At 43.4% G+C, this 72089-nt stretch overlaps 1 protein-coding gene across 1 annotated transcript; it reads left to right on the top strand.

Annotated features, from left to right (window-relative positions):
* The first annotated feature begins 27634 nt into the window (after positions 1 to 27634).
* Positions 27635 to 43065, top strand: LOC123452140 (protein ROS1A-like). Its single transcript, XM_045128734.1, has 18 exons — positions 27635 to 28044; positions 28829 to 31799; positions 32027 to 32117; positions 32218 to 33760; positions 33908 to 33987; positions 35881 to 35965; positions 36045 to 36136; positions 36213 to 36281; positions 36365 to 36401; positions 36479 to 36561; positions 36993 to 37436; positions 37592 to 37628; positions 37713 to 37770; positions 37854 to 37993; positions 39021 to 39086; positions 39196 to 39310; positions 41841 to 41879; positions 42450 to 43065. The coding sequence occupies exons 2-18, from the start codon at positions 28967 to 28969 to the stop codon at positions 42581 to 42583; spliced, it is 5946 nt and encodes a 1981-aa protein (XP_044984669.1). The 5' UTR covers positions 27635 to 28044; positions 28829 to 28966; the 3' UTR covers positions 42584 to 43065.
* Positions 43066 to 72089: the final 29024 nt, after the last annotated feature.

Raw genomic sequence — 72089 nt, 5'->3', positions numbered from 1 at the left:
CGTGTCGCCTCTTTTTCGCTTTGTGGTCTGTGTCACAGGTGGCTCTGCTCGCCGTTCGAACCCCCCACGGGACACGGCATCCAAACAGTTTCGCAACACAGAGGCGCCCGAGGGGTCTGCCACGTCTGGTCTCCCCCTAAGAAGAAGTCCTTCAAGAAGGTTGCCCACAAGGACAAGAGGGTGAACATCCGCACAATGTCTCCCAAGGAGTTTCTGCAGTTTCGCACCAAGAACCACTATCTCCAGGAGAGGGAGACGATCGAGGGTGTTGAAAATGTCTGGGTTAAGGACCATTGCAGGATATATCGAGATGTCATTGCAAACTTCAAGAAGAATTACATCTCTGTCCAGTGGATTGATTTGGCACATCTTCAGCGGCATACAGAGTACTTTGGTGATGCTCTTGCTTTGATTGACAAGATGGGCCTCAACAACATCATCACCTTCAAGACAGATTTTGATCCCACGGCAGTTGCTCAGTTCTACGTCACAGTTCATTTCTCCCATGATGAACAGCGCTCCATGATTTGGATGACTGGGCCAAAGAAGATGACAGGTTCCTGGTCAGAGTTCATGCAGTTCCTGCACGTTGATTTTCAGGGTGCTGACACCCCTCTTGGGCTGCGTCCTCACGCTCCAGTCCCTGCTGATAAGGGCCTCGCAAAGGACAGACTGCAGACACTATATCTGAGGAAGGGGGTGCTTCCCAAGCACCTGGACATCATGCACCGCATCTTTCGGAACACCCTCTTTCCTCGGAGTGGTAACTTCGATGAGGTCCATGGCGCCTTAGCTGAGATGTTGTTACTGTGTGAGGAGGCTATGTCTGTGGAGTCTGCTCAACTGGATATTGCAGATGTGATGTTCACAGAACTATGGAACTGTATCATCAACCGTAAGGTCCCCATCTACGGGCCTTATCTGTTTGCATACATCTGCCACAAGTGGCAACAGGCGTATCCGGAGGAGGTGCTCTACGCACAGTCTGACTATATTGTGCATGACCCAATCAAGCTGCGCATCAAGGATAAGTGGGCCAACCCATCTTTATCCTCTCAGCACATGGACACAGATACAGAGACTGCTGCTGGTAGAGGACCTGCGTCCCGCTCGTCTGCCATGCCATCTTGGGCTATCAAGTTGCAGGACAAGATGAAGACTCTCTTCTGTATGCAGGCCAAGGGTCAGTATCAGTCACACGTGGCTGAGAAGCAGAGCCGCCAGAGACATAAGCGTGTTCTCAGGACCTTGGATGTGGACATCTCCAGTGGCTCAGAGGACGACATCACGCCTGAGGCCACGTGGATGCAGGCTCAGGGGTACCAGTGGTCGGGTGATGAGGCGCAAGATGAGGAGGAGACTGACCAGGAGGGGACCGACGAGTCTGGTGATCCTGATGACGAGGAGTAGCTACCTGTGACATTAGGTGTGCCCCCTTTTTGGTGTCTTGTGCCAAAGGGGGAGAGAGTCTAGGGATTTGATTTCATTCGATCTTGCATTGCTTTGCCTTATTTGCTTTGAACTTGGTTTGCTTCGTTTGCTATCTTGTGTGAGACATGATATTTCCTATGTGAGATTAAATTTATTTCCATCATATGCTGTGAGTCATATGTCATATATCTCTATCTTTTTACTCTCATATTATTATCCATGCAAATCCGGTATTGTCATCAATCCACCAAAAAGGGGGAGATTGTTGAGGCATAATTTATGCCTAAGTAATTTTGGTGATTGATGACAGTACCGTACATGACTAATCGTGTGTGTCAAGGTTTCAGGCAACATTCATCAACGGCACAAGACGACACGACTCCTCTCTTCGGGAACGGAAGCATGGCGCTATCCTAGATTCTCTTCATTTGAGTCATAGGAAAGCCGTACTATTAAGAGGGGATCCGTAGTGGAAAGGTTTGGGTGGAATCTATCTTTGCACACGCACACCTCTATTTTCTCCCTTTCCTTTATCCTTGGAGCGGCCCTCGCCGTTTTGTTCTTTGCATCTCGGCAAAATGGTCCCCAGCGGTAGTACCGCTGCAGCCAGCGGTAGTACCGCTGGCTGGCGGTAGTACCGCCCCTGGTCAGCGGTAGTACCGCCAGGCTGGCGGTAGTACCACCCTGGCTGGCGGTAGTACCGCTCCAGGTGCCCTGTTCCACCTACCTAGCGGTAGTTCGTGCACGGACCCTTTTGCGAAGACTTTCTCGGCGGTAGTAGTGCTTATGCACTACCAAGGGCCAACGGTAGTACCGCTGGTTCCAGCGGTAGTACCGCTTGAAGGGCCAGCGGTAATACCGCTGGTGGCAGCGGTAGTACCGCTGGAAGCCCCAGCGGTAGTACCGCTGCATCCAGCGGTAGTACCGCTCCTTCCCAGCGGTAGTACCGCTGGATCTCGGGCAGAGAGTGAGAAAACGGTCTGAATTTTCCCCCACTATATAAAGGGTTCTTCTAGCTGAGGAACCCTATCTCTTACCTCTCTAAGCTCCATTGTTGCTCCACAAGCTTAAAAGTGCCCGATCTCTCTCCCTAGCCAATCAAACTTGCTAATTCTTTAGGGATTAGTTGAGAAGGCCTAGATTCACACTTCCACCAAGAGAAAAGTTGATTCCCCCACCTATCCCTTACGGATCTTGTTACTCTTGGGTGTTTGAGCATCCTAGACGGTTGAGGTCACCTCGAAGCCATATTCCATTGTGGTGAAGCTTCGTGGTCTTGTTGGGAGCCTCCAATCTTTGTGTGGAGTTGCCCCAACCTTGTTTGTAAAGGTTCGGTCGCCGCCTTCAAGGGCACCTATAGTGGAATCACGGTACCTTGCATCGTGCGAGGACGTGAGGAGAATACGGTGGCCTTAGTGGCTTTTTGGGGAGCATTGTGCCTCCACACCGCTCCAACGGAGACGTACTTCCTGTTAAAGGGAAGGAACTTCGGTAACACAACCTCGTCTCCATCGGTTCCACTTGTGGTTATCTCTAACCTTTACTTTGTATTTGCTCTTACTTGTGACTATATCTTACTTGTCTTATTAAGTCTTGTTGGTAGCTTCTATTGGGGTCACCTCTTAGTCATATTATTTGAGCACTCGTTTAGTGTTTACCTTAACTTGTTAAGATTAGTTAAAAAGTGGTTGTTGTCCATTCACCCCCCCCCCTCTAGCCAACCATATCGATCCTTTCAACACTGATGTCAGCTGTGCTTCCCCGATAACGGCGGCAGGAATTGTCGTGTCGACGGCACGAGGAATCCTTCTACTACGGCTACGCCCTAAGGGACTTCTTAGGCAAATATGCAAAGGATTTCCCCCGTGGCCTTGGAGCCTTGTGTTGGTGTTCCCTCAAAGCGGAAAGGGTGATGTAGCACAGCAGTGGTAAGTATTTCCCTCAGTTTGAGAACCAAGGAATTGATCCAGTGGAGGAGTATCACAAGAGCATGCACAAACACAAAAGCTTGCTCCCAACGCTATGAAGGGGTTGTCAATCCCTTATAGATTGTTCGCCAAGTGAGAACTGAAAGCAACAAAGTAACAAAGCAAAGTAAAAGCGAAAGTGGAAACGATAGATGTGAATAGACCCGGAGGCCGTAGTGTTTACTAGTGGCTTCTCTCATGAAAGCAAGTAGACGGTGGGTGAACAAATTACTGTCGAGCAATTGATAGAACAGCGCAAAGTCGTGACGTCATCTATGGCAATGATTGTATCTATAGGCATCACGTCCAAAACAAGTAGACCCATACTGTCTGCATATACTACTATTACTCCACACGTCGACCGCTATCCAGCATGCATCTAGTGTATTAAGTCCAAAAGAACAGAGTAACGCCTTAAGCAAGATGACATGATGTAGATGGACAGTCGCGTATCAATGACTGAGCCCATCTTGTTACCCTTGATGGCAACTACTTAATGTGTGCCTTGCTGCCCCTACTGTCACTGGGAAAGGTCACCACATGGTAAGAACCCAAAACCAAGCACTTCTCCCATTGCAAGAATCATAGATCTAGTTGGCCAAACAAAACCCAAGACTCGGAGAGACTTACAAGGATATCAAATCATGCATATAAGAAATCAACAAAGCTCAATTATATATCATAGATAATCTGATCACAAATCCACAATTCATCGGATCTCGACAAACACACCGCCAAAGAAGATTACATCGGATAGATCTACATGAAGATCATGGAGAACTTTGTATTGAAGATCCAAGAGAGAGAAGAAGCCATCTAGCTACTAACTATGGACCCGTGGGTCTGAAGTGAACTACTCACGAGTCATTGGAGGGGTGATGATGATGATGAAGAAGCCCTCCAACTCCAAAGTCCCCTCCGGCAGGGCGCCGAGAAGGGTCTCCAGATGAGATCTCACGGAAACGGAAGCTTGCGGCGGCGGAAAGTATTTCGTGGATCCCCTGATTTTTTGTTGTATTTTAGGGAATATATAGGCCAAAGATCTAGGTCAGGGGCGCTCAGGGAGGCCACAAGCCCTGCCACCGCCGCCTCCCCCTGGTGGCAGAGTGGGGGCTTGTGGGCTCCCTGGAGCCCTCCTGGCTTGGCCCACAGGCCCCCTGATCTTCTTCCGTTCGGGAAAAAATCATTTCGGGGATTTTACTCCGTTTGGACTCCGTTCCAAAATCAGATCTGAAAAGAGCCAAAAACACAGAAAAAACAGGAACTGGCACTTGGCACTGAATTAATAAGTTAGTCCCAAAAAAGATATAAAAGGTACATAAAACATCCAAAGATGACAAGATAACAGCATGAAACCATCAAAAATTATAGATACGTTTGAGACGTATCAAGCATCCCCAAGCTTAACTCCTGCTCGTCCTTGAGTAGGGAAGTGATAAAGAATGAATTTTTGATGCTTTCATGCTACCTAGCATAGATGTCCTTTGTAACTCCTCTTATGTGACGTGAATGTTCAGATCCATTAGATTCAAAACAATAGTTTGCTATTGACGTGGAAACAATAATAATTCAAGCAAACTAGCAAGGTAATCATGAACTTTCAAAATAACAAGGCCAAAAGAAAGTTATCCCTACAAAAGCATATAGTCTGGCTATGCTCTATCATCATTGCATAACGAATTTAAATCATGCACAACCCCGGTATTGGCCAAGTAATTGTTTCACACCTTTACTTTCTCAAACCTTTTCAACTCTCACGCAATACATGAGCGTGAGCCATGGTTATAACACTATAGATGGTGTGGAGTGTGGTGGAGGGTGCAAGACAAAAAAGGAGAAGATAGTCACAATAACTAGGCATATCAATGAGCTTTGGAGATTCTCATCAATAGATATCAATGTGAATGAGTAGGGATTGCCATACAAATGATGCACTAGAGCTAAGAGTATGTGAAAGCTCTTAAAGAAAACTAGTGGATGTGCATCCAACTTGCTTGCTCACGAAGACCTAAGGCAATTTTGAGGAAGCCTATCATTGGAATATACAAGCCAAGTTATATAATGAAAATTTCCCACTAGATATATGGTGGTGACAAAACGAGAGACTCTCAATCATGAAGATCATGGTGCTTAATATGCACAAGTGTGGAAAAAGTGGTAGCATTGTCCCTTCTCTGTTTTTCTCTCATTTTTTTGGGTGGGCTCTTTGGCCTCTTTTTTTTTGGTGGGCTTCTTTGGCCTCTTTTATTTCCTCACATGGGAGAATACTCCATCAATGATGATCATCACACTTTCATCTCAAAACTTAGAGCAACGATGACTCTATATGGAATGCCTTCGGTAGTGTACCGTGACAATGATCTAGCATGGCATGGACATCAATGGAAACATCATGCTAGCTATCTTACGATCATGCAATGGCAATGTAGATGTGGTGGCACATGTCATGGTGGTAGTTGCATGGCAATATATCTCGGAATGACTTTGAAAAAGCCATAGTAGGTAGGTATGGTGGCTGTTTTGAGGGAGGCTAATGGTGGGTTTTGTGCACTGGCGAAAGTTGCATGGCACTAAGAGGATAGTGATGGTGGAAGGTGAAAGTGCATCTAAACCATGGAGTCAACATTAGTCATGAAGAACTCATATACTTGTTGCAAAAGTTTTATTAGTAATCGAAAGAAAGCATTCAACGCATACTCCTAGGGGAAGGATTGGTAGGTATAAAGCATCGCGCGATCCCGACCGCCACTCAAAGGATGACAATCAATAGACTAATCATGCTCAGATTTCATCACATAGCGGTTCACCATATGTGCATGCTACGAGAATCACTAACTTCAATACAAGTATTTCTAGATCCACAACACCTTACTAACATGACTTCAATGTTACCATAACCACAACTCAAAACTAATTGAGATGAATCAAACTTCTCTAACTATTCAATGCACATGAAGGTGGAAGTTTTCGTATCCCTTTGGATAACTACCCCTTTTGAGACTACTTTCAAAGCATAGATCAACTACCAAGCCACGCACCACTGCGCTCTAAAAGATATAAGTGAAGCACATAGAGCTAAAGTATCTAACTCAAAAGATATAAGTGAAGCACATGTGAGCTGAATTGTCTACCAAAAGATATAAGTGAAGCTCGACAAAATCACGGTGAGTGCATGTCTCTCTCTCTAGGTGTGCAGCAAGGATGATTATGACACAACAAAAAAAAGACTCCTACGATACAAGACGCTCCAAGCAAAAACACATAACATGTGATGAATAAAAATATAGCCCCAAGTAACGTTACCGACGGATTGAAGACGAGAGAGGGGATGCCTTCCTGGGACATCCCCAAGCTTAGGCTTTTACGGCATCCTTGAATCTCTTAGGGTGCCTTGGGCATCCCCAAGCTTGATCTCTTGCCACTCTTTATATCTTTGTCCATAAGAACTTCACCCAAAACTTGAAAACTTCACAACACGAAACTTAAACAGAAACTCGTGATAACATTAGTATGAGAAAGCAAACCACCACTTCCTTAGGTACTGTAGCAAACTTAAATTCTACTTATGTTGATGCTGGGTTACTATATTTTCAATCTTCCATGGCTAATACCCCCCCCCCCCCCGATACTATACATGGTTTCATCAAAATAAGCAGCCAACACAACAAAAACAGAATATGTTAAAAGCAGACCAGTCTGTAGCAATCTGTATATTTCGTATACCTTTGGTACTTCAAAAATTCTGAAAAATTACGACAGTCTGCAGAATTTGCGTAGAAATCAGCGGCAAAAAGAATCAACTCAAAATCTCTTACATAAAAAATGAAAAATCTTTTCGTGAGCAGAAAGTTTCTGTCTTTTCCAGCATGACCAAACGATCATCCCCAAGACTAATCATAACGGTTTTGCTTGGCACAAACGCAAAAAGAAACTCAAAAACACAATCATAACCGAATTATGAAAGTGTGGAAAACACAAAACAGAAAGAAAAATGATAGATTCGTTGGGTTGCCTCCCAACAAGCGCTTTTGTTTAACGCCCTTAGCTAGGCGAAAGGTGATGAAATCACGTATAGTCATCTTTGGTGCTCAAACCATAAGTAGTGTGATCGTTTATCATCTTAAGATCTTCATCTTTATTGGATGACTCACCACTAGCTTTAGGAACAAAAACAGGCTTGACGGTCTTTTTGAGAGTAAGATTTGGAGTATTTTGCACAACGGCAAAAGCGGAACCCAAGTTGGTTATGACATCTTCGAGTTTGCCAATCCTAGAAGAATCATTAACTATAAGTTCCTTCTCCCTTAAATTTTTCAAAAAGTTTCCCACTTTGGATCTGTACTGAGTAATTTGATTGTGGATCTTTCTATCCAAACCCTCAATAAGTTCAACTGTGGCAATTTTATTTTCAATAGCGTCAAGCCTTTGCATCACGTGTTCCAAGGTCAAGGTAGTTCCATTAACCATGAGCGGGGGTGAGCCTACCAAATTCATGATAGCTCTATAGGAGTCAACAATACGGCTCCCCAGAAAATTCCCGCCTACAATGGTGTCAAGGATATACCTATTCCAAGGAGCAATCCCAACATAGAAACTATGAAGGAGGATGGTAGTGGATTGCTTACGAGTAGATCTACTTTGAGCATTGCAAATCCTGTACCAAGCGTCCTTTAAATTTTCTTCCTCATTCTGCCTGAAATTGAGAACTTCATTCTCAGGAGTATTGTTTGGAGTGGTGGGTCTAGCCATTGATGGACTATCTCACACACAAACGAGCAGGAAGAGAGAGTGAAACGGGTGAAAGAAAACGGCAAAGGAAAAAAGGCAAATGAAAACGGCAAATGTGAAGTGGGGGAGAGGAAAACGAGAGGCAACCGGCAACAAAAGTAAATGCAAGAGATGAGTTTGTGAGACCTACTTGGATAGATCTTGATCTCTCTTCCCCGGCAACGGCGCCAGGAATACTTCTGATGTCAGTTGTGCTTCCCCGGTAGCGGCGGCAGGAATAGTCGTGTCGACGGCACCAGGAATCCTTGTGCTACGGCTACGCCTTAAGGGACTTCCTAAGAAAATATGCAAAGGATTTCCCCCGTGGCCTTGGAGCCTTGCGTTGGTGTTCCCTCGAAGCGGAAAGGGTGATGTAGCACAACGGTGGTAAGTATTTCCCTCAGTTTGAGAACCAAGGTATCGATCTAGTGGAGGAGTATCACAAGATCCTGCACAAACACAAAAGCTTGCTCCCAACGCTATGAAGGGGTTGTCAATCCCTTATAGATTGTTCGCCAAGTGAGAAATGAAAGCAACAAAGTAACAAAGCAAAGTAAAAGTGGAAGTGGAAACGATAGATGTGCATAGACCCGGGGGCCGTAGTGTTTACTAGTGGTGAAACGATCGATATGGTTGACTAGAGGGGGGGTGAATAGGCAACAGCCACTTTTTAATTAATCTTAATAAGTTAGGGTAAAGAACATACGGGTTCACAAATATAACAACAATGGGGTGAACCGTAATGAAGCTAACAACAAGAGATACTAAGACAAGTAAGAGATAGACAACAACATAAGCATTCACAAAGTAAAGGTTAGAGATAACCACAAGTGGAACCAATGAAGACGAGGATGTGTTACCGAAGTTCCTTCCCTTTGACAGGAAGTACGTCTCCGTTGGAGCGATGTGGAGGCAAAATGCTCCCCAATAAGCCACTAAGGCCACCGTATTCTCCTCACGCCCTCGCACGATGCAAGGTACCGTGATTCCACTATAGGTGCCCTTGAAGGTGGCGACCGAACCTTTACAAACAAGGTTGGGGCAAACTCCACACAAAGCTTGGAGGCTCCCAACAAGACCACGAAGCTTCACCACAATGGAATGTGGCTTCGAGGTGACCTCAACCGTCTAGGATGCTCAAACACCCAAGAGTAACAAGATCCGCAAGGGATTGGTGGGGGGAATCAACTTTTCTCTTTGTGGAAGTGTAGATCTAGGCCTTCTCAACCAATCCCTAAAGAATCAACAAGTTTGATTGGCTAGGGAGAGAGATCGGGCACTTTTGAGCTTAGGGAGCAACAATGGAGCTTGGGAGGGTAAGAGATAAGGTTCCACAGCTAGAAGAACCCCTTATATAGTGGGGGGGAAATCCAACTGTTTTCCCACTCACAGCCCGTGCCTGGCAGTACTACCGCTGGATGCAGCGGTACTACCGCTAGCACTCCAGCGGTAGTACCGCTGGCTGCAGCGGTACTACCGTTGGGCCCATGGTAGTGCATAAGCACTACCGGGCCAACCACCACCAAGAAAGTCTTCGCAAAAAGGTCCGTCCAAGTACAACCGCTAGGAAGGCGGTACTAAGCTCCTGGAGCGGTACTACCGCTGACCAGGGGCGGTACTACCGCTGGCTGCAGCGGTACTACCGCTCGCACTCCAGCGGTACTACCGCTAGGCACAGCGGTACTACCGCTGAGGGACCATTTGCAAAGAAGAGAAACACACAAAGGCGGGAGCCACTCCAAAGTTGTCGGCAAGGGGGAAAGGAGATGAAGTGTGCGCGTGCAAGATTGATTCCACCCAAACCTTTCCACTACGGTTCCCCTCTTAATAGTACGGCTTTCCTATGACTCAAATAAAGAGAATCGTAGAGTACACCGTGCTTCTGTTCCATGAAAGAGGGGGCGAGTCGTCTTGTGCCGTTGACGTGTGTTATCTGAAATCTTAACACACATGGTTAGTCCTTTGCGGTACTGTCATCAATCACCAAAATTACTTAGGCATAAACTATGCCCTAACAATCTCCCCCTTTTTGGTGGATTGATGACAATACCGGATTTGCACAGAGAATAACATGTGAACAAAAAGATAGAGATATATGAAAATAAGGAGCATATGACTCACAGCATATGATGGAAATAAATCTCACACTAGTTCATGTCTCACGTCACACAAAGCAAAGATAGCAAAATAGAAGCAAACCAAGTTCAAAGCAAACACGAAAGATAAGCAAAGCTAAGCAAAGTTCAACTATCAAATCAAATCCAGCTCCTAGACTCTCTCCCCCTTTGGCACAAGACACCAGAAAGGGGTACACCTAATGACACAGGTGGTCACTCCTCATCCTCATCATCCCCAGACTCGTCCGTAGCATCCGGATCGTCCTGCTCCTCTTCATTGTCCTCCTCCTCCTGTGCATCAGACCACTCGTAACCTTGAGCTCGCATCCAAGCAGACCCTGGAGTGATGTCGTCCTCTGATCCGCTGGAGATGTCAACATCAAGTGTCCTCGGGACACGCTTGTGCCTCTGACGGTTCTCCTTCTGGGCCACGTGAGTCTGATACTGTCCCTTAGCCTGCATACAGAAGAGAGTCTTCATTTTAACCTGCAGTTTCACGGCCCAAGATGGCATGGCAGAAGAGCGGGACTGAGAAGTGGTTCCTCTGTCAGCAGCAGTCTCTGTGTCCGTGTCCATGTGCTGAGATGAAGTTGATGGGTTGGCCCATTTGTCCTTGATGCGGAGCTTGATAGGATCGTGCACAAAGTAATCAGCCTGAAGGTGGAACTCCTCAAGCGGATAGGTGTATTGCCACTTCTGACGAATATAAGCAAACAAGTACGGCCCGTAGATGGGAACCCTGTGCATCATGATGCAGTTCCAGAGCTCAGTGAACATCACGTCAGAAATATCGAGATGGGCAGACTCTTTAGTCATAGCCTCCTCACAAAGCAGAAGCATCTCGGCCAGAGAGCCGTGTACCTCGTCGAAGTTGCCAATGCGAGGAAAGAGGGTGTTGCGGAAGACCCGATGCATGATATCCAGATGCCTCGGGAGCACACCTTTCTTCACATAGAGTTGCTGCAACCTGTCCTTGGCGGGGGCCCTATTAGTGGAAGCTGCAGCATGAGGACGCGACCCAAGTGGAGTGTCAGCTCCCTGAAAATCAATCTTGAGAAATGCCATGAATTCACGCCAGGAACCTTTCATCTTCTGAGTCCCAGTCATCCAAACCAGGGAGCGCTCATCATCAGGCGAGAAGTGAACCGTGACATAGAACTGGGCAACAACATCTGGATCAAAGTCTTTCTTGAAGGAGATGATCTCCTTAATGCCCAGCTTGTCAATCAGAGAGAGAGTGTCACCAAAGTAATCCAGGTTCCGCTGAAGGTGAGCCAAGTCAATCCACTGAACTGGAACAAAACTCTTCTTGAAATGCTTGATGATGTCACGATAGATCCTGAAGTGATCCATTGCCCAAACATGCTCGACATTCCTGATCACAGCCTTCTCTTGGAGATAGTGATTTTGGGTGCGGAACCGCAGAAAATCCTTAGGGGGCATAGTGCGAACGTTGACCCCCTTGTCCTTGTGAGTGGCTTTTTGAAGGACTTCTTTTTGGGTTGGAGACCGGAAGTGGCGGAGCCCTCTGGAGCCTCTGGATTGCGATAATGCTTCGACTGTGTGTCCCGTGGGGGGTTTGAGCGGCGAGCACCACCTCTGACACAAAACACACACCGAAAAAGAGCGACAGAAGGAGTCAAGGCAATGAACAAGAAGAGGCATAAAAAGTAAACACACATTGCCAAGCAAATGAAAAGAAGAGACAGAATATCCTCCTGGCGGTAGTACCGCTACCCCTGGCGGTAGTACAGCTGGGGTCCTGGCGGTAGTACCGCTACCCCTGCGGTAGTACCGCTGGGGTCCGAGTGGTAGTACCGCTACCTCGGGCGGTAGTACCTCTAGGGTTTGATTTTCAGATCTGAATATGAGAAGAACCCATAGAGATGGCTACATGGGATTTACGAGGGCCATGGGACTGTGTATAATCACTAAGAACTCCACCACAACCCTAACCACATGAGGATCACAAATACCATCTAAATAAGGACATGCCTAGTCAAGAGAATGCAAGTTTTAGATCTAATCCAAAAATAGAAGAAGTGCTTGATCTAAAACATGAAAATCCTAGGGCATGGCAATATAAAGGCAAAGAATCATAGGACCTACACTCTCCTCGAATATCTCCTTCATGTCATCCAAGAACAAAGCACAATATCATAGACATGGATCCAAACCACCAATGCTCCTAACCCTAGAACAAGAAAACATCAACCAAGAGAAGAAAGGGAGGAGCTTTACCGAGGCCCATGGCACTTGGAGGAGGAAGGAGAAGTGGAGCAAACCCTCCAACTCAACGGAGAGAAGGGGCTCCACGGATAGAGATCCAAATAGGGGGAGTTCGGGGTTGAGGAGGAAGGAGCCACGAGGAAGAAGAAAGAGGCAGGAAAAAACGGGCTCCCCCTCCTTTATATAGCCCAAGGGGTACGGGCCAGCGGTAGTACCGCTGTGGTCCTGGCGGTAGTACCGCTACCTGGCGGTAGTACCGCTGGCTGCAGCGGTAGTACCGCTGGGGTCCTGGCGGTAGTACCGCTCCCCCTGGCAATAGTACCGCTCCCCCTTGAGACAGCCCTAAAAATGTCCTAGTTAGGTCGTGGTAGACTGGGGTCCTGGCGGTAGTACCGCTGGGGTCCTGGCGGTAGTACCGCTGGGGTCCTGGCAGCAGTACCGCTACCCCTGGCGGTAGTACCGCTGCAAATGTCACAACGGGACCTAGGAGATGAGAAGGACGTGGGCAAATGACAAGTTAGTGGAAATAAGAAGATAGCACCAGCAAGATATACTGACTTGTCATTTTGTATCCTTTCTTCCATATGAGAGAAAGGTGGGGGCGGTGGCCGAGGCCACCTATGTTTGAGACAAAGGTATGACACCGCGAAGAATTATCCTTGGGTTCATGACCAACGCTCGTCTTTGAAGCACAAGTGCCATTTGGCAATGGCTAAAGTGAAAGACTAGATCGATTTATGCATAATGGGGGGGGTTCATTGAGAGAACAACACTCCCCTATGTCCATGCCTACATCTAGAACAAGATAGAATGCATAGTAAGGTGCAACGTGCCTAGCTTCAATCCACATTACTTGAATCAATGATATTTAGCTCATGCCTTAACTCCCGGAACCTTGCTTCATCTAGGGGCTTAGTGAAAATATCTGCAAGTTGCTCTTCAGTGTGGATGAAGTGAACCTCAATATCACCTAGCTTGATATGTTCACGAATGAAGTGATGGTGAATATCAATATGCTTGGTTTTGCTATGTTGCACTGGGTTGAGGGAAATCTTGATAGCACTTTGATTGTCACATAGAAGAGGCACTTTGTCACAAGTGACACCGTAATCCTTTAAAGTTTGCCTCATCCATAGCAATTGTGCACAACAACTTGCAGCTGCCACATACTCAGCTTCGGTGGATGATAGAGAGACACAATTCTGCTTCTTTGAATACCAACTTACCAGTGAGCGACCAAGGAATTGGCATCCTCCAGAAGTTGACTTCCTCTCCACACAATCTCCTGCCCAATCTGAGTCAGAATAGCCTACTAGGTTGAAGTTTGCTCCTTTGGGATACCATAGGCCAAAGTTTGGGGTATGAGCCAAATATTGAAAGATTCGCTTAACAGCCATATAATGACTTTCTTTTGGTGCGGATTGAAACCGTGCACATATCCCTACACTCAACATAATATCTCGTCTAGATGCACAAAGGTAAAGGAGGGGTCCAATCATGGAGCGATATACCTTTTGATTCACTGCTTTACCATCGGGGTCACTGTCAAGCTTGCATCTTGTTGGCATGGGGAACTTGACCGGCTTGACATCTTCAAGCTCGAACCGTTTGAGAATGTCTTGAGTGTACTTGGCTTGTTTGATGAAGGTCCCTTCTAGGCCTTGTTTAATCTCGAAGCCGAGGAAGAACTTCAACTCTCCCATCATGGACATCTCAAATTTCTCAATCATTAGTGCAGCAAATTCTTCATTGAAAGAAATCTTAGGAGATCCAAAGATAATATCATCAACATATAGTTGGCATATGAACAAATCTCCTTTAACCCTCTTAGTAAAAAGAGTGGGATCTATCTTCCCAGTTTCAAACCCACGATCTTGTAACAACTCGGTAAGATACTCATACCACACAAGTGGGGCTTGTTTAAGGCCACAGAATGCCTTATTAAGTTTGTACACATGATTGGGGAGCTTGGGATGTTCGAATCCCGGGGGTTGTTTGACATAGACCAACTCATTTAAAGGACCATTAAGAAAGGCACTTTTCACATCCATTTGTTGTAATTTGAAGTTATGATGAGAAGCAAATGCAAGCAACATGCGAATAGATTCTAGACGAGCAACAGGGGCAAAGGTTTCACCGTAGTCTATACCCTCGACTTGGGAGTAGCCTTGAGCCACCAATCTTGCCTTGTTTCGAATCACAATCCCATTGGCATCTTGCTTGTTCTTGAATATCCATTTGGTCCCGATGACATTATGTTCCTCCGTTGGCCTTGGCACTAAATCCCAGACTTGGTTACGCTCGAAGTTGTTAAGTTCTTCATGCATGGCCATAAGCCAATCCTCATCATCGAGCGCTTCCTGTACCTGTTGAGGTTCACAATACGAAACAAACGCGTGATGCTCACAATAATTCCAAATCTGTTGACGGGTGGATACTCTCCTTTTTAAACTGCCAAGTACATTCTTCATAAGATGTGACTTGACTCTCAGCTTGTTCGCAATCTTGGTTGCTCGACGCTCCAAGAGTTCTTCATTAGATAACTGGGGAGCATCGACTTGTTTACTTTGCTTTCCCTTGCGTCTTGAGCCTCCCTTGGCACCGACTGTTGGTGCTGTAGAAGGGAATTGTGAGACAGTATCCTGATCATCTTGACTTTCGACTAGAGCAGGTTCACTTGTTTGTCCTTGTACTTGTGGTTGCTCTTGATCTTGATCTTGTGCTTCTACTTGGTCTGGATCTCGTGGTTGCACTTGATCTTGATCATGAGCAGGTTCGGAGCCTTGGGTGAGTGCTTGAATATCATGGGACACATCATCATCGTTGGGCAATTTATCTTGACCTTGAGCTTGTTCATTTTGTTGAGAGTCTTCTCTTTGTTCCTCGGAAGCGTGTGGGGCTTGTGGGGGTGATGGCTCCATTTGAGTAGAGCATTGTCCTTCTCCTTCGGCCACAAGGGGTTCCTCAATGGGGAGTATTTGACCAATCCCCGTTCTTCTTATGGCTTGGGGAGGAATTTCATCACCTACATCACAAAGACCACTTTGCTCCACTTGGGAGCCATTATTTTCATCAAACTCCACGTTACACGTCTCCTCAATGAGTCCGGTGGACTTGTTGAGGACACGGTAAGCATGAGAGTTTGTAGCATAACCAACCAAGATGCCCTCGTGTGCTCTAGAATCAAATTTAGCTAAACGTGCACCTTTCTTCAGAATGAAACACTTACAACCGAATACCCGGAAGTACTTGAGATTGGGTTTGTTTCCAGTTAGAATCTCATATGGAGTCTTGTTCAGGCCTTTGCGGATATAGAGCCGACTGGACGCATGACATGTTGTGTTGATGGTCTCTGCCCAAAAGTTATATGGAGATTTGAATTCCGCCATCATTGTTCTTGCAGCGTCTATCAAGGTCCGGTTCTTCCTTTCTGCCACGCCGTTTTGTTGAGGGGTATATGATGCTGAATATTGATGTTTTATTCCCTCATCACCTAGAAACTCATCCAAGGTGTAGTTCTTGAACTCGGTGCCGTTGTCACTTCTAATCATCAAGATCTTTGCTTCATGTTGATGTTGAGCTTCATTGGCAAAGTTGATGACAGTTTGTTGAGTTTCACTCTTCCTTTTGAAGAAATATACCCAGGTGTATTTTGAGTAGTCGTCAACAATCACCAAGCAGTACTTTCTGCCTCCAATGGCCTCTTAGTGTAAATGAGAGTCGTTGGACGATGAGCAGTTTCATGAATATTTCCTTCAATGCAGGCACTGCAAGCACGATCTTTAGCAAAACTCACATTTGTTAGTCCACGAATATGATCCCCTGTTAGAAGACTTTGCAAAGATCTCATATTGACATGAGCTAATCGGCGATGCCAAAGCCAGCCCACATCAACTTTAGCCATTAAACACGTCGCGGTCTTAGTGGGTCGCTTTGAGAAGTTTACCACATAAAGACCATTTTCGACATATCCAACATAGGCTACTTTAAGAGTCTTGCTCCACAGGAGGACCACAATATCAAGATTAAAGAATGTGGAAAAACCCATAATTGGAAGTTGACGAACTGAAAGTAAATTGTAGGCAAGAGACTCAACAAGCATGACCTTCTCAATAGATAACTCTTGAGAGACGACCACCTTACCAAATCCCAATACCTTTGACGAGGATGCATCGACGAATTGGACATGGGTGGGAATAGATGGAGAAGGATGCACATCCACCACTAAGTCCTTGCTTCCGGTCATATGATTTGTTGCTCCACTATCGAGCAACCATGACACCCCACCGGAAGCAAACTCCTGCAATTGATCAAGGCTTGGTTTTAGGTACCCATTTTTTAATGGGTCCTTTCATGTTAGAGACAAGGGTCTTAGGAACCCAGATAGCCCATTCAATGTACTCATAGTAGGAACCAACAAATCTGGCATAAACATGCCCATCACTAGCACGACATAAGACATAAGAAGAATTGAGTTTGTCGGTTGTGTTAGTAGGAATGGTTTTTCCCTTCTTGACGTTTCCATCGTCCACCTTGTTCCTGTTCACCTCCTGAGTCCCCTCATCCTCTTTGACAAAGATGTCCATGAGGGTAGGAGATCGTTTGTTCCTGTTCCTCCTTTTTCCTTTTGACTTGGAGGTAAGTCCAAGTCCCTCCTTTCCTACAACACCCTTTTGAGTGCTCAAGAGGTCGCTCAGGCTCTTCTCACCTTGTATGCATGCCACAAGGCCCTTCTCAAGTTTCTCCTTTAACTTGGCATTTTCCTCCACAAGATGTACATGCTCACAAGAGGGATTAGTTGCACAAGCATTATCAATTAACATAAAGGGAGGACAAGTAGAGATCTCCTTGGTAAGCTTTGCTTGGAGTTGATCATGAGACTCTTTCAGAGAGAAATGAACACCTTTCAAGACCTTGTGGGCCTTGTCAAGTGTGTCAAACTCCACTTTGAGTCTTTCATGGCCAACCCCAAGCGCATACTTCTCAGACTTAATCATACGAGTAAGAACAGTATCATGATATAGTTTCTTTTGCATTTTAGCACAGTCATTGTTGTATGACTCCTCAAGAGCCAAACGAAGAGTGCGCTCCTTTTCTAGAGCAATAGATAATTTAGCAATTTCATCGGCATAGTCACGACTGTGTCCCTGAAGCTCGGAGATGGTCTCCTCATGAGACTCAATGATGTCATTGGCCTCACCCAGTTGTTCCAAGAGAGCAACAAAGTGCTTCTTGGATTCTCCCTTAATAGTGCACAGAAACTTGTCAAGATCATGCTCATTAAGTCCCCCAACATCACTATCATCAACACAATTTAACAATGAAGGAGCAGTAGCGATGTTGGTCTTAATGATGGAGGTTACCTGATTGATACCTTTTGCCATGAGGCACTTGGTGATGTGGTTCTCGTTGGCGGTGTTGAAGAGAGACACCTTCTGGGGAGAGGTAGTGGCAATAGCAACAGTTGCCGTTGCCACTGTATCATCATCATCATCATCAGAAGGGTACTCTTCAAGGGCCACCATCCCCTTTGGGTGGGGTTTCTTCACAAAGTTATTCTTGATTGGAAATGACTTGGTTTTGTCTTTGTGAATGAGCTTGCCCCCGTTGTCTTCCCTTTTCTCATAGGGACACTCGGCCACGAAGTGGCTCATGTTACCACAGTTATAACATGTCCTCACTCGTTGCTTGGGTTTGAACCCACTCGAGTTGTTCTTGGTGAAGGTGGGTCTTTAGTTCCTCTTGTTGCCCCAGAATTGCCTTGACGCAAGAGCCATGTGCTCATGATAGGCATACTTTGTGTCTTCAGGGCAGCTCTCCTCTTCCTCATCCTCTTCTTCTTCTTCAAACGTTGCTTTTGCTTTTAATGCAAGGTTGGGTGAAGTTGTCTTTGAGCGAACACGAGCAAGTGCATTGTCAGCTGTTTCGTTCATGATTGACATTGCAATAAATTCATCCAACACCTCACTCGAAGACAAGGAGTGGAAGTCTGGTCGCTCACGAATGACAGATGACATGGCTTTATTGAAAGGCATGATGGCTTTGAGAAACTTGCGCTTGACCCATGTATCATACACATCCTTGCTCCCATGATCCTTGAGTGCCACAGCAATAGCAGTCACCCTCCGATAGAGATCACGAGGGTCCTCGTCTTCCTTCATGACAAACTCACCGACCTTATCAAGTATCACTTCATAGTTGGATCGTTGAATGCTTGAGCTTCCCTTGTACAACACCATAATGTGCTCCCAACAATCCTTGGCCAAAGTGAAGGGACGCAAGTGAGGAAGATCTTCAGGTGGCACTGCGGACTGGAGAATAAACAACGCGGAGTGATTGTATTGATTGTCTGCATCTTCTCTTGGAGTGAGGTTGCTTGGATCATGGGGATAATATCCTTGCTCGATGATTCTCCACAAGTTTGTTGAGTTGTGATTAAATGAGACTTAATAGAAAATACCCAGTTAGCAAAGTCACCTTTCACAAGCTTAGGAGGAGGACCAACAGGGTTAAGACGCTGTGTGGGAACGGGTCCTCCATAGACCATGGGAGGTGGAACTGAGGCATAGGTTCCAGTCCCATCCTTTTCGTGAGATGAGGAAGGTGGCATACCTTTAGCCGCTTCCTTAGAGGAATTGGCCTCCGAATCGGTGATGGTGGGTTTAACCACTAACGCCGGTTCGGGTGGACTTTTAAATCCCTCAATTAACTCTTTAAGCATGGTCTTGACTTCGTTCGTCAAGGACATCTTGAGGGCGGCCATAGCCATATTCAAGTCGTCCCTTGTGACCGAAGTCAAGTCCATGGCCTCGGGTTGCCCATGGGCAATTCCCTCTCCGCCTTCCATACTCTTCGGGTGGTGAAACCCTTAATAAAGAGACGTGACTCTGATACCAATTGAAAGGATCGATATGGTTGACTAGAGGGGGGATGAATAGGAAACGACCATTTTTTAATTAATCTTAATAAGTTAGGGTAAACAACATACGGGTTCACAAATATAACAACAATGGGGTGAACCGTAATGAAGCTAACAACAAGAGCTACTAAGATAAGTAAGAGATAGACAACAACATAAGCATTCACAAAGTAAAGGTTAGAGATAACCACAAGTGGAACCAATGAAGACGAGGATGTGTTACCGAAGTTCCTTCCCTTTGACAGGAAGTACGTCTCCGTTGGAGCGGTGTGGAGGCACAATGCTCCCCAATAAGCCACTAAGGCCACCGTTTTCTCCTCACGTCCTCGCACGATGCAAGGTACCGTGATTCCACTATAGGTGCCCTTGAAGGCGGCGACCGAACCTTTACAAACAAGGTTGGGGCAAACTCCACACAAAGCTTGGAGGCTCCCAACAAGACCATGAAGCTTCACCACAATGGAATTTGGCTTTGAGGTGATCTCAACCGTCTAGGATGCTCAAACACCCAAGAGTAACAAGATCCGCAAGGGATTGGTGGGGGAATCAACTTTTCTCTTGGTGGAAGTGTAGATCTAGGCCTTCTCAACCAATCCCTAAAGAATCAACAAGTTTGATTGGCTAGGGAGAGAGATCAGGCACTTTTGAGCTTAGGGAGCAACAATGGAGCTTGGGAGGGTAAGAGATAAGGTTCCACAGCTAGAAGAACCCCTTATATAGTGGAGGGGGGGGGAATCCAACCGTCTTTCCACTCACAGCCCGTGCCTGGCGATACTACCGCTGGCACTCCAGCGGTACTACCGCTGGCTGCAGCGGTACTACCGCTGGGCCCATGGTAGTGCATAAGCACTACCGGGCCAACCACCGCCAAGAAAGTCTTCGCAAAAAGGTTCGTCCAAGTACAACCGCTAGGAAGGCGGTACTAAGCTCCTGGAGCGGTACTACCGCTGACCAGGGGCGGTACTGCCGCTAGCACTCCAGCGGTACTACCGCTAGGGCGAGCGGCACTACCGCTAGGGCTAGCGGTACTACCGCTAGGCACAGCGGTACTACCGCTGAGGGACCATTTGCAAAGAAGAGAAACACACAAAGGCGGGAGCCACTCCAAAGTTGTCAGCAAGGGGGAAAGGAGATGAAGTGTGCGCGTGCAAGATTGATTCCACCCAAACCTTTCCACTACGGTTCCCCTCTTAATAGTACGGCTTCCCTATGACTCAAATAAAAAGAATCGTAGAGTACACCGTGCTTCTGTTCCATGAAAGAGGGGGCGAGTCGTCTTGTGCCGTTGACGTGTGTTATCTGAAATCTTAACACACACGGTTAGTCCTTTGCAGTACTGTCATCAATCACCAAATTTACTTAGGCATAAACTATGCCCTAACAAGTGGCTTCTCTCATGAAAGCAAGTAGACGGTGGGTGAACAAATTACTATCGAGCAATTGATAGAACCGCGCAAAGTTGTGACGTCATCTATGGCAATGATTATATCTATAGGCATCACGTCCAAAACAAGTAGACCGATACTGTCTGCATCTACTACTATTACTCCACACGTCGATCGCTATCCATCATGCATCTAGTGTATTAAGTCCAAAAGAACAGAGTAACGCCTTAAGCAAGATGACATGATGTAGATGGACAATCTCATATCAACGACAGCGCCCATCTTGTTACCCTTGATGGCAACTACTTAATGTGTGCCTTGCTGCCCCTACTGTCATTGAGAAAGGTCACCACATGGTAAGAACCCAAAACCAAGCACTTCTCCCATTGCAAGAATCATAGATCTAGTTGGCCAAACAAAACCCAAGACTCGGAGAGACTTACAAGGATATCAAATCATGCATATAAGAAATCAGCAAAGACTCAAATATATATCATAGATAATTTGATCACAAATCCACAATTCATCGGATCTCGACAAACACCCCGCCAAAGAAGATTACATCGGATGATGAAGATCATGGAGAACTTTGTATTGAAGATCCAAAATATAGAAGAAGCCATCTAGCTACTAACTACGGACCCGTAGGTCTGAAGTGAACTACTCACAAGTCATTGGAGGGGTGATGATGATGATGAAGAAACCCTCCAACTCCAAAGTCCCCTCCGGCAGGGCGCCGGGAAGGGTCCCAGATGAGATATCGCGGAAACGGAAGCTTGCGGCGGCAGAAAAGTATTTTCGTGGATCCCGTGATTTTTTGCTGTATTTGAGGGAATATATAGGCCAAAGATCTAGGTTAGGGGGCGCTCATGGAGGCCACAAGCCCTGCCACCGCCGCCTCCCCCTGGTGGCGGAGTGGGGGCTTGTGGGCTCCCTGGAGCCCTCCTGGCTTGGCCCACAGCCCCCCTGATCTTCTTCCGTTCGGGAAAAAATCATTTCGGGGATTTTATTCCGTTTGGACTCCGTTCCAAAATCAGATCTGAAAAGAGCCAAAAACACAGAAAAAACAGGAACTGGCACTTGGCACTGAATTAATAAGTTAGTCCCAAAAAAGATATAAAAGGTACATAAAACATCCAAAGATGACAAGATAATATCATGAAACCATCAAAAATTATAGATACGTTTGAGACGTATCACACACCGACAACGGTAGGAGGGAGGATGGAAGGGGTGAGGAGGCGGGAAGCGGGGGGCGTGGGCCGACCACCGTGGGGGCGGCGCAGGTCACGGGAGGGGAGGGGAGCTTCTAGTGTTATTTGTACTGACATGATAGCTGATGAATAGATCGAAAGATTTTCCCGCAAAACAAATATGTGCCACAAGAAAAGTACAATGTAAATTTTCTTGAGAGCTGAGATCAACAAAAAAACATTGTCGTACTTCATCTACTCCCTGTGTCACAATTTAGAAGGTACACATGAGCGATCTCTTGGACCAAGGTGAATCGTGATTGGCTCTAAATTTCTTTGCAAGCGCTCACACAATAACCCCACGACGCCTAATTATTTAAGAAGATAATGCAATCTATTAGTACTCCTAATTAACCAAACAGTAAATGTCATGTGCCTTAATCATCTTCCCTATTCTGGAAAATACATATAAATGGAACCGTGCCTTCTAAAACATGACGAACGGAGTACTCATGTTTGGCAACAATGACTGATACACCTCAATGCGGGATTTGATATGCTAAATATCACGACTTAGAGAAGATAGTACCACTACATAGTCAAACAACGTTTGTACTAGCTAGACATGTAAAACTATATGGAGAAATCACCTCAAAAGTGTGAATTCAGAATATACATCCTTCATTAATTTATTTTGAACTTACATAAACATAACACATACACATTGTATTAAAAAACATTTCCTCCAATATAGGGAAATGAGAGATAAGCTCATAAGCACAATATCATGTATAACTCATTCCATACAATGCATACACTAAACAAACACGAAAACACCACAAAATCGGGGATGAGATGACATATAGGTAGACCCCTACCTACGGCACCGGAACATAGGGCGATATTGTCACATGATTGACGGTGATTTTGCCGCTCCTCTCTACACCCATCACACTAGGCACATGAAGCAACCCTAGATAGCGGTGACCGTCATGCCACCTGGAGGCTTAGTAAATGCGAAATGGAATGTGGTAGGAGGAAAGAGATGGGAACATCAACGGGAATGAGGGGGGAGGGATAAAGGGGGAAAAGAGGGTGGGGTGGGGGTGAAGGGCTATGGTAATATTAGGGGGAGGAGTATCGGCGATTTGACAATAATAAAACATGAAAGTGTAATATCCAAATGTTGTATTCAAACTAAAATTTAGGAAGTTCAAATGAAATCAAGACGCAAGATTTTACAGATATGCATTATCTGTACCAGCATAAATATACAAAAACTAGCAATCTTTTGATACAGGACAAAAAAAGTAGGCTTTCCCACGGAATGGATTTTTTGCTAACCAAATAAAACTTATGACACAACGTTTGTCTAGTTTTATTGTCACAACAATCTCTACTGATAACAACTGATAAATAAAACCATTAAAAATTTAAACACACATCATATGATGTGGTTGAACTAAGTTGAAATGATACACCATAAGCTTTGCATCCTCGTTTCAATGATCGAGTAATTGACAATTGAGTCATCGATGGAGGACCCCATATGACAAGGTAGGGCAGCCACCCTACCTTGAATTTTATCTAAAAATGTATATACATAATGCATCAAACTACATTAGCAGCTGGTTCTGTACATCAATGCATACTTACATAGTTTTTTCTTAATACGTGTACTTGCATAGCTCGGAAAAAATAAAAGGATATTCTCGAAGCACTGACCGTCAAATAACATTTTAGCTACGGTATTCGAGCCTTTACCCGTACGTTGGGTGCTAGCCATGACTTCTAGCGAAGCAATTCGAGTGAATGCATGCGAAAAGAAACGAAGGATAGAGTCCACCAGCCAGACACCGCACATCCTCACAAACCCTAAAACATACCATCAGTGCCGACGGATAACAATCAAAGTGCGATGGTGGCACACACTCACACACTATCTAGGCCAGGTTGCAGGGATACTGATGTGGGGCGGCACAACACCGTTCTCTAAGGGGGGGTGCATTGTCGGCAAATATATAAGGTAGGTGACGGACTGGAAGGAGAAGTGGTTAGCAAAGACAAAAGAAAAGGTACGAGTTTTAAAGTTTCTACATGTGTGCATATTGTGAATTGTGACGTTGATTGAGTTTAGACAATATTGTCAAGTAGCTTGACAATCTAGTGATTTTAGTGGTATTTTCATGTTTTAATTGCACACTTGATAACATATTTTACGAGTTATTCGGAATTTTCATGTTATGGATTGTATCTCGTGATTCTATTTAGTATCATTTGAAAAGACATGTATGAACTAGTTTGGCTTCCTATCATACTTCTTTTTTACCTTAAAATTCGCCTGACCTTAATTTTCTTCGTCCTATGCCATGCCCCTTAATGGGGTTCATCAGTATGACGGTCAAATAATAATATTTAAATATTATGTTTGAAAAGGACACATGTGGACAACAACTAATAAAATTGATAGCTTTAGAGATATATGATTAGGTGTGCCTAAGGCCCTTTCCAGTGCTCCATCATGGAAGGGTGCTAAACATGCCACATAAGCGAAAAAATGATATGGCATAACAATTAAAGAGGAGAGAGGGCACTTTGGTGACCCTAGGAAGAACCGATGCCTAACCATGAACCTAGGCAAACCACTTAAATGAGAGAAGTTGGTCAATGCATGCAAGATTTTAGGGGCTAAATCATTAAATAAAGTAAGCTTAGCTACAACAAGTTAAGTAACTATGCATCGGGAAGTTGAGTTGCTAAGCTATTTAATGCAATTAGATCTCATCTAAACATCTTTGCATTGGAAGAGGCCTAAAGTAACATGATAAATAGCTTGCGCCACTTTTGTCCACACAATCTCAAAAGTCACTCATCGCTATGGAAAACATTAAATTCAAAAACAATATAACTCACCCACTTAGGAGCTCTCACAATGACATGAGCTCCTCATCCACTAGATCTCACTCACCCGTGGCCTCGATAGCTCAATTGTCTTACCACACGCTCTAGGAAAAATTTCAAGCGCCCACCCCACGCATCACATAATCGGCACAACATCTTCGGGTGGCTGCTCTAGAGACCGACCGAGATGGCCTTTCATTAAATGACACATGATTTTTATGCAGGCCCTTGTTATAGACCTGGGAGGACGACACGTCGCTATGCGATTACTCTTGCAGAGGCCACGACAACTTGTGGTGCTATTCCTTACTCTTTCCTTGATGTGCGTATATGGTCACGAGCCTCTTCTCATTCATCGAAATATACCCTCGCTACCGACGGTAATCACTACTACTTATCTCCACCTACAGGGTTCACCCCCTCTCCTCCGGCGTCCATCGCCACTCTGATCTGGGGCTTCCTCATGAACATAGGAAGAAGACGACCTGGTGGTGGCCGCGCGACCCATATGGTACGATAGAGCTAGATCCATTGTTGAAGAACTACAATTATAGCTAAAGAAGCAATATCCAGTTTCTTATTTAAAGATGCACAAGATCCTTTTTCTTCATGGTCAAGTGCCAGTCTCATTTTCACAACATTCTTTACCTTTCTCACAACCTAACACCGCACATACACAAAGCAAGTATAAAAAATACCAAAAGCTCATGTATGAACCAGAACAAGCCAATCTATCACATGACCGATGGTGTTTTTGCCACTGCTTACCATCGTTCACCAAATTGTGCACATACATGCAACACTAGACATCAGTGGCAATTGATTCCCCTTGGTACCCTAAGTGAATAAGCAATAAAACGTGGAAGGAGGAAGAGAGGGGATCGACAACAAGAAGGGGAGAGATAAAGAGAAAGGGACAAAGGGACAAGATAAATAAGTGGAAGGGGCGAATGGTGATGTGGAGACCAAGAGGGAAGGGGAAGTATAACTGATTTGATAAAAAAATATTGAAGTGGATGATCCAAATATTGTATTTAAATTGAAGTTAGACAAGTACAAATGAAATCAATTCGTAAAATTATAACTACATTCATTTTTTTATATAATGGTATAAATATGTGTGTGCATATGTGTGTGTGTGTATGAGAACCAATATTTTGATACAAGATAAAAAAAGAGCATGCCTCTAAAATGAAAACCTTGCTAATAAAACGAGACATATTGCATGTTGTTTGTGTAGTTGCATTGTCACATCAACTCATATCGACGAGAACCGACAAATAAAATGACAAATAAAATGATTAAAAATCCAAATGCATATCATATGTTGTGATTAATAAAAGTTGAACTCATTTGGAATAATCTAGAAGCTTTATCATCTCACTTCAACGGTCAAGTAATCAATAACGAAGTCACCTTGAGAAGTGTGAAAATTAAATTTTAAATTTATGTTTGGTCGCCCGTTGAGAGGACAAAAGTAACATTTAGATATTATATTTGAAAGGAACGTGTCTCTGCAGTAACTAACACATTTGACCTGGTAGCTAGAGCGCGTGATTATTAATACACTTGACCTGTTAGCTCAAAAGGGATATCCGATCAGATGTGGATAGATAATCTCAAAAGTAGTGAACTTCTATGGGGAAACACAAACTTGCTAAAGAAACACATATGTGTTCCTTACTTAAAGACGTATGAGATCCTCTTCCTCATGGTTAATCATCGTCGTCATCCTCACAACACCATTCTCTTTCTCATAACCTAACACCATGCATACACAAATTAAGCACAACAAAACACAAAAAATTGGACAACCACCCGACCACATCATATGTCGATGTCTCCACTTGATTGATGATGATTTTGCCACTGCTAACCACCATTGACCGCATTGATCTCATAAATGCAACCATACACAACTCTAGTGGTAGATGCTCCTTGGCACCCCAAGTGAATAAGCGATGAAGTGTAGGAGGATGAAGGAGAGGGGAACACCAACAAAAAATGAAAAGGTCAAGAGAGGAGGGACAAAGGATATGACGAAGAGTTGGAGGGGGAGCAAAGGGTGATGTGTAGACATGGGATTGGGGGGGGGGAGTATCGTTGATTCGTTAAGAATGAAATATTAAAATGGATGATCCAATGATGTATTTAAATTGAATTTAGAGAAGTACATAGAAAATCAATTTATAAGATTGTATAAGAAACAATGATCAATCTTCAAATGTAAGATAACAAAGAATGCCGGGTTATATAATAAAAAAATTGTTAACAAAGGAACCATTTCACCGTTGGTCTAGCTTCGTCGTCACATCAACCTCTACTAATTAGAATCAATAGAAAACACTAAAAATTTAAACACCATATCATATGACATTCTTAATAAAATTCAAACTCATTTGGTACGATAAAGACGAAAGCTTTAACACCTAGTTTTCAACGGTCGAATAATCAGTAATGAAGTCGACCGTTAAGACGCGCGAAAAAATAATATTAAAATATTGCGTTTGAAAAGTACGCGTGTGCGCGGCAACTAGTACATCCGCCGATAGCGACACCTGATCATGTGTGGCTAAAGTAGGATGTTAAATGACTTTCACCATTTCCGGGTACGAAATCTCAAAAGTAACTCACTGCTACGGAAACACAGTCTTGCTGAAGAAGCACATGCGAGGTTCCTTATTTAAAAGCCGCAGCGGATCCTCTGTCCTCGTGGTCAATCACGCGGTGTCATCCTCACAACAATCTTCCCCCTTCACTGCTCTTCTCTCTCTCTCTCACAACCTAACACCATTTGTCCCCATTTCCCCAAAAACGAACAATCCAACACTCGACCGAGTCAGTGCTGCCTTCCCCCACTTGATTCGCTCGATTCTTCGCCCCGAAGACCCTCCCCTCACTCGATCCTACTCACCCCCTCTCCCCGCGCGAGCTCCCGATCCGCCTCGCCGGCGGGCCGGCCGTCCTCGCCGCCGCCGCCGCCGCCGCCGCCGCCTCCGCTGCCGACCTCGCTCGCTCGCGCCGCCCGTTCTCTGTGCTGAGGTCGTGGTTGCGCGGACGCAGCTAGGGTTGGAGGGGTCGTCACCCGGCGTGGCACCGGCGCCTCCCCCTCTCCCCTGGAGCTGCAAGTGGGAGGTATCGTCTCGGGCTTCCCAGATCTGACTTTGAGCGTTCCCCCCCAGGATTCTAGTACAAATCTGTGATTAATCAAGTGGAGGGCCTGTTTGTTTGTTAGGTGTTGGAATATCGATTTTGTTGGATCGAAACTTGTGGTTGATGGAATTAGAACTCGAGCTGAAAGTTTAACGTTGGTCAACCTGATTTGTAGCTCAGCATGTCAAAGTTTGTTTTTGATTGATCGCGTTTTATAGTTCACAGAGTTGAAATGTTGAATTTTCGGAGAGGACCATGGTCACAAACTGCAACGACAGAGTTCCACAGGGGGCGGTTGGGTGTGATGAGCGATCACGCAATGTACCTTTTTGGCTTGTTTAGATGGATTTGGAAAATGTTGCTTACATGGGTGTAAAGTGACTAGTGATTTAGCCATCCACGGGCAGTGGTGGGGGCACGTTAGGGCCAATGTTTTTTCTTGCGCCAGGATAGTTTATGTACGACAATGCTTTCGCAGGAAAGGATAAATGCGGATATTTGAGATAGTATGTGTGAAGGAACTTCACAGAAATGCTTATGATTACTCCAGTGCATAATTTATTTTGTTCTTTTTCATTTTGTTGTTTTGATACAAGTGTCTAAGGAGTTTCCATGCTGGCCACTGATAAAGTGATAATTGGCTCCTTGCTTTCAGTAATAGTGATATATTTTAGTTAAATACAATGTCTTGTTAGTGTATATATGACAGTTGCTTCACTGGCTGTTTGTAATGGAGGTTGATGCATCGTGCCTTGATATTTTGCAGCTGGAGAGTGGGAGACCAGATGGGGGGCCCTGCCTGATCAAATCCTGCTTTTCCTCACGAGTGACAAGAAAGTACGCAGCAACACATGGCACACGGGCTATTTGTGTATGCCAGGGAGATTAAGTAGACTGAGGAAATATGCAGGGTTTTGGACAATGGCTTCCTCAATCGCAGAGTGCAGCCGATCTTTATTTCTCAAGTATTATGTCATCTCAGTTGGACACTTCCATAGAGATGCAGACTAGAAATACTGAAGTTGCAGTGTTGGAGAATGAGTCTGCTCATTCGTTCGGCATTACAAATGCTGCTGGGCCAATTGAAGTCACCAGTAATGATGCTGGGACAATTATAGACAATGAAAATGTTGCTGAACCGACTGGAGGTATTGACTTGAACAAGACCCCACCACCGAAGGCTAAGAGGAAAAAGCACAGGCCAAAGGTCTTGAAACCATCAAAGCCTCCTAAGCCTGCAACTCCAAAGCCCTCCAAGGCAAAGGAAGAAAAACCATCTGGTAAAAGAAAGTATGTCCGTAAGAATACGCCAGCAGGCCAACCTCCCCCAGAACAGATTGCTGGGTCACATTGCAGAGCTAACCTGAAACCAGCTAAGCGGTCTTTGAATTTTGAGGGGGAAGTTCCACAAGAGAACACACATCCTGGATCCCAAGCTCAAGTGGTATCTTGTGATCCCAAGGAGTATCAATCATCCATGCCTTCTACCGGTCAAAGAAATGTCCAAAGTCAGTTGACATGCCATTTGGATTTTACCACCAGTTCAATGTACAGTTCAGCCAATCAGATGGCTGATACACAGCTATTGCCTGCAGATAATATGAAAACATCAATTTACAATTCAGCCAATCAGATGGCTAATGCACAGTTTTTGCCTGCACATAATATGCCAAAAGGAGTATTATTTGACCTCAATAGTTCGACGAATCAGATACAAAATGAGTATGCCAATTTTTTGGATGGGTCTGCGCAATTTTTTCAGTCTGGAATAACAGAAACATTACAAACAAATCCTTTGCTAGAGCTCTGTGCTGACATGCCAGATAGAAATTTACCTGATCTCAACAGTTCAATCACTCTAATGCAGGGCATGCCAACTAATTTTACCGAATACTTGCTTTCATCGTCCCAAGCTTCTGTAAGAGAAACACATATGGGCAAACAGATGCCTAATTGTCAAAGAATGCCAGAAAATCCAGTTACATCTGCTCAGTGTTTTGAAGGGGTTGCAACGAGGGAAAACTTCAATCTTAATTCTTGTTTAAGAGAAGGAGGGGCAACCAACCAAATGTGTCATGGCTACAGATCGACACAAAACCCAATCCCACCTCCCAATCAAATTGAAGGGCATTCTGCAATGGAAAATTTGAATGGGCTTGGAAGGATAAGTGACTACTTAAAGTTTACCAGCAGTCCTAGTCCTTACAGGCAAACAGGTGGTGCACTTGGACTTCATGGTTCACGCAGCTCGTCACATATGCACGCATTGGACACCAGAGAACACAATGCTTCCAACAGTGCGTATATCCCATTAGGTATGAATGGTGACCAGCAGAGGAATGGATGGGCATCTGTAGATGCGTGCCATGCTGCACCCTCTCAGGGGTCATATTTTCCTGAAACCTACAAAAGACTGAGAACAGATAATTATAGTAAATACCTGAATGGAGCTGTGGGCAACACATCCACCCCATCTATGTATTTGTCGAACAATCAGAATACAAATGTGGTTTCAGCTATCAACTCTAATGTGTTTACCCTAGCTGATGCTCAAAGACTGATAGCCCGTGAGAAATCACGAGCTTCCCGAGGAATGATTAATTTTGGAGGAACAGGATACAATACGGTTAAAAGACCGGAAATGATCGAAGAACATTATATACCTGCTATCCATGGCACTGCATGCAGTGATTCTGTTGAAGCACCTGTTAAACATTTTAGACACATAACAGAAAAAATTACGCAGGTGCCTAGTAATCCAAACACCCTGCAAAGTCAAAACTATAGTCCGAGAATTGGAAGTCATCAACAACAGTTTTGGGAAGGCAACACAATTGAAGTGTCAGATTTGCCTGTTGAACAGCATAATCAGAGCACTGCCCCTCAGGATGATACTCGGAATAGTTTTTGTATTGGTCCTTCTGATCAGCTTGGCGGAAGCATTAATGGTGACATTTCTAGGCTCCCTGTCACTCCAACAGGCCAATCAACAGGTAATGACACTCTGAAAAAGTTTGGTTCCCAACTGGAGACTTCTGGAGAAGTTATTATGCCCCTTACCAGTCCAAGAAATTCATCACCACGTACTGATGTTCTGAGAAATGAGAATCATCAAGTGGAGGTTTGTGGAGAAACTACTGTGGCTAAACCCAGTGAGAAGCGAAAAGCAGGTCGACCCAGAAAAGAGATAAAACCTGGTGAGAATCCAAAGCCTAGAGGTCGTCCAAGGAAGGAAAAGGTGGTTGGTGCAGAACTTGCATCCAAAGGTAGCCATACTGATCCATTGCCAAATGTGGATATCTCTGTTATCTCCGGACCTCATGCAGGGGAGTCTCCTGGTCCCAAAGGGATTAATACGGAACGAAGTGGAGAAAGCTTTCCTGGATCTATAGCACCTCCAGTGGATCCTTTGGATCTCATAATTCAAAAGATAAAAGTGTTAGACATAAACAAATCAGATGGCATTGGGTCAGCTGAGCCGCATGGTGCTCTTGTCCCTTACAAAGGAGAATTTGGTGCGATTATTCCATATGAGGGGAAAGGGAAAAGAAAATATGCTCGGGCCAAAGTGAACCTTGATCCAGTAACTGCTCTAATGTGGAAGTTATTAATGGAACCAGATATGGTTGATGGTTCTGAAGGAATGGATAAGGACAAAGAGAAATGGCTTGATGAAGAAAGGAAAATATTCCGAGGGCGTATTGATTCATTCATTGCTCGCATGCATCTAGTTCAAGGTAATGCTACTATTTCAAATCTTCATTCCTGACAGGGCCTTCTTTATGCTACTCCACATATTGGATTCCAGAACCTTATAGGGTCTCATGTTCGAACTCCTGACTTCGCGCTAATGGGATGATCACAGATCATTAATGCTTTGGGTTGCACTGTGTTGGATGCGATGATGGCTTATAGGTTTTGCAAAAAGGTACCTAACTCTTGAATGACCTCTGTCTGTTTGCAGGAGATCGTCGTTTCTCTCCCTGGAAAGGATCAGTTGTGGATTCAGTAGTGGGTGTTTTTCTCACCCAGAATGTTTCAGACCATCTTTCCAGGTGAAATAAAGCTTGCAGCCTATTTGAACTGGAAGCTCTTTTTGACTAGCATTCCGAGATTATGTTGTTTGTCTGACTGTTGTCTTCTACTGTTTTGTAGCTCTGCGTTTATGGCCCTTGCTGCAAAATTTCCTGCAAAGCCAGAAGTCTCTAAAATATCTGCAGATAGGATGTTTCACACAGCATCAGAGAACGTTGGTTGTTCTGGATTGTTTGGCGATTCTGTCAAATTGCCGGGCGGTATTCTTGTTGAAGAGGCAAGTAACACAACAGGCTCCTTAGTTACAACAGAAGAAAAGGAAGGAAGCAACAGTTCTGGATTGTTTGGAAATTCTCCTGGAGATGGAGTAGACTGTACAGCAGGGGTTTATTGTAATTCTTATGGGACGCTGCCGGTTAGGCTGCATGAGGGCAAGACACCGGCCGTGGGGACTGAAAGTGTTGTTGAAGTCGAAGATGGGGCACTGGAGGACGTTGTTTCATCACAGAACTCTGCTATTTCATCTCAAAGTTCCCCTGATTATCTGTTTCACATGACCGATCATATGTTCCCAAGCACATTGCTAAATTTTACAGCAGAAGACTTTGTTGGCAGAAATATGGCCAATGGTACAAGCAATTCAACTACATATACAGAACTTCTAAAGATGCAAGAGCTAAAGAGCAAGCCTAGTGAAAAGGAATATGATGGAGTTCCAATACAGTGTACAAACAGGGGTTCAATCCCCAGTGAAGTACATAACCTCAGCAGCAAGGCTCAACCTCTTCATGCTTCTGGCTCTTATCACCAGAATGTCCGAGCTCATCTCCCAGATATGACATTTGGCAGTGACTTAGAGCGCTCAGTATACACTGGCCTCAATAGAACAGATGATTCCAGGGTCTCACCAGCTGAGATCAGATATGATTGTTCTTTATCTTCTCCCGGAATTGACAGTGAAAATAAAGCTCAAACGACTGATTCTTTGACTGCCCTTTTATATGGTATAGATGGATCCTTAAGTCAGGACAAAATTCCTTACCCTTCCATGGCGACACGAGGAGCTGACTCAATTTCAATATTAATGGATAAATATTTTTATCCATCAAGTTCAGAGACGGTGTCATTTGGTAGGGAGCAATTGTCCTGTGAAAATAATCTTCAAAGAAATGACGTTGTAGCTGCATTTGCGAAACAGCATGAAACATTGAATCTGCAAGAGGAATGTACTGCCAGAGCAAAGCAAATTGGAGGTGAAAATTATCAGTCAGGATGTAGCCAACAGTATGGCAATGTTGGACTTTCATCAAACATGGATGGGAGTCATTGTTCCTCAAACTTATATCAAAATGAAAAGGCAAATTCTGAACTTCTACAGAGGGTTGCTTCAGACTCAATAGAGAAACCCAAAGATACTAATAAGGCTTTACCTGAAGTTCCTGCTGACAGATCAAAAACAAAGAAGACAAGGGCTGGTAAAAAGAGAACATATGATTGGGATATTTTGAGAAAAGAAGTTCTTGCCAATCGAGGAAATGAAGAAAGAAGTGAGAATGCAAAGGATGCACTTGATTGGGAAACAATAAGGCAAATAAATGTGAAGGAAATATCTAACACAATTAGAGAGCGAGGAATGAACAACATGCTTGCAGAGCGGATAAAAGTAAGTATGCCAAAAAGTAGTTATTAAATGAAGTACACTATAACCCTAGTCATATGGACATGTGGACAATCCAATCTAGATTTGCCTATTTGTTGAAATTGTCATGGTTCGGTCATGTATACTCATCTTTAGCAATTTCCATTGTAGGATTTTCTAAACCGGGTGGTGAGAGACCATGGGAGCATTGACCTTGAATGGTTGCGACATGTCGATCCAGACAAAGCAAAGTAAGCTACTCCTTCCGATCCATATTACTTGTCGCAGCTTTAGTACAACTTTGTACTAAAGTTGAGTAAAGCTGTGACAGTACAATGCTGTACTAAAACTGCGACAAGTAATATATATATTGAGCTAACATTTATAACTGTATTTGTTTGTTCTATACATTGTCTTCCATCATTATTATTTGAGGCAAAATTATGCAGGGTTCTCTGTTGATTTTGTAACCGGGTTTCGTTGCTAAGATTTGTACCTGTACTGGTTTGTGTTATTGTTGTGAACCATCATCCACAACGGGATAACTACTGTTTTGAAGATAACCAGGCAACATGGCTGGCTGCTTGGGATTGAGTAGACATAGGTTGAGATGAGAGAATAACTTTGAGATAATAAATTGAGTCTTCTAGCTGGTTTCCTCGAAAGTTACTCATCCAACAGTTCATGCTGCTAAGGATTGGGTTAACATAGGTTGAAAGAGAGAACAAGTTGGAGATAATAGATTGATTTTTCTTGCTTGATTCCCTCAAAAGTTACACAAGCCAACACTAAATAGTACTCCTACCCCGTAAGTCTTAATTTGACCTGTTGCTATATTAGGAAACCTCTTAGTAGATGTATACAATCCATGTTTCTTAATCCTCCTGAACTCTTCGTAAGCATTCTATCCTAATTCTGTTTCTTACACACTTTCTGAATTCAAGTTGTCTTAACACCAAAACATCCTTGTCTTCTGTGTCTTGCTGGCCACTCAATGCATCTAATGCTGCTTTGATGCAACATGCTAATGTCCACATCAGTTATTTATTTCACTACCATTTTGCCACATGGTTCTGTTCAGCCAGACTAATTTGACTTGTTTTTGCTGAGGATCCTGATTGTACAAAAACAATTAAAAAAACATAGACAACCTTGTTGAGGAGGTGATTTAACAAAATCCCACCTACAGGAGTCTGATTAAATTGTACTCCTTCTGTAAAGAAATATAAGAGCGTCTAGATCACTAAAGTAGTTATCTAAACACTCTTATATTTCTTTACGGAGGGAGTAGTTAACCTGTCAACTCAGCTGTGACTCTTAAAAGGGCCTCCATGACAATTATGTATGAATGGCTTTAACTGCACATAATCTGGACTGAGGTACTTGATTGATCATATCAGAACAATGTAGGGTCTCTCGTCTAGATCTGTAATTTTGCCTTACACTCAAATTTTATTATACTTAGCCACATATACTATTACAAATATGTAGACCTATCACAAGAAAAATAATGGTCACATTCTTATGAAAAATAGCTGTATAGCCTTTAATTAACATACCCTGTTACACATTAATGGCCGAAGTTGCATTTTGGGACTGCAAAGTAAAGACTAGTCATTTTTGTTTTGGGCTCGAAGTAGTATCTGGTGCTCCTTTTCTTCTTTGAACATATACAAGATGCTGAACAAGAACTCAATGAGAAGTGGAACTAATAGTTCACTGACTGCTTTCTTGTGTAGTGTTTCCATTCTTGTTACATATGAACGCATATAAAAAGTCCAATTCAACACTGCTATAAGTCATAACTGAGTGCATAGACGCATACATGTTCGCTATTCAAAAATTTATCATTGATGGACTCATAGGGTCTTGTGATGATGGGAGCCCTCAAAATGGTTTTTCAACATGTAAAAGGGTTATTCTAGTAGTTATGGACCATGTGATCTCGACCTTAGATGAATGTTTTTTGTCCCATTCTCTTGTTTGACCGTTCATGTGGGAAGTTTGCATGGTCGACTGAAATAAATGTTTGCACCATATTATATTATGTGGCATCGCGCAATGGGCTAAAATGCATATAAATTTCTTTTGTTGAACATTTTTGGCATTTAAAAATTATAACCTTGTTGTTGTGTCTCTTTCAGGGAGTACCTCTTAAGCATTAGAGGTCTTGGACTGAAAAGTGTAGAGTGTGTGCGTCTTTTGACACTCCATCATATGGCTTTCCCTGTATGTCCTTCCATTCCATACTTTGTTAAATATTATTTATTTAATTTTGGAGGTTTATCAGTATCAGTTGATTATGTAGGTGGACACAAACGTTGGTAGGATCTGTGTGAGGCTGGGATGGGTCCCACTTCAACCCCTACCCGAGTCTCTTCAGTTGCATCTGTTGGAGCTGTAAGTGCCCCAATCCTTGTGGTTGGTTTGACTAGTATATACACAAATTACTGAGTTTGATCATGCAAATTTGAAGGTATCCGATGCTGGAGAACATACAGAAATACCTCTGGCCTCGATTATGCAAGCTTGATCAACGGACATTGTAAGTCTTAGAAACTTAATTAATTACTTATTTTGGAAAAGGTCTTTATCTGCAGGTATATAGTTACAATTTACTATGTGCAGGTACGAGCTTCACTATCAAATGATAACGTTTGGAAAGGTAAACATGATATTTGCGAGTGCATTTGCTGACTTGCTGTGTGTTATTGAATTATTTTACTCTGTTTTCCCTGTTAGGTATTTTGTACAAAAAGTAAGCCAAATTGCAATGCATGCCCAATGAGAGCTGAATGTAAGCACTTTGCGAGTGCATTTGCAAGGTAATTTATCAAGATATGTGTACATTTTGATATACACTGTACCGGGCTAATCAACTATGCATCTTGCAGTCTGGTATTTAAACTTCTATCATGTTTGTGTGACCTATTTTCCTGTGCAACTGTGTATTGCATTGTGTTAATTGGTAGCTAAAATACCTCCCTTGTGGATAAAAAGCTAACCATCTACTTTCTTGACGGCAGCGACTGATAATATTTCCCTGCAAAAAAATGTTAGTTGGTTTCGTTGGAAAAAATATTGGGTTGTTGGAATTTTTTTTTATTTCGGTCCAATAGATTTCACAAACTTAGCGAAACTATTAGTTCTTTCGATAGAACAAATAAAGTGCCAATGGATGGCTTGCTAAAAAGTTTGTTTCTATTCCAATTTCAATAGGAAAAGTTCATTGCTAATAAGTTTTTTTTTGATACAGTGCTAGACTTGCTCTTCCTGGACCTGAAGAGAAGAGTTTGGTTACGTCAGGAAACCCCATTGCTTCAGGGAGCTGCCAGCAGCCATACATAAGTCCTATGCGTTTAAATCAACTTGACTGGAATGCACATGCCCATGACCATATTCTGGACAATTGCCAGCCAATCATTGAGGAGCCAGCAAGTCCGGAACCAGAACCAGAGACTGCAGAGATGAGAGAGAGTGCCATAGAGGATATTTTTCTTGACGATCCTGAAGAAATTCCTACAATTAAGCTTAATTTTGAGGAGTTTGCACAGAATCTCAAGAACTATATGCAAGTCAATAACATTGAAATGGAAGATGCTGATATGTCAAGTGCCTTAGTTGCCATAACTCCGGAAGCTGCATCTATCCCAACTCCTAGGCTCAAGAATGTTAGTCGCCTAAGAACAGAGCATCAAGTGTATGTCCCTGTCTTCCACAAAACCAGTATTATTGATGATAACTATAGTACCCTCGTATCTTTTGTTATATTGCTAGTATAGCAAAGAAATTTACACAGGATCTGTATTGAAATGTTCTCATTATTTGGCTTCTCTGTTTTCTACATGGCTGCAGCTATGAACTGCCGGACTCACATCCACTTCTGGAAGGAGTGAGTTCATCGGTCATTATCGAAATTTGTACTGTGCTAAATGTGGAATAAGATTATAATGAGAAATATCTTTATTGTGTGCAGTACGACCAAAGAGAGCCTGATGATCCTTGCCCGTATCTACTCTCTATATGGACCCCAGGTAAGAAGCACATTATAACCTGAAGTATTATGGCTTTCATACTCCTGCCCTCAACTGCTAATGTTCATTCGAATATAAAACAGGCGAAACAGCTCAGTCAATTGATGCACCCAAGACAGCATGCAACTCCAATGAGAGCGGCAAACTATGTGACAGCAGTGCCTGCTTCAGTTGCAACAGTATGCGAGAGGCGCAGGCTCAAACAGTCAGAGGAACAATTTTGGTACGCACCTCATTTGTGTAATATACTTGCCAGAACAGTACTAGTGGATGGCCAGAAAGATGCTCTGTAGGAAACCAGTGTCCAACTCCACCATTGATTAGGAAGACTCCATTACTACGATATATCAAGTTAAGAAGCTAATTCGTAAGCTAGTAAGGAATTATTAGAGTTGGTGTCCAAAAAGAGATTAGCGCATCCTCCTATATGCATCGTAACGGATGAATACTATTCTCTCTCATTCTCATCTCATTACGTCCATCATACCCCTTCTAAACACCAATTTCCTTAAAGCCTGATGTCTGGCCTTCCTCTACATGATGGTTATCTTTAATGGGAACCCCAAGGTTCATATCAGCTATAGATTTCGGGAAATGATTCCTAAGTTGTCTCTAAAATCCTGAACTCTTAATAGAAGATGTGTGTTCTAATGGAGACAAAATGATTTGTGTTAAAAATCCTTCCTGTCTCAACTAATTGTGTGATGTATTAGCGGGTATGCAATTTTGGTGTTTGTGCATGGCATGGTGAGATCGATTGGTCTGATCCTTTTGAGTATATGAGAAGCAGAGAACGGAGCGTAGCTCAGTTGGCAAGGCGCGGGAGTTTGCAGCCAGCCCACCAGTGTTCGAGTCTCGGCTCGAGCGCTTGGTGCTCACGGAGTTTTTTTCTGTAAAAAATGCCAACAGGCTAGTCTAGCCCTGGTTGGTCTCGTATATGAGAAGCAAACCGATGACTTCCTCTCATTTCACGTATTGGGCAATTTCGAAGTCAAGAAACAGTGGCATTACTTATATTGTGTTTGGTTGAGAACCGCTATGGCCCCCTGTTGTACATCAAAATTTTGGATTTATGTATGTGTCGAACATGTTGTAGTAGCAAGCTACCTGGCCGTGAATTAATCGATGGAGTACATTATCTACTGTACAAAAGTTCAGTATGTCAAATATCGATGATCCAATGACCTTACATATTACTATCTTCGAAATGGTAGTGCCTAACTATCTTTTTGTCGAATTAACTCAAATAGGTACCGTGTCGAACAGCTATGAGAGGAAGCTTTCCACTTAATGGGACATATTTCCAAGTAAATGAGGTAATGACTGAGTTACATCTGTTCATAGTTGGAATGGTATAGTAACATCAACAGAAATACAAATGTTCCTGATATTATAGTTACTAGCTGTTCAAATGTTATACTGCAGGTATTTGCTGATCATGACTCAAGTCGAAACCCAGTTGATGTTCCGAGGAGATGGATATGGGACCTCCCTAGGAGAACAGTTTACTTCGGAACTTCAGTTCCTTCAATCTTTAAAGGTACATCCCTAACGAGAACCAAGGATTCAGCATTCATTTCCACTGTGGTGGGCTTCTTATCTTCCTAAACAAACCATGTAGATTGACTGAGAAGTTTGGGATAGGCAAAATAAAGTACTGACAGTATAGAACTCCAGTTGATGTTACTTGCTGACTACTCCCTCCGTTCCTAAGTATAAATTCATTCATTTCACTTCGTATGTAGTCCGTAGTGAAATCTTTAGAAAGACTTATATTTAGGAAAGGAGGGAGTATTGACTTATATTTAGGAAAGGAGGGAGTTCATTCCCACTACTTGTTTTGTGGGACTTCCTATAGTCATGGTAATATGGCATGAGATTAGTTTTTGGCATATATGAACATCTAGCTGTCCCATGCAATACTAGTACCAACTGCCGTCAATCTTACTAAAATCTATGAAGGCACAGCACCAACCTGTACTACAGGATTTTCCAACCACCTTGCCTGCGGCCACCGCTCCCTCCTATCCAGCCAACCACCCCCACCTGCAATTTTATACTCTTTGCTTGAAAACCGCTCAACAACAACAAAGCCCTTAGTCCCAAACAAGTTGGGGTAGGCTGGAGGTGAAACCCAAAAGATCTCGCAACCAACTCATGGTTCTGGCACATGGATAGCAAGCTTCCGTGCACCCCTGTCCATGGCTCGTTCTTTCGTGATACTTCAGTCCTTCAGATCTCTCTTTAGGGACTCCTCCATGCCAAGTTCGATCTCCTCGACTTCTCTTGACATTATCAACACGCTTCAGTCGTCCGTTATGCACTGGAGGCCTGCATTGAATATGCGCAAACCATCTCAGACGATGTTGGACAAGCTTCTCCTTAATCGGTGCTACTCCAACTCTATTTCATCTATTATCATTTCGGACTCGGTCCTTCCTTATTTGGCCACACATCCATCTCAACATGCGCATCTCCGCGACACCTAACTGTTGAACATGTTGCCTTTAGTTGGCCAACACTCAGCGCCATACAACATTGTGAGTCGAATCGCCGTCCTATAGAACTTGCCTTTGAGCTTTTGTGGCACTCTCTTGTCACAGAGAATGCCAGAAGCTTGACGCCACTTCATCCATCCGGCTTTGGTTCGATGGTTCACATCTTCATCAATGTCTCCATCCTTCCGCAACATCGACCCCAAAATATCGAAAGTTGTCCTTCTGAGGCACCACCTGCCCATCAAGGCTAACCTACCCCTCCTCATCCTTGTGCCTAGTAGTACTAAAACCGCACCTCATGTACTCAGTTTTAGTTCTACAAGGTCTAAAACCTTCTGATTCCAAGGTTTGTCTCCATAGCGCTAACTTCCTACTGACCCCGTCCAACTATCATCGACTAGCATCACATCATCCACAAAGAGCATACACCAGGGGATATCTCCTTGTATATCCCTTGTGACCTCATCCATCACCAAGGCAAAAAGATAAAGGCTCAAAGTTGACCCCTGGTGTAGTCCTATTTTAATCGGGAAGTTATCAGCATCGCCATCGCTTGTTCGAACACTTGTCACAACATTATCGTACATGTCCTTGACGAGGGTAATGTACTTTGCTGGGACTTTGTGTTTCTCCAAGGCCCACTGCATGACATTCCGCGGTATCTTATCTTTGGCCTTCTCCAAGTCAGTGAACAACGCTACTCAAATATTATATATTTCAGTATTAGGGCTGTCAATGAGCTGAGCTCGAACAAGCCAATGTTAGTGCACAAGTTGAAGGGACATGAAGAACACAAGATGGAAGAGCATGTACACTAATCGCATTATCAAGATTCAAAAACAGAAGAAATAGAGGCATGGTATTGAATGGGGTTCAGGCTATCAAATCACTGGACATGGTGTAGGTCTCAAAGTCTTTGCTCATGGTACTGAAGGGTGTGCAGTCATGTAGAAACTAGAAACTCATTGTGAAAATCCCATTTGTGCATCTTTGATGAGGTTTTATTCCCAAGCAAAGCTCATTTTCATTTCCACCGTCTAAATAGACACATAGAAATATGTTCGCATGCATGATTAGCACATGTGTGGAGACATTAGGTGGCGATGTTATGTTGGGGCTTACGTTGATGTTGGAGTTTCAACTACAAAATGGAACGATGAATTGAAATACTATTTATATGAATGAAGAAATCACTTAGCAGTTGTAATAAAATTTGGTAAACCTTAACTTCTGCTAGAAATTGGCTAATGTGCAAAAATGTTTAACTGGGAAGTACTAGGCGTTATGGAAAATGGTATCTTCAGCAAAATCCTCACTTCCAATTTTTACCTGGTTTTATGTTCATGCATGGGAGATTGCATCTGTTTTAAGCACCGGAATGTACTCCAACATCCATTTGTCCTGTGTCAACGTTGAGTTTTATACTAGCATTATTAGCCTTGTATAAATAAACAATATTTTTTTGGCGGATTATCTTCCACTATACAAATATAAACAAATGCCAAGGGCTAATAATAGGATTACCACATCGAGGATGTGTAGATGATTATACTTTGCATGTTTCTTTTGCAGGTTTAACAACTGAAGACATACAGCAGTGCTTCTGGAGAGGTAATCATCTAAATGTTTTTGTCATTTATAATAAGGGGTGTGATCAAAACTATTTCCTGGAGTCAAATATTTCTTAACTTATTTTATGTTCCAGGATGTACCTCAGATGACTAATATTTGCCAAAAAACTTGTGAAGCCCATAAATGCATAACATCATGGAAGTATTTTTTAATACAAAATTAACTTATGTAATTTTACACAGCAGATATGACTACTTCAAAATATATTGATCAAATATGAACTTTGCTGCACGAGACAGAAACAGAAATTTATGGTGTGATTTAATAGTAACAGCTCCCAAGAGGATAAACATGTCTTGGATGTTGGTTTTATCTGTCAAACAAAGAAAAACTATGGGAATTGGAGGATTATCATATCTAGAAATAAACAAAAGTAAAATAAATAAATATCAATATGGATAGCGTATTTGTCCTTGAGGATTGTTGGAGGGGGCTATAATGGGGTAGAATGCTATTGATGAGATTTCATTTAAGTTCATTTGGAAGATTTCCAGTAACATTTTTTACTCGGGAAAGTAGATGTTTATATGTCTGAACGAACATCTGCAGGATTTGTTTGTGTGAGGGGCTTTGATAGGACATCAAGAGCACCAAGACCACTGTACGCAAGGCTTCACTTTCCAGCAAGCAAAATTATCAGGAATAAAAAGGGCGCAGCTTCTGTAGGCATAGATGATGCATAGCCCGTCAAGGAAATAAAAAAAAAACCCGAGTTACATAGAAGACCCTGCCAGAAGTTCACTGACATGAAAATGGATCACTGACCAATAAGTTGTTGTCGCCAATTCAACCATCTTTTAGCCTTCCGTACCTGCGAACGTTATGAATGCCAGCCACTCGCGAATTTGTGAAGCTGGCGTTGTTCAGCAACATGATCCATTACTACACAGATTTATGCTCATTTGGTTCCCTCCAAGAGTTCGATACAGCAAATGGGGAGGGGAGAAAGTCTGCTGTCTGGGCCATTCTGTTTGTTGTTTTCATGGGATTTGAACCAACTGTTGTACATTGGAGACGTCATCCATTCAAAGTTGTTCATGTTGTTCGGTAGTTCATGTGAACGTTGTCAGATTATTCGTCAATTATTTGATTGTTTCATTGATGAGGCCATTTTGTTCTCTTAACTCCTGTTTCATTGATGAGACATTTATATTCATTCGTATTACTCCCTCCATGTCAAAATATATGCATATTACTTCCTACATTCCTAAATATAAGTCTTTTTAAAGATTCCCCTAAAGGACTATATATAGAGCAAAATGAATGCATCTATATTCTAAAGTATGTCTATATACATCTGTATGTAGTCACTCAGTGGAACTTCTAAAAAGATTTATATTTAGGAATGGAGGGAGTAGTTGTCTTATAAGTCAAACTTGGTAAATTTTGACCAAGTTTTTGTGAAAGGTTATCAACATTTGCAATACCAAATCTATCACTAGATTCATCAAGAAATTTCATACTTTTCTATAAACTTGCTCAAATCTAACTTAATTTGACTTGGAGCAAATCTAATATACAATGTGTTTTTTGTAATGGGGGAGTATTATGCCAAAATTCGACTGTCTAGTGCTCCTTCATTTTTTTAGGGCGCATTTGGTTGGCTGCATCGATTATGGGGTGTTTGCATAGCATTTTCAGATGGAACTGGTTGAGAAAAAATAACATCAAAATCACCATGTATATTGATTGGTTGCTTGCATATAGATTAGCTGCATAAGGGAACTAATTTTGACCCGTTGTTTGGTTGGCCGTATTGCATTAGGCATGCATAAAACATGTTTTTTGGTTGCAACCTGCATTAGGTGCTTTCACCACTTCTCATTAGTGGTGATCTTATCACACATACGACCTAGTATCACTCCTAGATATGAAACGAATTATGGTTCATCCTAGCTACTATCAAATGGGCATTACACATTATTAAGAGCCGATTGGTTGAATGGGAAAGTTCATCATGCATCCTCTTCCTTTGTTGCTGCTTCCTCTTGTGCTGTTGGTGCTGTTGCCGTTCTTCCTTTTTAGATCCTTGTCTCGCCCTTGTTATCTCACATTGATTGTGCCCACTCCATCATTTTGGTCTTCCAGGCTTCGTTGTCAAATGCATCCACACCATGGCCACCGAGGTCAAGATCGTCAAGCGTCAAATCTTTCTCCTCAGGCACCGGTTCATCAAATCCCACTACATGATTCAGTTATGTAGAATGCAACATGCAAGAACAAGCTTAACCTGGGTGTGGTAAGGATGGAGTGGCTTTTGATCCAGGATCTTGAACCTGTTCTTCACAGCTCCAAATGCCGTCTCAATGGTTACTCTAGGCTGAAGTGTGTGAGATTGAACAACTCCCGTGGAGTCCTAGGGTAGTTCCTATGAGAGAACTCGTTAAGATGTGAAAGTGCGTTATATCGACTAGAGGGGGGGGGGGGGTGAATATGAGATTTTTAGAATTTCATCACTGAGGAAATTCCTTTTGAGGAAATTCCTCACTGATGACTAACTTACAGCGGAAACAGTAAATGATCAGAAGTGCAAAGTTTCACAACAACAGTTTTTCAGAGTGAAGAATGTGAAAACAGATTGCACAGTGAGCAGGCACGCAGAATACAGATGAGGAATAGCTAAGGTGAAGAATTTGAGGTTGAGGAAATTCAGAGAAAGTCTTCAGAAAATTCTTCAAACAGTCACAGTGAAAGTTATCAACACATAATACGGGGAAAGTAAAGAGTTGAGGAATTAGAACCCGTTTCTCAGTGAAGACAGTCGTTGATGACCCAGTTTCAACTGCTGTGACAGTCGTACATCTGGTTTGGAGCGGCTTGGTATTGAAACCAAAGGACACCCAGTCCCGGGACACACAGTCCCTACCGTATTCTCCTTGAGCTAAGGACACACAGTCCTTGCCCAACACTAGTGGTAAGTCTTCAGGGCAGACTTTCAAACCCTCACAAACTTGGTCACCCGGCGATCCACAATTGACTGCTGGAAAGCTCTAGACCATGACGCCTAACCGTCTGGAGGATGCACAGTCCTCAAAGGTAAAAAGCTTCAGTCCCACACAGGAACAACTTCTTCAGTGATGCTCAATCACTAGGTTTGGTTTGTGGTTTCGGTGGGTGGTGTATTTCCTCACTGATGAATTACTCTCGAAGGCTCTAAGGAATTTGGGTTGCTCTTATGACAAGTGTCAGTTTCTAACGGAGCAGCCAACCAGCTAGTGGTTGTGGGGGGTGGCTATTTATAGCCTGGGAGCATCCCGACATGATTTGACACTAATGCCCTTAAATAATATGACCGTTGGAGTGGATAAGACCAGTGACTTGGCGTGGCTATCGAAACGGTCGGAACCCTCAACTGTGAGAGTCCTCATGTCACTCATATTCCTCACTTGAGGCTTTTGGTAGGATTAGGCTTGGGTTGAGCATCATGAGGAAATTCATTCCATAGTGTAACTTCGACCCCCTTTAACAGTATGGTGTTCCTATTACTCGAATGCGAAGAAAGTAAAACAGAAAGTGTAAATCTTCATGCTTCAATTCTTCAGAGTGATTTTCTTCAGGAACCACCGGACTTCTCAATATCAGTATCTTCATGAGGAATATCAATTTTATCGCAGATTCCTCGCGATTCATTTCTTCAGCTTCAGACCAATTTCTTCAACTGAAGACATATATTTTTAGGGGTCGATATTCTTCAAATATCTCAAACTCCTCAATGACTTATAGATCCTGTGTACACTCACAAACACATTAGATACTTAACCTATAAGTCTTCAAACCACCAAAATCACTAAGGGGCACTAGATGCACTTACAAGATGGTATCTGGTCTTCCTGAAGGGTGGAAGAACACCTGGTTTACATGCATAACCAACATCTCCTAGATAGAACTTGCCATCAGGGATGTTGATGTTAGCATCATGTGCTGACCCTTCCGAGTGAGCCAACAAATATGTGAACTTCATATCAAAGTCAACGTCAACAAGCACATTCTGGCTTGTGTAGTGCTTCCTCCCCCTAAGTGCCGCAGCTTGTGACCTCAACACTCTGGGAGTGACATGAGTACCATCTATTGCCCCAGTGCAGTCCTGAAATGGCAATAGAAGATCGTGTTAGTGCTCACCTTGAACAAATCTAGCATATGAAGCAATGAACTACATACTACATTGCCCACCTTGAAGTATGGATACCATCTTGTGCTAGTACGAATCTTGCTAGGAGTCCGTCCAGATGGTGACTTGATCATTTCTCCTCTCAGCTCCCCAACAACATACAACACTTGCTTGAAGTATCTTGAGATGGTCTCCATTGATCTCCTGAACATGTTGTGGATAACCCCGAATCTGTGATTATGGCCAACAACATGAAGGAGCATGGCCATTTACTCTTCTACACTGGTGTGGATGCTATCTTCTAGCAGCCTCCTGTTCCTCAAGATCTGGACAAGTCTGTAAAATGGTGCTCTTTTCATCCGAAGCATCCACATGGCCCCTGTGTCGTTGCAGTTGTATATGTAGTTCAAATTGGCGATCCTCTCCTGCTCCCGCATAAGCATTAGAGCATATGTGATGATAGGTGTCTCACCACGGTGAACAACTCTCTTGTGCATGAACATGACCCATGCCTGAATCACATATATCAGCGCTGCTGACTGAACTACCAGCCGCATCCGTGCGTCCATAACCTAGTCCACATCGAGGGTGCGTTGAGCAATGGGGAAATCGATCCTACACGCCTAACGGCCTAACAACGGAACCTAACATTAGGGACGGGGGACGGGGGGGGAGGGGTGTTGCTTACCAGCATCAGAGACGAGAACAATGAAGGGGGGCCATGGCTGAGTCAAGGACGAGCAGCAACACCTTGTGCCGTCGGATCTGCCGCCGTCACCGCCGCTTGCACAGAGTCGCCGCCCGTAGGTGGTGGTGATGCTAGAGGAAGAGGATGTCCTAGAGGTAGCGGTGATCGAGTAAATGGGTTGGGGAAGGGGGGGGGGGTGATACTATATTTGGCACCCTGTGGCCGCACCCGATTTCCATCTCCCGCCATCCCCACCCGCTTTCGTCTTGCCCCCCGACGTGCGAGCTTGCACCGTCTTATGGATGGCTTGCTACAAACTGCCGATTCGGCAATGTCTAGCGAGCCAGCCTTAGGGATGCTTTAAGCTTCATGCTGCTGTGAGCCAGCCGTGTGCGTTCTCAACCAAACGCACATTTGGCCCAACTTGGCCTGATTGGGCCGGATGCTGGCAACCAAACGCGCCCTTATACTTTCAAGTGCTCCCACACGACGTTGCCCTTTGTATATAATCTAGGTCGAGGTCGAGTAGTTCCCATGTGGCGTATGGCTATATACCATGGAGAGTGCCGCTGTGACATCCCCGGGTATTGCTACAGTAACCCCTATAACCAGGCTAACGTGATTACCGTGTTTAAGCTAATCACGTTTCTAAACAATGCTTGACCACTATGAATTTCATATACCTTTTCAAATTCCACCACCTAAAGCCATTTAATTTTATTGTGACAAAATAAAACCTCAAACAGCAAATGGAAAATATTGCACACTTGTCAAAAATTCCAAAACAATTATTGATAAGGAAAACAACATCAACTTAATGTTGGTGTGAACCCCACCATCCAAAACGAAGCCTAACTGCAATTTAAAATGCACCTTTAAGTTTATGAAAAAATATAACAGATTCGAATGGGTTCCAAACTTTTTGTGGCATGACAGAATATTGCGTTATGATTGGTCGACCAAGTCATACATTTTTTTGTACAACTTGTTGTTACAAAAATAAATAAAATAGAACTATAAAAGAAAGCACAAATGGAAAAGGGAATAAAAGGAAAAGACTTACTGTGTATTGAGGCCCAAGTGCTACAGGCTAGCCCGACCCATTTAGGCCAGCCTTCCCCTTCCCCTAGCCAACGACAGGAGAAGGTTTGCGTGCCATGGCTGCCGACGCTCGCGCGCGGCCTTCGAGCCCCCGGGAGGATAAGAACGAGCCCCCTCGCTCTCTCTTGCTCCCGCAAACCCTAGCCCCCTCCTGCACTCCCTCTCCTCATGAGTTCCCCCTTCCTCACGCCCGGCTGAGCGCAGCCATGGTTGCGCCAAGCTAAGCTCGCGACCACCATCCTCCTCCCTCCACTCCGACTAGCCATGGAGCTCCGCCTCGCCTTCCTCGACCCACTTGAGCGCTGGATCGAGCCGGAGCCAGACGGTAGTGAAAGTGCGTTATATCGACTAGAGGGGGGGGGTGAATAGGAGATTTTTAGAATTTCATCACTGAGGAAATTCCTTTTGAGGAAATTCCTCACTGATGACTAACTTACAGCGGAAACAGTAAAGGATCAGGAGTGCAAAGTTTCCCTACATCAGTTTTTCAGTATGAGGAATGTGAAAACAGATTGCACAGTAAGCAGGCACGCAGAAAACATATGAGGATTAACTTGCGTGAAGAATTTGGGGTTGAGGAATTTCAGAGAAAATCTTCAGCAAATTCTTCAAACAGTGACAGTGAAAGTCATCAACACATAATCTGAGGAATATAAAGAGTTGAGGAATTAGAACCCGTTTCACAGCGAAGACAGTAGTTGATGACCTAGTTCCAACTGCTGTGACAGTTGTACATCTGGTTTGGAGCGGCTTGGTATTGAAACCAAAAGACACACAGTCCCGGGACACACAGTCCCGGGACACACAGTCCCTACCGTATTCTCCTTGGGCTAAGAACACACAGTCCTCGCCCAACACCCGTGGTAAGTCTTCAGGGCAGACTTTCAAACCCTCACAAACTTGGTCACCCGGCGATCCATAATTGACTGCTGGATTGCTCTAGACCATGACGCCTAACCGTCTGGAGGATGCACAATCCTCAAAGGTAAAAGGCTTCAGTCCCACACAGGAACAACTTCTTCAGTGATGCTCAATCACTTGGTTCTCGGTTTGTGATTTGGTGTTTGGGGTATTTTCTCACTGATGAATTACTCTTGAAGACTCTGAGGAATTGGGTTGCTCTTATGACAAGTGTCAGTTTCTAACGGAGCAGCCAACCAACTAATGGTTGTGGGGGACGGCTATTTATAGCCTGGGAACATCCCGACATGATTTGACACTAATGCCCTTAAATAATATGACCGTTCGTGTGGATAAGACCAATGATGTGGCGTGACTATGGAAACGGTCGGAACCCTCAAATGTGAGAGTCCTCATGTCACTCATATTCCTCACTTGAGGCTTTTGGTAGGATTAGGCTTGGGTTGAGCATCATGAGGAAATTCATTCCAAAGTGTAACTTCGACCCCCTTTAACAATACGGTGTTCCTATTACTCAAGTGTGAAGAACACAAAACAGAAAGAGTAAATCTTCATGCTTTAAAGTCTCCAGAATGATTTTCTTCAGGACACACCGAATTCCTCAATTTCAATATCTTCATGAGGAATATCAATTTCATCACAGGTTCTTCGCGATTCAATTCTTCAGCTTCAGACCAATTTCTTCAACCGAAGATATACATTTTTAGGGCTCGATATTCATCAAATATTTCAAACTCCTGAGTGACTTATAGATCCTGTGTACACTCATGAACACATTAGATACTTAACCTATAAGTCTTCAAACCACCAAAATCACTAAGGGGCACTAGATGCACTTACAATCTCCCCCTTTTTGGTGGTTGATGACAATTAGGTTAAGTCTTCAACAGGGATAAAAATATGAAGTGTAAATACTCATTTGAGGAATTTGAAATCAAGATTCAGAGAGACTCCCCCTGAAGATGTGCATATCTTGATTTTGCTTTTCACAGCAAATGCACATTGATGATTTGTATCATGGAGATCTCGCCCTGAGTCTTCTAAATCATGCATACATATGACATATAGTATGAAGAAATTGAGGATGCATGATGACAAATGGTATCTGACGGATTCCAGCATGCGTGCATTAAAATTGTGAGTAATAAGCATGCGAAGAAAAACGTTCAAAAGCGTTAGAGTACCATCGGGCTTAAGTTACAACTCATTACATAAACACTTCAGAAGAGCCAAGAGTTTGTAACTTAAATATAGTTCATAAGCCCCAAAATATCCCGCTTGAAGACTAACTCTCAAGTTTCTCTCCCTTTGTCATCAAGTGACAAAAAGGGACAAACTGAGGACTAACGCCCGTGAAGACTTCACTCCTTGGCGGTTGATGAAGATGCTTGAGGATTCTTTGGAGCAGTCTTCTTCCTTGGACCGGTGGCAGTGTCTTGTTGTTCTTCATCAGATTCAACAGTGCGGAATGAGGAAAGAGAAGTGTCTTCAAGGTCTGGAACTGGAATTGGCCTGAACTTCTTCTTTGGTGGCCACGACCAGTCAAAGTCTCGCTCAAACTCCAATTCTTCAAGTTCTGCCGGAGTCTTCAGATGAGCAAGTGTAGCCCAGGTGCGATCAAAAACCTCATGAAGATAGTGATGGTTAAGCTTCACAGAATTCTGCATTTCAGTGAGGGTTTTCACAATGGCGCCGAACTGGCGGTGACCCACTTGTGATTTCGATCCACCTTCTGGTGAAGACTGAGGAGAAGCTCTCTGGTATTCAGCACGCGAGGAGCAACAGGGCTTGGAGGATGAGTCTCAGTATCATCCCATGAAGAATATGGCTCAGGTTCTCTGAACTGGCCATCAAGTGGCCTACTGCCTTCATCAATGACAGACTTGCCTTTTCCTTCAACAGGCTCGAAAGTCTTCTTGTTGACCCGGATATGAGGCATGTAACCAACATGGTTGTTGCAATCAGCGTGAAAGTTGATGCCTGTCCTTTTCCTGATGAATCTCATGATCCATGGAGCATATATCTTGTGGTCAAAAGGACACATTGCATTGTCGGCCAAAGTCCTCAAGAAGAAATCATGGATGTTTATAGGAATACCATGAATGATGTTGAAGAGGATATTCTTCATGAGGCCTACAACATCTTCTTCATCACCGTGGCCCTTGATTGGCGCAAGAATGCTGCAGAGGATTCTGTAAACAATCCTTGGTTCATATTTGAGCTCGTGGATGAGGAAGGTTTTTCTCGGTTGTTTCCCTTTAGCCAAAGGCTTCATGAGGACTTCCATCATCCCGTTGGGCAACTCACGTTCATCATAAAGCTTCACGGCTTGTTCTGAAGGAATTGATACTGGCAGTTCACGCATGAGCTCAATGGCAGGAGCCTTGTGGTGTGTTGTTTGCGTCATCCAGTCAAACACCCAAGTGTTGATATCTGCTGGATCCCCAGATATGTGAAGAGTGGCATAAAATTGAAGAACGAGCTCACTGTTCCAATCACAGATATCAGAGCACATTGGGAGAAGTCCAGCTTCATGAAGAACGTTGAGGACTGGAGCCAGGCATGGTATTGCTTCAAGCTCAACATGAGGAATATGCCTGTGCTGGAAAATCTTGTTTCGTCCACACAGCAGAGAGGCATAGTAATTGAGCTGTGTCCTTGTCCAAAACTTCAGATGCTTGATTTGAGGCTTGTCATAGGTATTTTGTCCGATGAAGTACATGCGTTCTTCAAAGAAGGACTCCTTTTGAAACTTGGGCCGCTTGGAGAACGACGGACGCTGCATTGGCTGAAGGTTTGGCTGTTGGACCTAAGGGGATACAACAATTGCGGACTCTGGGTTGAGCACGATGAAAGCATTGTCTTGGTCTGGTGCATTTTTCTCAGCATGGTCCTCAGGGTGAGGAATTTCATCAGCTTGAGCTTCAGGCTGAGGAGCATGCTCTTGTTGTGGTTCAGGCTGAGGAATGGGATCTGGCTAATCTTCAGGCTCAGGAATGTGATTTGGCTAAGCCTCAGGCTGAGGAATGTCGTCAACTGGAGCATCCTGTTGAGGGTTTTGCTCAGGAGGAGGAATGGGTTCACCCTGAGCCTCAGTTTGAGGATCTTGCTCAGGAGGAGGAGTGGGGTGAGCCTGATACTCAGGTTGAGGATTTTGCTCAGGACTCTGAATTTCATCAGCTTGAGGATTGTCACTTTGTTCTTCCTCAGCTTGCTTGGTGACAGATCCAGATTCATCAGCTGGTGCAGCTGAACCTTGTGCAGTTTCTACATGAGGAATGGAGGGCTGAGGACTGTCGTCAATGCGAATTTCTTCGTCAGTATGTTCCTCAGATGCAACATCCTTCATCTCCTCATCTGGCCCTTTCTCCTGGTCTTCAAAGGTGACCATTTCATAAGATGGAGTGATGTTAAGAGGCACAGGGTCCAGTGGAGCATTTTCTTCAAGTGCTTTGAGGCGCCTGGCCTCAGTGTGTTCTTCTGCTGAAGAAGCCTTTCTCTTCTTGGCTTCCTTTTCAGCAGCCCTTGTCTTCTTCACGTCTGATGCAGACGGAGTCATCTTCTTCACCTTTGAAGCTTTTGGTGAAGGTGTTTTCTGAGCAGATTCATCAGCTGGCTTTGAGGAACCAACTGGAGCAGAGTCATCAGTTGGCTTTGAAGCAGTAGCTGGAACAGATTCATCAGCTGGCTTGGAAGCAGCAGCTGGAGCAGGGTCTGTCTCACCAGCTATAGCAGATTCATCAGCTGGATTGTCAGTCGTGATTTCCTCAATTGCCGGTTCATCCACACGGCTTTCTTGAGGGATTTCCTCAGCTTGAGGAGTTTCATCAGCTGGTTCTTCAATCAGAGGCTGAGGAGTTGGTATTGGAGGGGCAACTTTCTTGTTGTAGTCATTAACAGCTTCAGTAGCAAGTTTGATGAAATTGCTTTTGAGACTTTGACGGTCAGAAAGTTTTGAGTACTTATCTGTCAAAGTCTTCAACTTTGCATGTGTTGATACAAGATCATCAGGCATCAGATTGAGGAGATTCTGCTTGAGGAATTTCTCCTTCTTGAGCTTAGCCACCTTGTCCTGTTTAGCTTGCTGCTCCTTCCACTTGGCCTCGTTGATGAAAGTGGCCACCATGTGGCTGATGTCAGGGGGAAGTTTCAAATCATCAAGTGGAGTGTTGGGGTCCTCATACCAGATATTGATGTAGTCTAGGAGGACTTTTGGGTCCATGGCCAGAGGAATGGAGCTGCCAGAAGCTTGAGCTACCCTCTCCTGCTTGTTTCTGATCATTGCTTGCAAAGTTTCATCATCATATTCATCACTACCCTCTGATGCAGAAGGAACCGTGATGATTTTGCTTGGGCCGGGTCTTGTTCCTCTCCCAGCAGTCACCTTAATCTTCAGAGGAGTTGGTGAAGACTTTGTTTCCGAGCTGGTTGCAGCTGGGAGTGAGGAGCTGGAGGTAGCTGGCAGTGGCTTCACTATTGGCTTCTGTTCAGTTTTTGAAGCCTGTGGTGGTACTGAGGATTTTGGAGCTGAGGGTTTTGGCGCTGATGGTTTTGGAGCTGATGCTGGAGCTGGTTTCTCTTGAGGCTTTGAAGCCTTTGGTTTTGATGGCACCGACTTTTGTTGAGGAATCGCCGAGCCAGAAGTCTCAGCAGCAAAGGAAGTAGCGGCAGTTGAAGCAGCAGCAGATGATTCGTTGAATTTCCTCACAGCAGCATCTGCCTGCTTCTTGAGCTTTGCCAGGTGCTTTTCCTTTTCATCAGGATAGTCATCAAGGGTCTTGAGGCTTGAGGGATGTGCTTCTTGATAATCCTCAAGTGGAGCCCTTTTGCCAGGAGGCTTCAGAGCGAATTTCTTCGCATATTTGGGAGTAACAAATCTGTACCCCTTCCACTCCTTAGCCCATCGGCGTTCTATCTTCTAAAGTCGAATCTTTCTCTTGGCCATAGTTTCATGTTCATTAGGGGTGCAGTAATCCATGTATATATCCTCAGGGATGTCTAAGGCTGTATTCTGCTCAAGTTTCTTGCCTCCCTTTTGCTTCCTCTCATCCTCCATTTTCTTCAGCTGAGGATTTTGCTGATGAGATTGAACTCTTGAGGACGCTGATGAGACTTGAAGATTTTCTTTAAGAAATGCTGCAAATGAGTTAATTTGATGAAAACCGAGAGATTCATCAGCTGACATGTGTGTACCTGTGAACAGAGTATAGTTGCGAGGAATTTGGAGAAGTCATATGCGTTCTCAGATTTGAAGAAAATGAATTTTTTTGACAGTTTGAGGAATTTGACCAGTGGTTGAGGAATTTGCCTAAGCATACTGTTCTTGGGTTCCAGAGTTGTACAGATCCGAAAATTCGCACAATTGAGGAATCTGGTGAAAATCTTAGATGCTTAGTGAAGTTCATCAATAGTGTGGTGATAGGCAGTGTTTGAGGAAAAGATGCATATGGATTCTTGAGGAAAACCAGATTTCACATCCCAGAGGTAAAATAGTAGATCAAACTTGCTATAAAAATAGGGTTTTTATTTACCCTAGATGGCGCGCATGAAGAACAGAGAAGAGCAGCAGGGAGAAGCTCTTTCGGTGCGTGTCCAATGCGCCCTAACTCGACAGCAGAGGACGTCTACGGCGGCGACAGACGAGGATGGTCCGACTCCGGTGTGGTTTCGGCGACGGAAAAGTCGAGGCAGTGAAGCTCTTCTTCACCGGCGACGAGACTTCGAGCGGTGGCACTAGGGTTCGGGGCTTCTGCTGTAGCAGGAAAGCGATGGAGCGAAGAAGTGTTCTACCGAGGGAGATGGGGACATATTTATAGCCAGGCAGATACTGTTGGCGCGAAGAAATCGGAACAAATAGCCCCTGCCTCTACGTCTCCGCAGGACACGTGTAGCTTACGAGCAAAGTGGTGGAGATCGTGCTTATCCGAACGAGGAAAATGGGGTTCAGTTACTGTTCATTCAAAAAATATTTTTGAAGATTTGAGGATTTTGTTACAAAATCATCAGCTGACAAGAACGCATTGAGGATTTCGAACAAAGTTTCAAGCAGAACGCATATGAATAATTGAATAGACTGGATGAGAATAGCATAGAGGGAAAGTAGGGTCCGATCACATTCACTTAGATGAAATATCAACTTGAAGAAATAGCTATAAGTGAATGCTGTTGAGGACTTGAAATCAGAGTCTATCTAGGTAAACGAAAGTCATCAAGTGTTTTTGAAGATTTGACTAACTTGAGGATTTTGTGATAAATCGTCACAATGATGAAATTCAGTTTTGAAGAAAAATGATTTTGAAGAAAATCAAATTTTGAGAAAATGGAACTTTGAAGAAAATCAACTTGAAGAATTTCACGTTGGGCGGTGGCGTGACCCATCATATAAGAATGTTGATTACATACGCCGCGTACAATTATCGTAGGGCCCTGAGAATCATTTTCTTCGTTGATTTCTTCACACTCAGAGTGATATTCTTCATTAGTTGAAGAAAATCGATTTATCGTGTGTTGCACATCTAAGTCATCAATTTTGCATAAGTGTTAGGATGTGTGCATGTTTTTACAAAACATTTGAAGATTCTAAGATATTTAGCTCACACCGCAACTTGCAAAACCTTTTCTCATCCAAGGGCTTAGTGAAGATATCTCCAGTTGATCATCAGTCTTCACGTGGTCGATGAGGATATTGCCCTTGAGGACATGGTCCCGAAGAAAATAATGACGAATCTGAATGTGCTTGGTCTTCGAGTGTTGTACTGGGTTGTATGCAATCTTGATTGCACTCTCATTGTCGCAGTAGAGAGGCACATTCTTCATGTTGATGCCGTAGTTCTTGAGGGTTTGCTTCATCCACAACAATTGAGCACAACATGAACCAGCAGCAATGTACTCAGCTTCGGCAGTGGAGAGTGATACACAGTTCTGCTTCTTTGAGGACCAGCAAACTAGTGATCTTCCGAGGAAATGGCATGTGCGAGATGTTGACATGCGATCCACACGGTCACCAGCATAGCCAGAATCAGAATACCCTACCAGATGAAGATTTGAGCCCTTGGGATACCATAATCCTAGTGTTGGTGTGTGAGCTAAGTATCGAAGAATATGCTTCACAACCTTATGGTGTGATTCCTTCGTTTTGCTTGAAAACGTGCACACATGCAAACACTAAGCATTATATCTAGCCTAGATGCACATAGATACAATAAAGAGCCAATCATAGAGCGATATACCTGCTGATCGAATTCTTACCATTTTCGTCAGTGCCGAGGTGGCCGTTGGTAGGCATTGGAGTCTTGGCACCTTTGCATTCATGCATGTCGAATTTCCTCAGAACATCCTTGAGGCATTTCTCCTGTGATATCAAGATTCCATTGCGTTGTTAACGAATTTGAAGACCTAAGAAGAAGTTCAGCTCCCCCATCATGGACATCTGATATTCTTCACTCATCATGTAAGCAAATTCATCATTGTATCGTTTGTCAGTACAACCAAATATAATATCATCGACATATATCTGGCACACAAATAGCTCATTATCATAGGATTTAGTGAAAAGAGTTGGATCAAGTGAACCAGGTTTGAAGCCTTTCTTCATGAGGAATTCCTTCAATGTATCATACCATGCCCGAGGGGCTTGCTTGAGACCATAGAGCGCCTTTTTGAGTCTGAAGACTTTGTCTGGATTCTTTGGATCCTCAAAACCTGGGGGCTGAGCAACATATATTTCTTCCTCAAGCTTACCATTGAGGAATGCACTTTTCACATCCGTTTGATATAATATGATGTTATGATGATTAGCATAAGCAAGTAGTATTCGAATAGCTTCAAGTCTAGCAACAGGTGCAAAAGTTTCATCGAAATCTATTCCTCCAACCTGGGTGTAGCCTTGGGCTACAAGTCGTGCCTTATTCCTCACCACTTGACCATCATAATCTTGCTTGTTTCAGAAAATCCACTTGGTTCCGATGATGTTGTGCTTGGAGGATCTGGTCGTTTGACGAGCTCCCATACGTCATTTAGCTTGAATTGAAGGAGTTCATCTTGCATAGCTTGGATCCACTCCGGTTCCAGGAAAGCCTCAGCAACTTTTGAGGGTTCTGTAATAGATACAAAGGAGAAATGCCCACAAAAGTTAACTAAATGTGAAGCTTTTGAGCGAGTGAGAGGACGTGGCGCGTTGATGTCATTGAGGATTTTTCAAGTTCTACTTCATTTGCAATCCTCGGATGAGCTCGTTGAGGATTTCGCCTGGGCTGAGGAAGTGGTTCTGGAGCAATTTCCTCAGGAGCACCTTCTTGATTTTCATCAGTGATGGGGATGGTTTCTTCATCAATTTCCTCAGTGGGAACAATGTCTTCAGTAGATTTGAGCTTTATTGCTTCTTCAGGAGACAACTTATCTGGATCAGAAGGCAATTGCTCTCTTTGCGAGCCATTAGTTTCATCGAACCGCACATCTAGAGTCTCAATAACTTTGTTGTGATAGTTGTTGAAGACTGTGTAGGTGTGCGAGTCCTTTCCATAACCGAGCATAAAACCCTCATGTGCCTTAGGTGCAAATTTTGAGCTATGGTGAGGATCTCTAATCCAACATTTTGCACCGAAGACTTTGAAATAACTTACATTGGGTTTCTTATCAGTGAGGAGTTCATATGAGGTTTTCTTGAGGAATTTGTGAAGATATACCCTGTTGATGATATGGCATGCAGTGTTGATTGCTTCAGGCCAAAAGCGACGAGGAGTCTGATATTCTTCAAGCATGGTTCTTGCCATCTCAACCAGAGTCCTGTTCTTCCTTCCGACGACACCGTTCTGTTGAGGAGTATAAGGAGCAGATAATTTGTGAGTAATACCAAGTTCATCAAGATAATCATCAAGACCAGTGTTTTTGAACTCTGTTCCATTATCACTCCCGATATGTTTGATCTTGATGCCGAAGTTCGTTGAGGCCCTTGAAGAAAATCGTTTGAAGATTTCCTGCACATCAGTTTTATATAAGATGATATGCACCCATGTATATCTGGAATAATCATCAACTATGACGAAGACATATAAAGATGCTGCATTTGTTAGTGTGGCATATTGAGTAGGTCCAAATAGATCCATATGAAGCAATTCGGAGGGATGGGTAGTGGTCATGATAGTCTTCGAGGGATGCTTGGATCTGGTCATTTTCCTAGATTCACATGCACCGCAGAGATGATCCTTGAGGAATTTGACTGATTCGATGCTAATGACATGCTTCTTCTTCGCGAGCGTCTGCAAATTCCTCATGCCTGCATGACCTAGTCTTTGGTGCCACAGCCATCCTTCTGAGGTTTTTGCTAGTAAGCAAGTGGCTGGTTGAGGACCTGTAGAGAAATCAACAATGTACAAATCCCCTCTTCTTACAGTTTTGAAGACTTTGGATTTGTCAGATTCCATGATCACAACACATCTATATCTACCAAAGATAAACAATCATATCAAGATCACAAAGCATCGAGACTGACATGAGGTTAAATCCAAGGGATTCAACAAGCATCACTTTGTCCATATGCCTATCCTTGGAAATAGCCACTTTGCCAAGTCCCAATACCTTGCTTTTACCTTTGTCAGCATATGTGATTTGCTTCAGAGGTGATGGAATTAGTGGTATATTCATCATCAAGCTTTTATCACCAGTCATGTGATGTGTGCAGCCACTATCAAGAACCCACTCAGTACTCTTGGGTTTGTCATCCTGCAGATGAATTAGTACAACTTACCATCTCATATGCTTCAAACTTGAAGAATATGATATCAATTTCATCAGTTAGGAATTTCATCATAACAAGATTATAAGGACGTGTGAAATATTTCTATTTCATGAATATTAGCTTGCATCCTATCAAGCATTTCCTCAGGTCTCCAGCAAATTCTTCAGATGATGATTTTCATCTGGAGACTTGTCCTGCAGAGGTGATTAGTTCAATTTCTTCACCACCCACATATGAAGGGGTGGTAAAGCATTCATCATCCTGCGAGCACCATATGAGAAAGGTGGCATTGAAGCTAATGCACTTCTCGTAACAGTAGGGGGGTTAAAGTACTCATATGAATATGCAGAGAACTGGTTTGAGGATTTATGAACATAATGATTTGAAGAGTAACGCTCATATTCATATTCCTTGTAGTTTCCGTGTATGTTAGAAGCATTAGCATGGGTACGAGCATAATTTTGACCAGTTGAGGATTTTGATCCTCTTGTAGACTTTGGTCCTCCTAAGGAATTTGATCTGGGGTTCAGATTCTTCATCGGTGGTGTCATGAGGACATTCACCTAAAGATTTTCAAGACAACTTTTGGGAACCCAGATTTTCCTCAAGGGAGGGCCATTCCTGCAGTTAGTTCCAACATATCGAGCAAATACTTCACCAAATTGATTTTTGAACAGTTTATAGTTGGAGTCAAATGACTCATCTGAGGAATAGGATAATTCACATGAAAAGCCAGTTAGATTGGATGGATCAAAAGGAGGCCCACTAGCAGCAACCCATGAGGTTTTGGGATACCGCTCAGGTTTCCAATAAGATCCATTAGCATTCAATTTCCTCTCAAAGGCAATTCCTTCTTTCCTCGGGTTCTTGTTCAAGTTCTGCTTTTTGAGCACATCACAAAGGGTTTGATGTCCTTTGAGGATTTTGTATATGCCTGTCACATACAATTCCTTCAGCCCTGCATTTTCATCAATGACATTTGTGTTTTCCTCAAGTGAGGAATTTGACACTACAGGAGCAGTTGAAGAATTTGTAGCAATTGAAGCATTTGATGATTCTGGTGAAGAATTAGCAGTTTCGCGTTCAATGCATTTAAGACATGGAGGAATGAATTCAGCTTGAGCAGCGCTGATCTGTTGAGCTAGTAATGAATCATTTTCCATACGAAGATCATCATGAGAAATCCTCAACTTCTCTAGATCAAGCTTCCTTTGAAGAAATTCATAGGAAAGTTTCTCATGATCAGCGAGGAGTGTATCATAACGATCTTGAAGATTATCAAATCTAGACTGAAGACTTTTCACATCTTCAGTGAGGATTTGGGTAAGATTCATTTCATCATTCAACATATCATCACTTCTATCTAGCAGTTTCTGAAGCTTTTCCAGGGTAGTTTGTTGTTTAGTGGCAATGATAGCAAGTTTACTGTAACTGGGTTTTTTATAATCATCAGGTTCACAGTCACTTGAATCAGAAGAGGAAGCATCATTCAATACCTTTGAACCTTTTGCCATGAAGCAATAGGTTGGAGCGAAGTCATCAGCATAGTCATCAGTGTGGATGGTGTTATCATCTTCTTCAAGGTTGAAGATTGACTTGCTGACGAAAGTGGTTGCAAGTGCAAGACTGGCCTGTCCGGATTCTGAGTCTTCATCAGAACCCTCCTCTTCATCACCTTCGTGTGATTCTGCCTCGGGATCCATTTCCTTGCCAATAAGTGCCCTAGACTTTCTGAAACTAGTCTTCTTGTGCGATGAGGGCTTTGAAGATGAGGATTTTGAAGATTTCTTCTTCTTCTTCGAGTCATCAGAACTGTCATCCTTGTATTTCTTCTTCTTTGATTCCTCTCCCCAACCGGGATAATCAGCAATGTAGTGACCTGATTTCTTGCATTTGTGGCAGGTTCTTTTCTTGTAGTCCTCATATGAAGATTCTGATTTCCTCATATCTCTTCTTGAAGATTTACCGAACTGGCCACGTCGTGTAAACCTCTGGAATTTCCTCACGAGCATTGCAAGCTCCTGTCCAAATTCTTCAGGGTCACCAATGCTATCATCCGAGTCTTCTTCTTTAGATGAGGAAATTGCTCTAGCCTTCAGTGCACGTGGTCTAGAATAGCTTGGTCCATATAGATCTTTCTTTTCTTCTTGCTGGAATTCATGAGTATTGAGTCTTTCGAGTATATCAGCTGGATGAAGCATCTTGTAGTCTGGTCTTTCTTGAATCATCAGGACTAAAGTATCAAATGAAGAATCCAAAGATCCTAGCAGTTTCTTCACAATTTCGTGATCAGTAATGTCTCGAGCTCCCAGTTCTTGCAGTTCATTTGATATGTTAGTGAGGCGATCAAAGGTATCTTGGCAGCTTTCATTGTCAAGCCTCTTAAAGTGATTGAAGAGATTGCGAAGAACATCAACTCGAGAGTCACGCTGGGTTGATACTCCTTCATTTACTTTGTGCAGTCTCTCCCAGATAAGTGTTGCTGAGCCCAAAGCACTCACTCTTCCAAACTGGCCTGGGCTCAGATGGCCACAGATGATATTCTTCGCTTGAGAATCAAGTTGCTTGAATTTCTTCACATCAGCAGCAGAGACACTAGCAGAGATGAGGGGGACGCCATGTTACACAATATACCAGAGATCATTGTCAATAGCTTATAGATGCATCTGCATCTTGGTCTTCCAGAAGGGAAAGTTCTTTCCTTCGAAAGTAGGACATGCTGCAATAACCTTAATCATGCCTGCAGTCGACATAACTAAAACTCCACGTGGTTAAACCAAAATCACACAGAACAAGGGAGCACCTTGCTCTGATACCAATTGAAAGTGCGTTATATCGACTAGAGGGGGGGGGGTGAATAGGAGATTTTTAGAATTTCATCACTAAGGAAATTCCTTTTGAGGAAATTCCTCACTAATGACTAACTTACAGCGGAAACAGTAAAGGATCAGGAGTGCAAAGTTTCACTACAACAGTTTTTCAGTATGAGGAATGTGAAAACAGATTGCACAGTAAGCAGGCACGCAGAAAACAGATGAGGATTAACTTGCGTGAAGAATTTGGGGTTGAGGAATTTCAGAGAAAGTCTTCAGCAAATTCTTCAAACGGTGATAGTGAAAGTCATCAACACATAATCCGAGGAATATAAAGAGTTGAGGAATTAGAACCCGTTTCACAACGAAGACAGTAGTTGATGACCTAGTTCCAACTGCTGTGACAGTTGTACATCTGGTTTGGAGTGGCTTGGTATTGAAACCAAAAGACACACAGTCCCGGGACACATAGTCCCTACCGTATTCTCCTAGGGCTAAGAACACACAGTCCTCGCCCAACACTCGTGGTAAGTCTTCAAGGCAGACGTCCAAATCCTCACAAACTTGGTCACCCGGCGATCCACAATTGACTGCTGGATTGCTCTAGACCATGACGCCTAACCGTTTGGAGGATGCACAGTCCTCAAAGGTAAAAGGCTTCAGTCCCACACAGGAACAACTTCTTCAGTGATGCTCAATCACTTGGTTCTCGGTTTGTGGTTTGGTGTTTGGGGTATTTCCTCACTGATGAATGACTCTCGAAGACTCTGAGGAATTGGGTTGCTCTTATGACAAGTGTCAGTTTCTAACGGAGCAACCAACCAGCTAATGGTTGTGGGGGGCGGCTATTTATAGCCTGGGAGCATCCCGACATGATTTGACACTAATGCCCTTAAATAATATGACCGTTGGTGTAGATAAGACCAATGACTTGGCGTGGCTATCGAAACGGTCGGAACCCTCAACTGTGAGAGTCCTTATGTCACTCATATTCCTCACTTGAGGCTTTTGGTAGGATTAGGCTTGGGTTGAGCATCATGAGGAAATTCATTCCAAAGTGTAACTTAGACCCCCTTTAACAGTACGGTATTCCTATCACTCAAGTGTGAAGAACACAAAACAGAAAGAGTAAATCTTCATGCTTTAAAGTCTTCAGAATGATTTTCTTGAGGACACACCGAATTTCTCAATTTCAATATCTTCATGAGGAATATCAATTTCATCGCAGATTCTTCGCGATTCAATTCTTCAGCTTCAGACCAATTTCTTCAACCGAAGATATACATTTTTAGGGGTCGATATTCATCAAATATTTCAAACTCCTTAGTGCTTATAGATCCTGTGTACACTCATGAACACATTAGATACTTAACCTATAAGTCTTCAAACCACCAAAATCACTAAGGGGCACTAGATGCACTTACAGGTAGCGCCGCCATCGACTCCTCTTCCTCGCTGTCGCCGGAGCACGTCGCCGGCAAATTCGCGCCGCTCCATCGACCTCCGGCTATGTCGACCTCTCCCCTACAACCAAGGCGAGCTCCTCGACCCCCCTCTCTGTGCTTCGGCCCACTCGCCCCCTAGGTTGCCTCCACCATCGTCGAAGCTCACCTCCGCCATGGCCGATGAGCCTCGTGCTCGTGCGCACCTCTGCTTGAAGCCGCCACGTAGTCGAGCTCCTGGAGCTCCGTAGATGCGGTAGAGAGCTTTCGCGAGCTCGCCCATGCCCGCAGCCACTCACCCGTGCTAGTCTGAACGTCGACCGCCGCCATGAGCTCGGTTTTGACGAGATCGACCGACCTCCGCTCCCCCACTCATCCAAATGGATGCGGGCGACCGCTAGCTCACTGTAGCCACAAACGGCGCGCGAAATGATACCCCGTAGCGCAAGCCCAAGCAACTCCGGCGAACTCCCGCCACAGATTTGCTCGCCGTCGGCTAACTCCGTCGACCGCTGACGTGTCCGGCGTAATTAGCCAATATGACGTCTCTAGTGACCCCCATGTGTCGGTGACAGATGGGCCCGAGACCATTATGTTAGACTAAATAAACTATGGTTAACTAGATACCCCCCTCTATGTCCCTTTGACTGGCCCCACCGGTCAGTCTCTCGTACCTCTTTGGGTGCACTCGATCGGATGCACATAGCACTTACTTTCTATTTTATTTTTATTTGAAATAATGATAATTACACGAAATTTCAAAAAATATTTAAAACTTCGAATATTAATAGAAAATAAACCATAAGGCAGATGGAAATAATTTATATATGAAAGTTGCTCATAAAAATCCAACGAATCCGAATACGTTGTCCGTTCATCTGTCACATGCCTTTAGCATGATGAACTTGGACATCTTGCATTAGGATCATCTGCTCGGTAAAATTCAAAGACCCAGGAAATATCGTGAGATATTTGCCCGCTTCGTTTGTAATGTTTAGTACCGCGTTAGCTCAGGCCTAACACTGCATATAGCCTTGTCATGCTTTGTAATGCGTTTGATTGCTGTGTTATTTATTGTGTTTCCCTTCCGTTACTTCCTTTCCGGTAGACCCCGAGACCGATGATGATCCGGTCATCGACTACTTCCCGATCGAGGATCCGTTTTTGTCTGCAGAGCAACCAGGCAAGCAACCCCCCCCTTGATCATTCCTATATCGCTATTTCTTTCTCCCTCATGCTTGCATTAGGTTTTGCTACTGTTGTAGTTAGCTCCTATATCTGATGCATAGCCTGTTTTTTGATGAACTATTACCTTATTGTACCGTACTTTAAACTGCTTAGTATAGGTGGAGTCGTTATTCCCTTTTACCATTAGTCTAGTTGCCCTTGCTTTTTCATCAAGCCTCTATCATCTGATCGACGAGCCAAGACCCATCACAGCACTCACACCCCCTTAGTTGTACGACACTATAGAGCTACTATCGAGCACCGAGGGTGACACCTCGATACGTACTCCTGATGTTAGCTCTGTAGTGTAGTTGACCGATGGTGGTTCTCGAAGGGTGATTCCTCCTTCACAACCTGTGATAAACGACTCTGTCGTACAACCCATCAAGCGCGGACCATCAAGGGTGATTCCTCCTTGGCCACCTTGACGATTACATCGTTCGGAATCCATCGAGGGTGATACCTCGGACCCCTTTGATGTTACAGCCACACAACTACTTGACCTTGTTACTGGGAACTTGGTGAATGGTGTGTTGCGGGTGGATTCCCGCGTGGATGTGACGATGACTTAATTTAAAACGCTAATGGATTTTGGTATTTGATCTGAGTTGATGGGAGAACTTTTTCGCACTAACCTTCACGTGGGAGAAGTTATGGGTACTCGACGTCGTGGTATCAGCCGAAGCTCTTCAGACGTCAGCAATGGAGCGGCGCATGCCCGAGTGATCTAGATAAGCATCGTTATTGTATAAGAGGTGCCAGGACTGACATCGACCGCCATTGCAACATGCAGGAGCACAACGGGTGATGTGCCTATGAACCTTGCGCATTTAGGAGTTAGATCGACGGGCTGGTCTCTCTGTTGAGCCTAGGTAGGGCTGCGACGTGTTGATGTTCCGAGGCCGGGCATGACCAAGGAAAGTGTGTCCGACCAGAGTTTATCTAGCGTGTTGGGTACTGTGGTGCACCCCTGCAGGGATGAAATTAACTATTCGAATAGCCGTGTCCATGGTTACAGGATGATTTGGAGTTGTGCCCCGATCTTATACAACTACAATTGTTACTTAACTAGAATGTTTGCTTCGGATAGCTTCCTCGCACGGAGTCGAGGAAGAATCTCTGGGCGTGACCTTAATTAATATTGCTGCAACAATATGACTATATATTTGTGTTACTTGCTCTACTCTCGTCTATTGCTAGAAGACACTGAAGATGCTAGTCTTTGATAGGACTAGTCCCCTCTCTCTATTCTCGCATTGCTGCAGTCAGTCCACATATAGCCCCCTTCTCTTTGATATTGATCCTGTAACATCCCGAAATTATAATTTTTGGAATGTTAATATAATTATTATTAGATTGTTTGTTGGTTGCCTGAGTGATTGAAACTTGTGTGAAATTTGAAACTTTTCGAAACTTTTGAATGAGAGGGAATAAAATGACTTTCCCCTTCTCCGGTGAATTCAAATTCAATCTTTTAAAAGCAACGAGAGAAGATGACATGACTTCTTCAACTATAAAGAATTTGAACGGAGATATTTGCATTTGAATTCTCTTGCATTTTTATTTGTTTTCTTCGTGCAAGAAATGCCGGGAAATACTTTCTGTCAAGCAAAAAAGAGAGGAGGAACATGACCCTCAAACCCACGGGCATTTTGAAAGTTGTTTGAACCCTAAAACTTAGAGGGTCATTTGAAAATTATTTGCAAAAGAAAATAAACCTTTTAGGCAATTTTGTCAAAATATTTTTTTCTGAAGTTTTTATTTTTGCCGTGGAAAAATGCCCATCATCTATATTTTATTTTTCTGATAATTTTAGTATATAAAAACTCTTTATTCTGAATTGATTTGATTTCCTTTTTAACGTTTTAGTTTCCTAGTTTTGAAAATAGGAATAGAATCACTTTTATTAGGAAATAGGAGCTGGCCCAATTAAGCACTTTCCAAATTTGGCCCAAGAAGATCATCTTCTTCCGCTATCTCTTCTCCACGTGACAGAACCTTTCCTTCCATGGAGAGGAGAATCCCCACCTCCGGGATTCGCGAAGCTCTTTCCCTCCCAGCACCTCCCGTCACCCCTATAAGAACCCCCACACCCTCCTCTATCCATTTTCCCCAAGAACCATACCTCTCCTCGCCTCTAGCCGCAGCCCCCGCCTCGCCGGAGTTCATCTTCAACAGGAACTCGCCGGAGGTCCTGCTGCCTCCTCCCGTCGCCCCACGCCCCGCCGGCACCACCAACCTTCGGCCGGAGCCCTCCTCCCCCGCCTGGACCCCTCCGCTGCCTCGGCCGGCCACCGGAGCCACCTTCCCGTCGTCTTCTCCAACTCCGGCGACTAACTCCGGTGAGATTCACGAAATCCCGTATTGCAGTTTTTTCAGAAAATTGCAATCTTAGAAAATTCATATCTATTAGTCTATAACTCCGAATTAGGTGATTCTTTTTGCGTTGGATCACAAATTTTATGCAGTTTCTGTAGATATATAATTTGTATATGTTTGGATTTATAAAAATTGAGTTAGATCAGATTTGAATTAAAGCTTGTTTTGATTATTCCGGAAGTTTAAAAGTAGCTTTTAATTTGATTCTTTTTGCTGCTGCTTCCTATTGATCATATATTTCAGTAGTTTAAGTTTCAATTTTTATAAAATATTTTTAATTGGTTTTTTTACCAAAACAGATTCTGTTTTAGCTCTTTTAGGACTATGGCTATTATTTTTCTGTAAATTGTTTTAAAATATTTTGTTTATTATTTCAGAAAGATTATTGTTTTGTTTATGTTAGTTAACAGTAGTTTTGCAACAAGTTTTTATTTTATGTTTATTTGTTTTCATGAAATCAATTCTAGTTCCTTAGTAACTTGCAATTGGTTTCCGCATTGTTTCAAATTCCGTTTGGGAATACTTTCAAAAGGTTTTGTGAAAAACACTTTATTTTATCTTAGTTAAACTTATATCTTAGTTCCTTGTCATTATTTTCTGTTAGACAAAACTATTTAGTGTTTGACGTAGTAGAGGACTCTCTAGTCTTGTTTGAAGTTTCTTTCGGAATTCCTATTCGCTCTCTCTTTTGTTTTGATTGCTAGAATGATTGTTAGTATGAGTGCTTATGTGAATGATATGTTTGCTATATAGATTTCATCGGAGAGTGACGAGTAGTCTATCAAGTTATTTTCTCGAGAAATTCTTCTTCGTCAACATCACAGGCAAGTCACTTTGATCATACTATCACCCATGTTTTATGCATTGTAGTTCTACCATCCTATGCCCAATTGCATGCTGCCTAGGTACTTGGAAACTTTAGTATAAGTTGTAGTATCATGTGGTAGGGATACAACAACCCCGATACTTGGCCCCGGGACGACAATTTCTTAATGCTATGCTTGAGTAGACGGGTCATCGGTTGAGTGTATACCACGAGTGATGCGAGGTTGATATAATAATCAAGACCGGTTAAGACAAGATTTTCAAGACCTCGGACGCAATGCAACACTGGGTGAAGGACGGTTGATCGGCTCCCTGGAAAACCCAGTGGATGCCCGGGATGCTGGAGAGGCCATGACATCCCGCGGAAAGCTTCACCCAGGCTCAAAGAGACGGACGGATATTTTCAAGACCCAAGGCATACCTGCACAGCCAGAAGTCATTATGGGCTCTGGCTTGGTTGGACAACGCGGCAACTTTGGACAGGCGGTGCTAGCAGATGTAGAAGAATGGTAGGAATGGATGGGCACCGACAGGGATTCAGACGGACCTGTTGAAAGACCATGTTTTGATCATCCGGTCTTCAAACACCCTGAAGTGCGAGGACATACCCGGAGGCGATCAAATCTTGTGGGGAACGTGTGCAAAACTCTGCAGAGTACTCAAACCTAATCGATTAGCCGTGTCCACGGTCATGGACAACTTGAGGGTAATTATTGACAACTCGGGTACGAGAACTGGTTGGCGGAACCATCTCGTTAACAACCAACAAAGTAGTAACATTCTGCTTTTAGCCCACTCTTGTTGTAGGAGAAAATTTGCTTTACGCTAAAACTTATAGCCCCACCCGCCATATATGCATATAGTATAGATGATTACTTTTCACCCCTCTCTTATGTGACTTGCCGGCATATTCAATATGCTGACCTACACGGCTGCAACGTCTTATGTTGTAGATATTTTTCTTCGACGAGTAAGAGTATGATTCAGGGTTACGGTCTACACTCAACTTGCCATTGGTGTTTATTGGGACTCCACTCCCTTGACCGCTTCCGCTGAGATATTTAAGGTATATATCAGTTTTATGCTATTTACATGTGATTGCACTTTGATATATACATTGATGTACTGTGTGTGCCAGCATACTGATCCAGGGATGGCACAGAAACACAGAGGCTTGACTCGTCTTGAGTCGGGTCGCTACAGATCCATACTTAGCATAGTTCTAATGTCAGTCTTGCGAGTACTTTGGATGAGTAATCATCATTGCTTTGCTCCCCCTTTTTCCCCTTGATACGTCGCTATGACCAGATGATGGAGCCCACGAGATGGCGTATCCCGCCGATGATGAATGCTACCCCGACGGTGCCTACTACTACGTGGAGGCCGCTGATGACCAAGAGTAGTTAGGAGGTTCCCAGGCAGGAGGCCTCGCCTTGTTCGATCGTTGTATCTTTTGTGCTAGCCTTCTTTAAGGCATTGCCATGTTTCATGTCTGTACTAAGATATTTGTTTCTTCCGCTGACTCGTGTGTTTACCGAGCTTCTGTATTCTAGCCCTCAAGGCCCCTGACTTGTAATATGAAGCTTGTATGTTTTTATTTGTGTCTAGAGTTGTGTTGTGATATCTTTCCGTGAGTCCTTGAGCTTGGTCGTACGCATTTGCATGTATGATTAGCGTACAATCAAATCGAGGGCGTCACAAGTTGGTATTAGAGCTGACTGCCAGTAGGTAGCCCCCTTTCCAACTCCTTGGCCGAAGTTGAGTCTAATACTTGAAAAACTTTACTAACGTTGTTGTGTGGCTTATGGTCCCACATCTCAATTGGGTGGTATTAGTATCTTTTACTCCTCTTTTATACTCTGGGTTCCGATATCTCTTCTCTTTTGGGTTAAAGATTTTGCCAACTCTAACTTAAGGTTCTCGTAAATACTTCTACCGGAGAGCCCCTCATCCCATATGATGACTTGACTCATCAGAAGACTACGTGATACTCTGTCATGTTCTCTCGAGAACTTGTGCTCATCGCTTTTGCGATTTCCTTTCCTTCGTCAACCCCGATGGATGACTACCTACAAATGCCGTTCATATTTTCTTTCCAGTTTCTCTTGTTATACAAGGTACAACTAATTATCTCGCCAGTGGTTCGTCCATCCTTAGTTGTTATGGGTTTCACCAGTCCCTCGAATTACTACTCGATCTTCCGAAATCCTCAGTAGCCTATTGTTCATGACCTTTCTCACCTGCTTGCGTTATGGTTAAATCCATATGTCTAGCAAGATTCATTAAAATCCTTTGTGATTTTCCTTTGATCTTATTGATTCAACCTTTGTATGAATGCACACCATCATCAATTGACCCTCATAAATTATCTTTCCGGCTCAGACGTCTTCTGAACAGGAACTGGTTCTCGACAAATCAACCTTTATTGATTGTCCAATCTAAGTCCATTCATCTTACTTGTATTTGATTGGAGCATCTGAGTCTGATACACCAACCTGGAAATCATAAATTCCTTTGGTATTTAAGTATCGATATTTTTTCCAGATGTTCTACAATCTGACGGCTTGCATTCTATCTCCCTTTGATTGAGTACCGATACTCACATCGGGTCCTTTGCAGACCGCTAGACCCATTGTTGGATTATTATCGATAGCACCCTTCACATTGAAAAATTCTTGTGGTCTTCTTCCTCTGATACAGGATGCCATCGGTAAATCGTGTCTTCTCCCTCTGATAAGTTGTACCCTATGCTTCTGTGAGCCCTCCTCTTCAATCATGTGTTAATTACTCTCAAAGTTTGTGATATATGTTCATAAGATGCCCCATTGGGTTGAACCTATGCCATCCTAAATCCGTGTGATCCCAGGGGTTTTCACGAGTCTTACTCTCCTGGTGTTTTGCCAAATAATATTTCAAAGCTACAACTTTGTCAAAGGCGATGAGTAAATGGCAGGTGATGCATTGATGAAGTGGGAGTCGATCTTGAACTTGTGTTCATGCCCATGGAAACAATGTTGATCCTATCATAGAAACTTCTCTTATCAATAATCATTCGTTGTATGATTTGATTTTGCATCTGTGATTTGGTACATTGTAACCCTGGTTCCGACCATGATTGTTCTTCGTTGATCCCATATGTATACAAGTTAAAGTGCTTGTATTCCACAGATCAATACATTAGTCTAACCTGTATTCTAATCTACCTCCGAGTATTATCCTTGGTATATCGAGGATACCATGGAGCTATATAACTTCTTATGAGCTCCTCGTCAACTATGACATTTCGCTGATTCCAGTTCCTCTCGTTTTGAGTTGTTGGATACTCAAGGAAACCGATAAATGAATCAATGTACGCATTGCGATTCAACAACTCTTAGTAATCTCCTTTGCTTATGAGTTTGTACTCGATCATGTCCTTCCAAGCTGTTAGGCTACATCATCATCGTCATGCTGGAGCTTGACCATGCTATCTCTGTCCTTCATCCCCAGAACACATTTCCAACTATGCATTAAGCTTACATCAAAATTTCAACATTATGTTTGTTGTCGTGAAAGATAATTTTGATTCTGAGCTAGCAATCTTATTTGTGTTTCCGACAACCTTTGCCTCACCATTCCTTTGCTTGATGTTGTCGTTGATCGATTACATCTATAGGTTACTTCTCGACACATGTGTCGTGATCACCATCAACATTCTGAGCTCTTCCACGCTAACAATGGAATTCATGATGAGAAATTCCATCCTTGCCCCTCAATGATTTGTGTTATCATTGACAAGCCTTATTGCCTTCCCTCCAATACAAACTTGACCATGTTTTGTGTTGTCCCTTGAGTCCCTTATTATCTAGCGTATGTTATGCTCTACCTTGGAGTATTACCATCTTGTATGTCAAGAATATTGTGAGAATTGTTGCACCTCTTAAGAATTCTCGATATAGTGATATTTCTCGCCATCACCATTTTTTTCATGGCCCCGTGTTGTTTCTAACTGGATTACCAACAAGTGAACTTTGATGTGTGATTCCAATACTTCAGACAACCATATTGCTTTGAAGTTAATGACTGATAGTTTCATTCTTGGTGTGTTGGTTTTTGACTCACCATTCTAGCATCGATCGTGTTACTCATTCCGTATTTCCTAGTGCATACTTTGATCAATGTTTAATTGTTGAAGTTCCCTCAAGCATACATCATTATATCATTTGAGTTGACAAATGCCATCTCCTTGATATGATAATTTCAAAAATTCATCCCTATCAAAATCTTAAGGGATTGTTGCTGAGCCCATCGGCCACACCCTGAACTTCTCCATGTTCCACGATGAAGCTCTTGGCAACATTATCTTTGTGCCTAGCTCATGAAGAAAATGTTTGATGGAAGAAGTGTTTTCCCAAAGTTCACATGCATTCTTGCCACCGTGAATATGGGGAAGTTTTGTTTCGCTTCCTCTGGGGTCATCCCAAATCATTCACGCATGTGCGAAGTGTTATATGTTTTGAAGATTTGCTATCTTCACTTCATATAACTTTTTCTTAGCACCCCAATCCACTGACTAATTTGATCGAGGAAAAGAAGTTCCTTTATAAGAGCTAATCTAGGCTTACAAGAGGACTTTCTTATCTTCGATGATGGTTCCCACATCAGAACTCGGTTGCATTTGTTGTAAGAATTCTATGTGGGCACAAATTTCTTGACATTGTGTTCATGTGTCTTACAATCCAACTCATGTTTCAAGACTTGCTTCCGTAGTTACATCCCGGGAATCTTGCATCATCATCTTTCTTCTGAGGCATCCTGAGCCTGAGGTATCCTAACACCAAGCCGATCTGAATCTCGGGAAGATATGCTGGTTGAAACATTTACGAAGAATTATAACTGTTGTATTTTAACCCAGTACTGTGAGGTCTTGTCTAGCACACCTGGCCGGAGGACCTATTGTTATCGTATCT

This window comes from Hordeum vulgare, chromosome 5H (genome assembly GCF_904849725.1).
Source record: "Hordeum vulgare subsp. vulgare chromosome 5H, MorexV3_pseudomolecules_assembly, whole genome shotgun sequence".
In the NCBI taxonomy this organism is placed as follows: Eukaryota; Viridiplantae; Streptophyta; class Magnoliopsida; order Poales; family Poaceae; genus Hordeum; species Hordeum vulgare.
The sequence above is the reverse complement of the archived record's forward strand: the minus strand, read 5'-3'. Positions and strand labels throughout refer to the sequence as shown.

Coding starts and splice junctions, on each gene's coding strand:
- LOC123452140 (XM_045128734.1), top strand. CDS start 28,967: ATGCAGGGTTTTGGACAATGGCTTCCTCAATCGCAGAGTGCAGCCGAT. Junction 31,800..32,026: donor TCGCATGCATCTAGTTCAAG/GTAATGCTACTA, acceptor GTCTGTTTGCAG/GAGATCGTCGTTTCTCTCCC. Junction 36,402..36,478: donor AAATGATAACGTTTGGAAAG/GTAAACATGATA, acceptor TTTCCCTGTTAG/GTATTTTGTACAAAAAGTAA.